Consider the following 72,089-nt stretch of genomic DNA (forward strand, 5'->3'; position numbering starts at 1 on the left):
CACTTTAGAATCATACTCCAGCGCACTTCACTACCTAGGAAACAATTATGGAGAGACACACAGTTGTTATCTAAATGAGAAGCAGAATAAAAATAGATTTGTAACCTCCTCTGAGTTTTTAAATATGGACCTCAAAAGAATGGTTAACATTTGCTCCCATTATTACTCAGGCAATTTTTACTTAGAATAAATGTTTGTCCCCTCTGGTCTTACTATAAAGGTGTCTTTTTGTGTGTGCTGGTCTAGTTATTGGAGAAGAACCATCATATTCAGGGCTTTTTTTGTGGTGGTACTTACCAGTACTGAGTACTGCACCTTTGGAGGGGGGGTGTTTATTGTGGCTTTACCAAGTAGAAATCAGTACCTTAAAATTGAGCTCCCTTTTCAACAACAACAACAACAACAAAAGCACTATGTATAATAACTGGATTTTTCTAGTAAACTCCACTTCATCAAATGTGGAAAATTTCAAAGTACTCTTTTTTCAATATTTATGCATAGATCGTTCTTTTGCATAACTACTTATAATGTTACATATGTATAATTATATTTTGTACAACTTAGTTATAATATCTTTTAAGCACCAGCTTGGTAAAGTGGTTTATCTGTTGGACTAAGATCTGGGAGACCCAGGGTGCATTGAGACGGGCTGTTAGTCCGCTTTCGGCACGATTCAGTAATGGATTTTATATCCACATTCACACACCCAACATCTGCACACTGTCCCCAGCCGTTGCTTTGCGGCTCAACCCCCCTTTAAAACGGAGTATTTTATTACCAGGTCCCCAAGTGGTGTTTTCCTGATTCTCCGGTTCTAGACGCACTTTTCTGATGTCTGATCGCTCCTGCAGTGTTTGAGCCACTTCCGCTTGGAAGCCCGAGGCTTCCGCTCTTCGCCCACCATTTTATTTTAGCAGCATGCGCACAGGTGGAGCTCTGCTCCCACAATGTTTAAACGGTGCCTAGTTTTGTTGGTTAGACGAGTTCGGGATCTCATGGAGGCCAGTTTCGGGGTAAAAGTTTAAAGGGAGTTCCTTTAAAGTTAAGTGTTACAGCAGTTGGGTTGAAGTGGAAATCGCTGTTCTGCGCACCTGCGAAAATTTTAATTCTACAGATGGCTGCCTGTGTGCATGCCCAAACTAAGAGGGGGGGGAAACCACACTGACACAAGCTCCTGTGTGTGGATAGTGGGGAGTGATGTGGCTGCGCAGCGATCTGGAACGAGGTGAGTGTGATCGTGATTATCCAGGTTAAAAAGAAACGCATTGGGACCGGAGCAATTTAAACCGCTCCCAGCATATCGTCTGACTGCACCCCCAGAGTCAAATCCTGATTCTGCCATGACTCTCTGGGTGACCTTGAGCCAGTCACACACTCCCAGTCTAATCTACCATAAAGTGTTGCTGTGAGGGTAAAACAGGGGATGGGAAACCAATGTATGATGTCCTGAACTTCTTGGAAGAAGGGCAGGATAAAATATACTAAATAAACAAAATACATAAGTGTTTAAGAATGCTAAAAACTGTTAATGCTTTCAATGGAACTATCAAAAAGTTATTTCACAAAATATATAAATGCAATAGAAATCCAGTGACTATTCTTTTTTACACCATCAGAAATTAAACACTAGGAAAAATCTAAATTTTAAGATACATTATTATTATTATTATTGTTATTATTATTATTGAATTGTCAGAGTCAGGTATTTCACTGGTAGATGGTATTCTACAATTCGAGATTCTTGGGAATTGCAGATGTATCTTCACAGGATTCTTGCTGTTCCAAACAACACTGTCTTCTGGAACTGAGCCGGTGTTATTGGTTCAATGCCCAGAATGTCCAGATGTTTCTTGAGACTTCTAGGCACTGCTCCAAAAGCTCCAATGACAACTGGCATAATGGTAACCTTCTTCTCCCAGAGGAGCTCTAATGCTATTCGTGGGTCTTGGTATTTTGTGGTCTTCTCCTCTTCTTTCTTTTCTGTTCTGCTGTCTTCTGGGATTGCAATGTCAATGATCCAAACATTATTTCTGATTTTTGCTACTATTGTGATATCAGGAGTGTTATGCTCCAGGTGTTCTCAAAGGTAAATTCCATTTATAGCTGCATTAGCAAAAATACTATATGTAAGATACAAAAGTTTTGCAATAGTACTAGTGACAATCATATTTAGGCATTTCTTGGAGTAATACATACAGTATTTACTGCTGCCTCTAAAGAGGATACCAGCACAAAATCAGACACTGAAATGACTCTTCTTTTCATATTTTCCACTAAGAATACAGATTTTAACATAAACTTTTAATAGAATTTTAATTTTGGAGTAACTCTAAATTATAGCAAAATATAGTTTCAGCCCTACTGTTGTTTTTGCCACAGCACTTTTGGATTTAGTAAATTAGTGTTTGGTGGACCAATCAAGACCCTAGTAATGAAATGCAGATGTCATTTACATTTTCTTTATATGTTCTTGAAAATAAAATTGGAAGATAATATTGAAATAATATGTTAAAGGGATGCTACTTCCGAGATTGTACTGGACCTGCAGAACCCAAGGTATGTGCTCTTCACCAGTGTTCCCTCTATGATAAGTTAGTGTGAGCTAGCTCACAGTTTTTTAGCCTCCGGCTCACGCGTTTTTCTCATAGCTCAGGAAGGATGGCTCCAGAGCAAACTAATGTATGCATTAGCCAAATTGCTCACTCACAACTTTAATGCCAGCAGCTCACAAAGTAGAATTTTTGCTCACAAGATTCCACACCTTAGAGAGAGTATTGCTCATCACAGGTGTCTGGCATCCTGCAGGGAAAGCAATTTTACCTGCTGTCCTAAGGCCAGTTCATTTTATTTCTGCGGCCCTCTAAATCTTTTTGATACTCTCCCAAAAATGAAAGCTTACATCTTCATTAAAATTCAAGAGTTATTGACTGTAATGACTACTTCTAACATCTTTTGATCTATTTAAAAATGACCACTTATAAACAACTAATTGTATGACTGTACACGCCACATTTTTATATAAAGAAGCATTCACTGCTGGTTTTCAACTGAGATATCCTGTAATTATGTGTGCTGTGTTTGTTGACTGTTTTACAATTTCAGTAAGTAGGGTTGTCAAGAGAATTTCAGATAATCAAGGTGCATAAGGTAAACAGCCTCCCCTCATCACTGTGACATGGGATCTCTGCAATATACCTCTGGATTCTGGCAGTTTGATCTGATAAGAATACTAGGAAGTCAACAGAAATGGAGACTTGAGACACTGGTATTAAATTATTTTTAGGGATGGTATTGCTGGCTGCAGCTGGAACCATTTTATTGCAAGCCCCATAGCTTTAAATTATTTTTAAACACCCAGCACCTAGACTCCTTTATGTCTGCTATCATGAAGAAAGAGCCCTTTTAGTTTGCACATTTATTCTTCAGACCAGTGTATAAATACACCCATAAAGATTTTTTAAAATAAAAATTCAACAACAAATCTTTAAAATAAGCCTGTCCTTTATAACACTGTAAATAATTTAGGATGGTTTAGCATTACTACAGCATAGTAAAGTGGTTGGCCTTGCAAGAATGAGGAATGCAGAAAAACCTGACACCTACAGACAAGGCAGGTGGTCTAATACTCTGGGGACTTACAAAAAAGCATAGCGCAGCCAGCAGGGTGGCATGCTTAGAGTCTTATAGGGTTGTCAACTATCTGGAGAAAAATGTCCTATCCTTTTATTAGAGGCTTCATGGGCGTATTATTTACCTCAGCTACCCATAGCCACAAGATAAGCCTCTATTAAAGGGGAAGACTTTCTTCTCTATACCTCCTGGCAGCCCTATTGAGAATGCTGGACTAGGATCTGGGGGCCCCGGGTTCAAATCCCCATTCTGTCATGGAAAGTCACAGGGTGGCCTCAGGTCACTCCCTCCCTCTCACCAGTCACTTACTTCACAGGATTCTTGTGAGGAGAAAATGCAAATGAGAAAATATAAGTGGGTATAAATGCCTAAATAAAAAAAATACCCAAGGTCCATTGATCATATCCTGAATCCCAGGAGCAACTGAAATTTGGGGAGGGGCTATGGCTCCATCACTTCCTTTGTAGCGGGTCCTTGGTTCAGTTCTCTGCATCTCTTGTCAAAAGGGTCAGGTACCCAAAGTCCTCCACCTAAGCCCCTGGAGCGATGTTACCAGTCAGAGTGGACAGTGCTGACCTCCAAAGGCCAATGGTTTGACTCCTTAAAGGTAGCTTTGTGTGTGTGTTCTCCAGATATGGCATTTGTAAATTAAGGGGCTGGGAGCCTTAAAACAGGCCAGTAAGAACTAAGTAAGTAAGCTGCGGTGGCTCAAGTGGTTAAGACGCTGAACTGCAGGCTGTGGAAGGTCAGTAGTTCAGCAGTTCAAGATCCGAGTATGCCGCATGACGGAGTGAGCTCCTGTCTCTAGTTCCAGCTCCTGCCAACCTAGCAGTTCGAAAGCAAGAAATTACAAGTAGATAAATAGGTACCACTTCGGTGGGAAGGTAACAGCGTTCCGTGCGCCTGGGTGTTTAGTCATGCCGGCCACATGACCACGGAAATGTCTTCTGACAGCGCTGGCTCTTCGGCTTTGAAACGGAGATGAGCACCGCAACCCTAGAGTCGGACTCGACTGGCTTTTGTGCCCCCCCCCCGCAGTCCTTACCTTTTAAGAACTAAATATGCTCCAAAAGGAGCAACTGTTGAGAGGAAGGTAAGGAGGGAACAGAAAAGAGGAATGTTTCGCCCCCCCCCCGCAGCGGCGGCCATAACCTTTTAATGAGCCCCTAACCAGAGCTGGGGGAACCTGAATGACATTTCGCGCCCCCTCCCCCAGCGGCTGTTGCAGCTGCTGCCGATAGCGGTGGCATCCATAACTTTTTAAAGAGCCCCTAATGAAAGCTGGGGAAGCCAGAATGACATCACACGCGAGAGGCGAGAGGAAATCACGCGCGAGAGGTGGAATTTGCCCCTACGAGTCCAAGGCCACCACCCCAAGGCTCAAGGAGGCGAGGGAACATTTCGCACCCCTTCCCATTGCGGCCATTGGAGCTGCTGCCAACAGCGGCAGCGGCCATAACTTTTTAAAGAGCCCCTAACGAGAGCTAAGGGAGCCAGAATGACCTCTCGCGTGTGATGTCCGAGTGGAGCCAGAATGACATCACACGCGAGAGGACATCACACGTGAGAGGTGGAATTTGCCCCTACGAGTCCAAGGCCACCACCCTGAGGCTCAGGGTGGCGGGGGAACATTTCGTGCCTCCTCCCCCCACGGCCGATGCAGCTGCTGCCGACAGCGCCAGTGGCCATAACTTTTGAGCGGCGGAGGATATCACGTGCTCAGGGAGGTGGGGAACGTTTCGCGCCCCCTCCCCTCACGGCCGTTGGAGCTGCTGCTGACAGCGGCGGCGGCCATAACCTTTTAAAGAGCCCCTAACGAGAGCTAAGGGAGCCAGAATGGCAGAACGTTTTGCGCCCCCTCCCCCGCGGCTGTTGCAGCTGCTGCTGACAGCGCTGGTGGCCATAACTTTTGAGCAGTGGCGGCCATAACTTTTTAAAGAGCCCCTAATTAGAGCTGGGGGAGCCAGAATTACATCACATGCGAGAGGCGAGAGGACATCATGCGCGAGAGGTGGAATTTAACCCCTACGAGTCCAAGGTTACAACCCCGAGGCTCAGGGAGGTGGGGGAACATTTCATGCCCCTCCCCTTGGGGCCGCTGGAGCTGCCGCCAACAGCGGCAGTGGCCATAACTTTTTAAAGAGCCCCTAATGGGAGCGGAGCCAGGATGACCTCTCGCGTGTGACATCACACGTGAGAAGTGGAATTTGCCCCTACGAGTCCAAGGCCACCACCCCGAGGCTCAGGGAGGTGAGGGAACATTTTGCGCCCCTTCCCCCTGCGGCCGATGCTGCTGCCGCTGACAGCAACAGTGGCCATAACTTTTGAGCGGCAGTGGCCATAACTTTTTCAAGAGCCCCTAACAAAGAGCTGGGGGAGCCAGAATGACATCACACGCGAGACGTGAGAGGACATCTTGCGTGAGAGGTGGAATTTGCCCCTACGAGTCCAAGGCCACCACCCTGGGGTTCAGGGAGGCAGGAGAACATTTTGCACCCCCTCCCCTCACGTCTGTTGGAGCCGCTGCGGCCATAACTTTGTAAAGACCCCCTAACGAGAGCTAAGGGAGCCAGAATGACCTCTTGTGTGATGGTGGAATTTGCCCCTACGAGTCCAAGGCCACCACCCTGAGGCTCAGGGAGGCGGGGGAGCGTTTCGCGCCCCCTCCCCCTGCGGCCGATGCTGCCGCCGCCAACAGCAACGGCGGTCATAACTTTTTAAAGAGCTGGCGGAGCCAGAATGACCTCTGGGTAATATTGCCTTTGGGCAATCATGGATTCTCTTTTGGCAATTATGTCCCTATGAGCAATCGTGGATTCTCTATTGGCAATTATGTACTCCGTTATCCCTTATGTGCAATCGACCTCTCCAGTATTCCCTATGGGAAGTCATGGATTCTCTATTGGCAATTATGTACTGCACTATCCCCTCTGGGCAAGCCTACTGTCCATTATTCTCTATGGGCACTCATGTATTCCCTATGGGCAATCGCTGCCCTTAGTTTTAGTACGTCCCCAGAAAAGAAATAGGAGATTGTTCAATTGCCCGAGAATTCAGAAAATCCCAGAGGGAGCAACTGGTGGCAGTGGCCTGGGTTTCCAAGATGCCCCTTTCCTATTTCAATCCCCTTAACGAAAAACAACTTTTTTTAAAAAAATGCAGAGAGTAAATAATAGCCTGTTCGTAGCGCTGATGAAACAAGACGTGACTGTGGGCGCAGCGTGGTTTGCAGGGTTACATCACACACACCCAGAGACAACCTGAAATACCACCTGCCGCTATTTGTCACTGCCTATCCTTAATGATAGTAGATTAGAATCCGTGCGTCACCCCTGCGGCGTTGCCCGGCACAAGGTGTGGCCAGCGGGAATCCCAACCGGGGTCCCCCCCACCCTCGTGAGGAGGACTGCGGTGGTGAAGTTAGGGGCGTCCTTAAAGGAGCCGCATGTCGCTCTCCGATGTTCGTTGGGGCGGAGCGGTGGGCAGGCTACAGGCAGAGACGAGGCTTTCGAAAGCTGACAAGAGCCGCCCTTAAACCGAAGCCAACCCTACACGGTGCTCTCTTGAGGCGGATTCAGCCACGGCCCAGCAAGGCGACAGGCTGGCTTGTTCCGTCCCCGCCCCGGAAGGGAAAGTAAAGCCAGCGCCATAGAGCTGGGAACAAGAAGCGGCTGCTTAATTTTTTTATTTTTAAAAAGAGTTTGTCTCTCTGTGGTTGCAACAGCTTCTGAAGGGTAGGGCGTAAAAGACAGCCGGTTCGTCTCCTGCCTTTCTCTGTCGTGGAAGGCAGTGGCCGCTTGTCGTGTTAGCACGGAGAGTCTATGTGGGGAAGGCAGGAGTCCTTCCTCTCTCTCTGGCGGTGAGTAAGGGGAAGCGGCTCTAGGTTGATCTGCGCTCCTGTCGCCTTCCGAGTTTTCTCATTCACGGGAAGGAGAAGCCGACCTTGTGGACGGCGGTTCTTCTTGCAGAAACCAGAGCGGGCCGAAGACAGAAATTTGCAACCGCACCTCTGTGTTTTTGCTTTCATCCTCTCCCCGCCCATTTCCCCGGAATAGCCTGGCTTTTGTTGCGGGGGGAGGGGGGAGCCAAGGTTGTGAGCACGACTGGCGCGCCCTTTTTTGATTCGACCTCTCGTTTCCAGTGACAGAATCCTTTTTCTCCTGGTTACCAAGCGAATGGCTCGCCCCCCACCCCCATCGACTTCAAACTGCCAGAAGCGTCTGGTTTTTAACCCCCCCCCCCCCCCAGATTTCTAAAAACCGCTCACACAGTTATTGTAGTCCCTGTAATTCTTACTTGATCTAAGGGTTTTTTTTTGTCCTGCCATCGGGACAACAGATATTATTTTTCGTTCTTCATCTGTCCTGTGAAGTGTTAGGCTGACAGTAATTAGCTCAAAGTAACTCAAGAAGCTTTATGTCTGAAAAGGAAGAACTGACCCCAGCTCTTCTAGTCCAACACTAGCTGCTGCTGTTCTAAATGTATAAAGATAACACAAGTTTGGCCAACTTTGTTGCATTACAAAGAAGCACCTTCAGCACAATTAACTGGTGCATATACTTAGTAGTTGTGGCAATATGTCTTCATAGGCCCAGGCCAGATTTGTTGCCTTCTGCCTTACCGTACTACATCTCCCAGAAGGCAGTACTTCCACCTCTTGTTACAGCCACTACTATGTATAAGAATACCATATAAGAGGCCACAGCAGAGAATGCACTAGTACAGGCATGTGCAGTTCCACAAGGGTGGAGACAAGAGCTTTAACACCCTCTTGGGTTCCTTTCTTCCCAGGCAGAGTCTTAGGAGGGCTTCAGACAGGCCCAGAGGAGGGGCAGTCACTTCCACCCAGTTTCCTCTCTCTCCTATGCTCACATCCTCTCCCTTGGCACTCTAGTGAGTAATCAAGCCCTTCTTCCATGGCAAGGGTTGCCAGCCTCTAGGTGTTACCTGGAGATTTCCTGCTATTACAGTGGATCTCCAAATGACCAGGATCTAGGCTTACCAAATCTCGCCAAATCACGACGGGGGAATCTGCATGTCTTCGCAGAATCTGTGCCGTGGGGACGGCAAGACGTGTTGCACTGCCATTGCCAGGACATGACGCTTAGCGTCAAATCCTGGTGACGGCAGGTGCAATGCGTCTCGCCGGCCCCGCGGCACGGATTCTGCGAAGACATACAATCCCCCTGCCGCAACTTGGCAACCCTACCAGGATCAGTTCCCCTGGAGAAAATGGCTGCTTGAGAGGATGGAGTCTATGGCATTATATCCTGCTGAGGTCCCGCCCCTCCCCAGGCTCCATCCCCAAAATCTCCAGGTATTTCCTAACCCAGAGTTGGCAGCCCTATCCATGGTCCTTCTTGGAGCTGCCTTTTGAAGGGCTCCCTGAAGGAGGGACGTCCCTGGCTTCTTCCTCCAGTCCAGTCCAGGGGTTTTGCCCTGTCAATTGGCAAGACCAAGGGTTAATGGGGCTTCCTCTTGGGTCTTGGCACACGGTGTGCCACACACCCACCACTATGGTCTCCCCTAAAGGAGCTTACTTCTAGCCCACTTGGGTTTGTTGATGCCAGGACTGCGTGTTGCCTTTCCTACCCCATCAGGTGTTCTCCTCTGGATCAGGACTCACTGTCTCAGCCTGTCTTGTATCCGGCTGGGTCCCACCATGTCTCCTTTACTGTTGCCATGTCCCCAGGCCCAGCTGATACCTCGACATGTTCCTGGGCTGCTCCCTTAGCAGAGAGGCCTCTGGTGAGCTCGGCTACTGCTGAGCCATCCTTGCTGTCACTGCCTCTTCTAGCAGCTTCTGTGCAGCGTCTCCTGTGGCTGCTCTGCTGGCACAGCATGCTTAGGTTACCCTGGCTGCATCAGGTTCTGGGGAGGCTGGAGAAGGTCTCCGAGGCTGCCAGCCACAGCTGCTGGCTCCTGCAGGGCCCTTCTTGCTGTAGCTGGCCCTGGGATGCCTCTGATGTAGTTGGTGTGGAGGCAGGGGTGCCGCCTCCGTACAGGGCAGTCGTTGATTTTGCTCATTTTCCAGTTGACACCCATAGAAGGCCCTGCTCAGATGAGCAAAGCTGTCATGGCAGGAAAGGGGTCCTGTTTTGAAAACTTGTAGCTGTTTTCACTACTATTCAGAATTTAACTTTAAACCTGCAGTGGGAGAGTACTACTTTTGTGCATGTTTTTGATAACAGTTGTGCACTCTGTCACTTGCTAGCTGTATTATTCTTTTTTGGCATTTCAGTCTGTTTTACCTATATTTCCCAGCGATCTTTTGCATGAATCTTTCCTTGGAGTTGCCTCTAGGATACATTTGCAGATTTATGTTCTCTTCTCCATTATGATAGGGACTAGTGGCGCTACTGACATTGTTACATACAGAGTCAGTATGTTGTAAGAGTTTTCATTTGCTGGAGGATTGCTACAGCATTGTTAATAACAAGAGTTTATATAGTGCTTTGGAGTGTTCACTTCAGCAGTCCATATATCTGCCATGTAAGGTAGATCAGTACTGGTATTTCTGTATTGCAAATAAGAAAAGGCAACTGAAACTGTGAGAGGCCACCTTCCCTAAGGATGACCTGTGAATTCACAGAAGAAGCAATAGTTGAATTAGGGACTAATATGTGATGATAGTCACAGATCTTAGTGTTCCATTCACTAAGTGGGAGTTGATCTGATTAGTTCAGGTTGCTGGAATCCAGCCCTTGTCCCAAGTCTGTCTTCTAGGATCACCATCCATTCCACTCCCTTTCACCTTGCTTTTCTGTTAGCAGTCAGCAGCACAGTCCTGTAATTAGATCATGTTTCAGTCTCCCCCCCCCCCCCCCCCCCATTCTTCTTTGCTCAGCCTCTATCCCCCAGGCTGTTCTGTACTCTTGTCTTTGCCTATTTGCATATCAGTTATAACTGTCTGTTTCTTCTACCTTATCTCTTCATCCTGCTTCCCAGCAGCCACAACTCTGTTTACTGTCCTGCCTAGTCAGTTCTATCTTTCCATTTTGTGTGATGTCATTGACCTTTTGCTACTCCATGTCCATGCTCAATCTTAACTGAAAGAAAAAGAAAACGACCACATACAGAAAAATGACCAAAAGTTCACATGAGGACTCTGATATTTGTCCTAACTCTAGAGGTGTGGGCCAGTTCACAAAGGTATACAGGCTTTCTCCCAGTGCAGTGTAATATTTACTGTCAACTGGAGTACACATTATAATCCAGCCACCTTAAAAAGGGGACAGAGTTTATCTGCATAAGCAGTTGCTTGAGTGTCTTTGTACTCATCTTTCATTGAAAACAAATACAAAGTTGGAAAGGTTTGTGAACTTCATCCCCACACATGGGCTATGTGTGAAGCAGTTAATGGATGTAAAATCACCTCTTCATACTATTCTCAGCAAGCACTCCTGACATTCTTGGTTAATCTAAAGTAAAGGTAAAGGTTCCCTTGCTCGAAAGCCAGTCAAATCCGACTCTAGGGTTGCGGTGCTCATCTCCATTTCAAAGCTGAAGAGCCAGCGCTGTCCGAAGACGTTTCTGTGGTCTTGTGGCCGGCATGACTAAACACCAAGGTGCACGGAACGCTGTTACCTTCCCACCAAATCTACCTGGAGGTTTATTTGATATCCGGTGCTTTTATTTAAGTTTTACTGATTTGAGGTCTCTATTTGTGCCAAAAAATGCATAAGAGTATGCTGTAAAAAAGCATAGTGCCATATTCCTCTAATGGTCTTGTCTTTATGATGATCTTTATTTAGGTGCCAAAGCTGAGTGCATGAGAGAGAGAGATGGCTGCCCTTGGTGCTGCAAGATTAGCGGCCAGGAGCTGCGCTTTAATTCGATTAACATCTTTGTCCAACCGAGGAATATGCATTAATCATTACAAGTTTTCCAGCAAAGCCTTTAATGAATGGCAGCATCAAGTGAATAAGTGCCAATCATGGAATAAAAGCAATAGTCAAAGATGCTATTTTATGACTGGAAGTTCTAAATGCCACAGACACTTCATTAGTAAAAGCCAAGAAAGTTTTTTGAATGTGAAGAATACTGAAATAGGCAATGTTGCACAAAGTTCCTCTGTAAGGCCTTGTATCTTCTCTGAGAAATGGCTGAAAAAGGATGCATTATCTGGAACACTTCCTTCTTGGAAGTTACAAAATGTTGCTGATGTTCAGATCTTAAGGTCTTTTCATAGATCCCCATCATTGAAGGCCGCTCCTGTCCCCATCTTGTGGATGATCTTGAAGCCAGTTCAGAAACTTCTTGCTATCATTCTTGGGAGGTAAAGTATGAATATTGCTCTGGAAATGGAATGTCATGTATACAACTATGTTATTATAGGAATTTACATATAAGCATAGGGTGTAACTTACAGTTTACAGATGCCTTTTGACATTATTAAGAAACTTTATTGCAGTGCTGTCCCAGCCCCTTTTGCTTGCCAGGTGAGGCAGCCAAGCAAATACTAAAGAACTATCCTGCCTGCCTCAAGCCCTGACCTGGATAGCCCAGGCTAGCCTGATCTCGGAAACGAAGTAGGGTCAGCCTGGGCTAGTATTTGAATGGGAGACCTCAAAGGAATATGAGGGTTGTGACCTGGAGGCAAGCAATGGCAAACCACCTCTGAACATCTCGTGCCTGGAAAGCCCTATGGGGTCACCATAAGTCAGCTATGACTTGGTGGCAAAAACAAACACAAACCTGGCCTCAACCAGCCTTAAAAGGCCAGGAAAAGGTACTGGACTAGCACTGGCACTGTGGCTCTCTTTCCCTCCTATAGTGTGTTTGCATCTATTGTCTCAAAGAAATGTGGGATTTAGGCCTAGAGTGCTATTTCTGATTCTTTGAAAGAGGACTGGCAGCAGCTGGTATGAAGAGAGTGGATGCTGTTATTCACCTGTGTAGCTGAGCTACTTGCCCCAGGTATGTAACAATTTGTACCTCTGTAGGTAAACATTTAAATTTGTATCCTATGCCTGTAAAATGTGAAAGCAGCTCCTGCTTTTCAGGAATATTGAGTTTTCAGCTTACATGTGTTTAAAATATTGGGAGTACCAATGACTTCCTTAAACTGCAATTACAGGTATCTGGCATTTATGAAGTTTGAGTCCTACTCATTTTAAATTAGGAATACGACAGCTGCTTTGGGTCCTGAATAAAAAAATTAAGCATCAATAAATTATTAGTCACTTGGAAGAAAAAAAACAGAAGAAATAAAATGTTCCTGAATGATAATTGATATGGTCACACCTAGTCTGTGGCCTAGATGAAGAATGAAGGAAGACCTTTTCTCCAAATGTGAGAATCTTTCGATGGTATTTCTTTGTTATGAAATAAGAGTATTTTGTGACCTATGGTGTGGGGAATCACATCACTGTGTACCTTCCATTTTTTAGGTAGTTCTTACCGTATTCCAGGGTTGGGGTTTTTTTTTGTATTTTTCATCTGTGCGTGTGTGAGCGTGTGTACCCGTGGAAGTCATGGAGACCTCTGGTGACTGACGCCTACTGGCGCCTGGAAGATATTCAGAGAGGTGACTGAATAAAGCCTGCCCCCACCCTGCCTCCTGGTATTTCACGGAGGTCTCCCATCCAAGTACTTGCCAGGGTTGGCCCTGCTTAGCTTCTGAGATCTGACCAGATTGGGCTTGTCTGGGCTATCCAGGTAACAGCTCCATCTTCCAGGGTTTTTTTTAACAGCACTTCATTGTGTTCATTTTTGTCCTTAGCCTTGTCTATCTTCCTGTACTGAGGATGTTTGAAAATGATTAAAAACTGAATCCGGCTAGAGGAAGCATTTTCTGATCTCTCCTCCTTTTCGTTGTTCAGCAGCCAGCTGTCGCACTCCCCTGTTTGGATATAGCGTGCATGCATCAGAGCAGCAGATCTGTGTGTGTCACTCCTCCACCCCTTGGATGTACATATATTGTGCAGCCTAGGCGTATGCTGACAAAGCTTCTCATGACTTTCTACCTCATAAAAGGATTAAGTAAATGCCCACATAAACTGTGGAGTATAGGCAGTGTAGGGAGGGGTCAATGTCTGCTGACTTGTCTTGCACAAAGTATTTCTGGATTAACAACCACTCCTGTCACCTTGAGGAACATTTGATATCCAGCTTTTAATTTATGATTTTACTGATTTGAAGTCTCTGTGCCAAAAATAGTGCAAAGGGGCAAGGTGTAAAGTGGCCTTAAGATGTATTTGTGGAACATAAAATATGTGATCAACTTTTAATCAGTTTAGGCAAGGATCCCAACTGCTATATGGTTTCATGCAAGACTGCTTGTACTAGCCCAGAACTTCTTGTTGTTGTTTGCCTTGAGCAGCTGGCTTCATCTACCCATCTTATATGACAAGACGCTTTTGAAACCCTTCTCAGTTTGGAAAGCAGTTTTCCTTTTGGCTTTGGAGATTGTTATTGGAGAAAAAGAAGTCTAAGGTGCCCTTAGGCTCCTGGAACAAGTTTCATATTTGGTTGAATTCTTGCCATGACCTTCACAGTCACTAGGCATTCTAAGTAACAAATGCCGCTGTGGTTATATGTTGTTGTATATATTCTGTTGTTGTATCTGTTGGATGTAAATAATATATAAGTAGGTCCCTCTGAAAAAAAGTCATGGTGTGAATGGCAACTTTTTTTAAAAAACCACCCCTTAATTGATTTCTTCTTAGTAAACCAAAACCACCCTTACTGCAAGTATCACTTTTACAAATGTTAGATATTCATGGTGCCCTCATTTTCTCAACAATATAACATAATTTGTAAAAACTCTATATAATATTAAGTATTTCCTTTTAATATTTTTATTTTTACTATCTTGTGTTTCTTTTCCATTTTGTAAGGTCGTCTGAGAGATAATTTTTAAAAAAAATCTGTAAAAGATAATGACTTCGATCCTGTCAAAATTTTATGTTTGCAGAAGGATTTCTGTCAGTAGACTGAGACGTATTAATTTCCTCCTTTCTACTATAGCCCACAATATCCTCTGAGATGTTGCCCCTGGGGGACTGGGGACCCCAGGTTCAGCGTAGGGAGGGACCTGGAGGTCTGCAGCAAGAAGTGAGGTGGGATTGAAAATTCTGTCAGTGGAAACCCTCTACGGGATTAAAGCAATTTTTTTTAAGTTTTAAAAAGTTTAATTTTATTAAAATTGCCACTTAGCTTCTAGAATCATAATTTAACATTTTTATTTTTTGGGTGTGACTTTTCTGATTAAGTGGAAAGCTGCTTCTTGTGTTCTATGCAGCTTATCTCTCTCTTCCGCCAACTGTGTTCTTCTTCGGACATCTAGATTCAGCCCTCAAGTGCCATTCCTCATTCCTCAGAATCCTCATAATACACATGCACAGCCAGTGGATTTCTCCTGGATTTGATAGCTTTACTGATACACAGGGGTGTGAAGGTCTCTGTGTGTCCAAAAACAACAATTCTTCTACAAATGTAGCAGTTTCCCCTTCCCCTGCCCTTTCCTGACTCCTCTTTGTGCAGCCAGCAGTGTTCCCTCTAAGCTGAGTTAGTGTGAGCTAGCTCACAGTTTTTTAGCCTCCAGCTCACACATTTTTGTCTTAGCTCAGGAAGGAAGGCTCCAGAGCAAACTAATTTATGCAGTAGCCAAATCGCTTGCTCACAACTTTAATGCCAGTAGTTCATAATGTAGAATTTTTGCTCACAAGATTCCACACCTTAGAGGGAGCATTGGCATCCAGTGTGTTCTCATCTAAGCAGTGACTGAGCACTGGATTGAGCATCATAGCAAACTCAAAACTTACTTTATTCATTTGCAGTAGAGTTTAATTTTGGTCTCCTTGGATTAGTGTTTCACATACAGATTCAGAAGGAGCCTGCTGACACCTTTGTTCCACTAGTCTAGGTTCGAACACCTTGGCTATAAATGCAAACAGGCATGTAGAGTTTAATTTTGGTCTCCTTGGAATAGATTCTCATTCTTTACTTTAGTGTTTCACATACAGATTCAGGAGGAGCCTGCCGACACCTTTGTTCCACTAGTCTAGGTTTGAACACCTTGGCTATAAATGCAAACAGGCATGTGTACTGCTGTTATTATCTTTGCCACTGTAGCATTGCTCTGCAGAAGAGAGTTGCATTCTAGGAGTGTGGCAATGGGCAGGTAGGTACTCATTTGTCAGCAGGTACTCATTTGTCATAGGAGCAAGCTACAGCCCCATCTTATTTCAACTTTCTAATACTTGTACCTTACAGGAGCATAAGAAAATGGTGGCGTGCTCTTCCTCCAAACAAGAAGGAGTTATTCAAAGAAGCTGCAAGAAGAAATAAATGGAAGATAGTCTTGGGCCTGTGTAGCTTAGGAATTATATATATCATATTTTATTTTACACATTTGGAGGAGACACCAATTACTGGACGTGTTCGGCTTCTGGTATTTGGGAAGGAACATTTCACTGAATTGTCCCAGATAGAATATAACATGGTAGGTAGTTTAAAAAGCAAGCAAATAAAAAAAAATAATTCTGCCTAACTTCTGTTTTTTTCCTCGTTAAAAAAGGAACAAAACAGAACTAAGTTCTTTTCTTACAGTGGTGAGAGATACATATTGGTGGTGGTGAAATAACCCATAAGGGGAACATGCCCCAGCTCTTATGAGTAGAGCACTTCTAGCCATGATGTGTAGTGGTTAAGTGTGCGGACTCTAATCTGGGAGAACAGGGTTTGATTCCCCACTCTTCCACTTGCACCTGGCTGGATGACCTTGGGCAAGCCATAGTTCTGACAAGAGCTGTCCTTGAAAGGGCAGTTCTTGAAAGAGCTCTCTCAGCTCCACCTACCTCACAAGGGTGTCTGTTGTGGGGTGGTGAAGGAGTTTGTAAGCCGCTCTGAGACTCTGAGTGAAGGGTGGGGTATAAATCCAATCTCTTCTTCTTTTTCCATTATTGTCACCCAAGTCTGGTTTTAAAATTAAGCTGCCAAACCAGCTGGATGACTTACTGTGGAACGTTTATTAGTTATGAATCCTCTCAAGTCCTATAAGGCTAGTATGTGGCTCAAGCCTGTGGAGATGGTCTGCTTCTCAGATCCTGCCTCTTGCCCTTTTCTCTCTCATAGACAGGTCCAGGCCAGCTTGTTAAGAGGAGTGGGCTTTCCTTCTGAAACTGAGCAGCAGTTGGGTAAAGGTTCTTTGCCTACAGCTGTGGATCAATAAAGAAATCTTAGGACAGGATCCAGTGCCCGTCTCTGAGCTTCCTAAGTGAATCTAGGCATAGTAGGCAAGACCATTGCCTTCCAATTTCTGTAAATGAGGTAGAGCTGTGGGCAGTGGAGAGAAAAACTCCAGAGTTTTGTGAACTGTAGGGTAGAATAGATTCAGCACCAGCATTCAGGAATGTTCTCAGGGAGTTTGATATTTACTGTTTCCCCCTGCCCTGTTGTTTTTAATATTTATGAACTTATCTGCATTGTTAGAAACTGCTTTGACTGCTTGTCAGAAAAGCAATATGTAAATATTTTATATAACTACCTGGGGGACTGTTAGGGGAGGACACTTCCTTGCCTTTCTTCATTCAGGTTTTCTGGTTGGGCAGAGTAGTATAGATGCTGGCATCTTGATTGTGATGCCAGCAGGTGTTGCCTGTAATTTTCTTTCTCCACAGTAAGAAACTGATTGTGCAATCCTAGGAAGAGTTTCCTCTGTCTAAGCCCATTGAAATAGTGGGCTAAGACTGTAGGAATTCTCAGTCTTATTTACTAATATGGTCTACAACGGATAGGTGATTGTACTTAGTATGACTGGTATTTAAATGCATGTCACAATGCTTAGATGTTTTCCCTTCAGAACTTTTTTTGGAAATGAATGGGGATAATTTTAGCTCAGCTGTACACTCCTTCACATGGGAATAGAAGTATACCTTACCCCACCCCTAAATTAAACCAGTTTACCTGTCATGGTTTTTCTCTTTTGAAACACCAAGAATGGTAGGTTATGAGAGTCCCTAATGTATTCACATTAACTTTGAATTAAAGGAGCCTCCCTCATGCAGTTGCAATAGTGACAGCTTTTGGGGTATGGGTTAATCCCCTGGATTAATCTTTGGAAAAGTCAGACTGATCACCCTGAACAATCTCTAACTCCTTAATGTGTTACTCTTAATAAAGACTGGGGTAGTGTTTGTTCAATAAAGAGAACCAGGGGTCATTTCGTAGAAAAAGAGCTAGGGGAACTCATTAGCATAACTCATTAGCATATGCCACACCCCCTGACATCACCGGAAGTGTGTCATAAGGCCACGCCCCTGACATCACCGGAAGTGTGTCATAAGGCTACACACCCTGCTCCAACGGTCCTGGCTGCCGCCGGCCTTGCAGCTCCACTGTCGAGCCCCATGAGGGGCCCGGCGGTGGAGCTGCAAGGCCAGCGGGAGTGCGAGGAAGCCCCACGAAGGCCCTCCCTGGCCCCAGGCAGGCAGGGGTGGGGAGAAGCAGGGAGGAAGCAACTTACCCTCCCTCTTCTCCTGCCTCTTCCTGGCTGAATGAGGGCCGGAAGTGGGGCGGCCGGAAGCAGGGGGCGGGGCTTCGTCATGTGCCCCACCCCTGGGGGAACTGCGATCCCCCGCGTTCCCCCCCCAAATGACCCCTGAAGAGAACAAATCTGCAGATCTGTAAGCCTAAATTTTGAATGCTGTCATGCGATAACCTTGGGTCAGACTAAAGTGCTACAATGCAAAATAAAAGCAATTAAAATAGCAGCAACAACAATCAGTTTCAAGTTTGAGGAACACTGTTGTAAACAGTTTATAGCTATGGTTTTCCAAATTGCCCTTAAGGAGGACATAGCAATTTGTAGTGAAGATGGAAGCTTAAGCACAGAGAGAAGCAAGAGACAGGAAGTAAGAGAGGAATCATAAAATGTCAAGGGTAAAGAGTTTTCTAAAGGTTCTTCACTGGCTCAGTGGTTTAGTAGTAATCATTATTAATAGACTGTTGGATAAAAAGTCTCAGAGCAGGTACTTCTTCTGGTTCATAAGGGAGTAAATTTGCCAGGCTTAACTCTGAGTATTGTGCAATAGTTCACTTTGCACAGTAGATCTTTTTTTGGGGGGGATTATTGTATATGCACTACTGAGAGTGTGCTGAGTTAGACCAATGATTGGTTTATTAGATCTAGCTTGATTCTGATTTGCAGCGACAATCCAGGTTCTCAGACAGGTCATTTTTGTTCTTCCTGTATTCAGACATGTCTTTTTATTATGGGCATGGTTTGCAGCTTGTTGCCATGCTAATGCATTCCCTCCTTCCTACCCTCATACAAAGAGCACAAATTGTAGGCTTCCTCTTTTTGGAAGGCTTGATTTGCTGTGATGTCCAAATGCGGGCATCAGAGTAAATATGAGTTTGTTTTGTGCTCGCAGTAGAGATTCTAAAGCATGTGTCAGCGACAGTTTAGAATTTTGGTTTGTTAGAAATAAACTTCAGTTTGTCCAGGAGTCTGTATTTGGATGTCAAGACAAACTGGGGTTTGATTTAAGGTTTCTCAAACCAGAAAGCCTCCATTCTCACTCTGCATGGGGGGGGGAGGCATGTGAGCACAGCCGCAAGCTATGCTAGTGTTGCCACGAGCAAACAGGTTTAACGAGGAAGGTTACAATTACGGGGGTTGAGAAACTTTGCTTTCCAGCTGATTAATATGCAATAGTTTTAAAAATATAAACATACTATTTTATTGATGTGCTAATTGTATTAATTCCATGCATCTGTTTCCTTTTCCTGAGTTAAGCACTCTACTCATAAGAGCGTAAATCTTACGTTCTTTTTTTAAAAAATAATAATTGTATTGGTTTTCAAAAAAGCGTAAATCTTATGTTCCACAGAATGTTTCTTGTCTCAAGCAACATATAACATAGCATGCAGGTCCTCTTTTTTATGGAACTGGATTGGCTTGTTTATGTGTGATGCCAAATGCTCTTCTGTGGACATTGATGTGTTAATATCTGTCAACTATAGTTGCTTTTTTGTTGTTGTGTAAGCCAGTTAAAATAAGGTGTCCTTCTTGTAATTTCAGTGGATGGAAGAATTTAAAAACAAAATGTTACCTGAAAGAGACCCTCGTTATCAAGTTGTCAAAAAAGTTATTAGTCACCTAGCTGAATGCAACAAAGATGTTCCACAAATCTCAGCGTTCCAGTGGACTGTCCACGTGGTAGAAGAGCCAGGCATCAATGCGTTTGCACTTCCAGTAAGTAAAAAAAGAAATCCAAGGGTGAGAAACTGCAGCCTAGAAAGAAGCTACCTGAAACAGCTTGTTTATGGTACTTTTCCCCTCTCCTTTTGGTCTGCAGAATGGACAAGTGTTTGTTTTTAGTGGTTTGCTGACTGCTGTGAAGGACATTCATCAGCTGTCTTTCATTTTGGGACATGAAATCGCTCATGTTGTTCTGGGACATGCTGTAAGTGCTCTTTCTTTTTAAAAAACTTTTTGTTTAAATACTGATACTTTTATGATGATACTCTTTGTTAATGGTTGCAGTCAGTAATATGAAACACTTCTTTTGGTGCTGCTGTTTAGCAGTCTACAGTCTACTTCAAGATGAATTGTCTTCTAGCTCTGTGTGGTTGTGTCGTTTACTGAACTAACGTAATCATCATTGGATGCTAGTGATGTAGTCGGCAGCTGAACAAGGCTTAAGCCTGTGGCTTTGACCAAGGAAGTAAAGCAGAACGGTTGAGACAATGTCTGTAGTATTGCTTAGTATCAGACTGATGTTTCAGAAGTAAACCACAAGATCTTCATTATCATCTCATGTAGAGTTACACCCTTCTAAGCCCATCGACCTCAGTGGCCATAGAAGGATGTAAATCTACATAGGACATCACTGTAAGGTGCCCAGACATAGCTGATAATTATGGAAAGGACCTCAATATGCCTTATTGAGGTAAAACTTCTGTTTGCATCCACTCATTATTATAAGATTTTTACATACTCAATGGCAGACCCCTGTGTGCTTAGATCTGCAAGACGGAGGGTGAAAGGGCAAAGACCTGATCTGCAAGCTGAGCTCTTCTCACAGTTCTTTGGATTCAAGCCATCAGTTTTAGAACGCTTCATTATTTCAAGGGGCAAGCTTTTAAAAATAACTTTGCATACATACTGTATATAATGGCCATTATTATCGTTTGGTACTTTTGTAGAGTTTGTTTGGACTGTGGACATGGGTTAGTCTCATGTAAGGATGATATCACTCTTTTCAAGCAGGACCCTACAAGAAGGACTGCATGGCTTGATCCAGGTTAGAAGTCTGAATGTTTCCTTGCCTCAATAAATCCATGTCCCTTCTGCCACAGTGCTCTTCTGCTGTATATTTTATTTATTTATCTTGCTGATAGCCTGCTTTTCTCATTGAGACTCCAGGAAGATTACAGAGTACAGAAAGTAACCATACAGTATTGAACATCATATGAACAATGCAATAGGACTAGGAGTAGAAAACGGAATGACAATGCGAGCAACAGTATAAACATACAGTATAAGAGATACAATGAACAGTGCAATACAACTAGGAATACAAATGAAAAGCAAGCTGCCGAGGTGGGCACAGTGTGAACAGTGTGGAATGTTGGATTACAAAGATTCAAGGCAACACAGTACTCACTTCCAGAGGAAGGTGCCCCTCTGGACCAATGCTCCTTCTAAGCTAAGTTGTGAGCAGAAATTCTACTTCGTGAGCTACTGGCATTAAAGCTGTGAGCGAGCGATTTGGCTACTGCATAAATTAGTTTGCTCCTGGAGCCATCCTTCCTGAGCTAAGACTAAAATGTGTGAGCCAGAGGCTAAAAAGCTGTGAGCTAGCTCACACTAAGCTTAGAGGGAACACTGCTCTGGACTGTTCTGTCACACTGCAGATAAATTCCATTACAAGAATGCCCTCCTGAACACTTCTGTTCTGCACATTTTGTGGAAAGATAGTACTGCTTTCTTGACCTCCTCAGGCAGTCTGTTCCACAAGGTGGGAATCACCACAGAGAATGTGCATGAGATGATGATTGCTGATCTTATTAGTTTGCATGGAGGAACCTTCAGAAGGTTCCTGTTCAGGCGATCGAAGCTGCCTCAGCAGAGCATAGTAGGAGAGGCCTGTGAAGGGCCTTTTAGGTGAATCAGTCCCTTAAACTGAGCTTAGTAGCCAATGGAGCGACTACAAGATGGGCTGCTTCATTCTGTACTAGCTGGACTTGACTTTAAGGGAAGACCCTTGTAGAATGCATTACAATAGTCTCTCTTTGAGGCAGCCATAGCATGAAACCTTGTGGGCAGATAAGCGAAGTCTAGGTAAGAGCCCAGCTGCCAGGCTAGGTGAAGCTGATAGAACGTTTTTTTCCAACTGCGTTGGCTTGCTTCTCCAGTACTAATGCTGGGTCCAGTATAACTCATAGGCTAATAACTTGAATCTGAGAATGTGAACTTGACCTCATTGAAAGGAGGGAATGCAACATCCTTCAAGACCTCAGCCTTCCCAGCCAGCGTTATCTCTGTCATATACGGATTGTTTCAAGGTGTTTTATCCTTAGCCATGGCAGTAGAGCACTGGTTCAAGATCTCTATAAATTCATCAGGTGATTTGGATGAAGAGATACAGAGTTGGGTTTCATCAGCTTTTTGATGACAACGTACTCCAAAACTGTGAATGATTTCTCCTAAGGGCTTTCCATAGAGATTGAATAGTATGGGGGATAAGACAGCCTTGTGGAACCCCACAAGGCAAGTCCCATGTTGGTGATAGTTGGTCTCCAAAAGTGACTCTGAGTTCTGTCTGTAAGGGGTGATTTAAGCCAGCAAGGCACATCCCTTAACCCCAGCTTCATCTTCTGAATGCCTCAGTACGGTGGCATGATCCACTGTATCAAAGGCTATTGAGAGAGGCACAGCCTTTGCCTGCATTCAAACAGAGATAATCCAGTAAAGCTACGAGTGCTGTGTCAGGTCCATAGCTGGTCTGAAGCCAAACTGAAAGGGAGCTTGTATATATGAGGTATCCTGGAAGGCCTAGATTTGCTCTTTGTTTACATCATTTATACCCCACTTTTCTCCACAATGGGGACCCAAAGTGGGTTACTTCATTCTCTTATCCTCCATTTTATCCTCGCGACGACCCTGTGAGGTAGGCTAGGATGAGTTTGTGTGACTGGCCAAAGGTTACCCAGATCCTAGTCTGATACTCTAACCACCACACCACATTGGCTTTCTGCTACTGCTCTCTTGATCGTCTTGCCCAGGAAAAGGGCAGGTTGGAGACCAGACAATACATTTGCTGCTAGGTTTGCCTGCCATGCAGCTTTATAGAACTGTCTGGAAGCAGGACTTGGTGCTGCTGCTTCAAAGTCACTGTTTTTTCTTCTTCGTCACATGGTTCCTGGATCAGGTTGGTAGATGGATCCAGGTGTAGGTACAAGTCTGGAAGCAGGACTTGGTGCTGCTGCTGCTTCAAAGTCACTGTTCTTTCTTCTCTGTCACATGGTTCCTGGATCAAGTTGGTAGATGGATCCAGGTGTAGGTACATGGCTTCAGGAACATAACAATCGGTCATCCTGCTAACTGGCTGTTAGAAAGGGCGGAGATCCAGGAGACACCCTCCCCTCAACAAACAGCTTTGTGGCAACAATAATAACGTCCTGTGCCTTCCTGTTATGACAGGATATTGGCTAGTGCACCTGTATAAATGTCAGCTGCTGAGATAAACCCAGCACATACTAGCTTGAGGGAAGTTTTGTTCATGTTGGCCTCCCTCGCTTTTTTAGCACATCTATGTCTATTTCACTGATTTTTACATTCTGAGTTCTCTTTTTAACAGTAGTCTCCTGTTGGATGTCCTTTCCAAGTGATAACTGCAGTAACTTGTATGTTGGCAAGGATTTAAACTGTTTCCTTTTTTAAAAAAAGTCACTTGTGATTATGGGAAGTTGTATGTATGTGACATTAGTACATGAATAACTTAAAATGTCATTTTCTTCTATTTTAAGGCAGAGAAAGCAAGCTTGGTACACTTCTTGGATTTCTTATCTCTCATTCTTCTCACAGTGATATGGGCTGTCTGTCCTCGAGATAGCTTAGCAATTTTAGGCCAATGGATCCAGGCCAAGTTTCAGGAGGTAATATAAGGTCTGCACCTTGCTTCGTTCTCCCCCTCCCCCGAGTTCCAGTAACATTTTTATATCTCTCTGTTACAGCACACTGGCCTCATTTGGAAACAGGATGTTGGGTTAGATGGACCTTATGTCTGATCCAGCAGAATTTTCTTTACATTCTTAAAGCAGCTTGAATGCTAGTTCCTAGAAAGGTGGAAGAAATTATAATGCAGCCTGGATGGGTGACTTATTGCACGACTGGGTTTGCCTTTTTCCCATGCAAAAAGTGAAGGTTTGACCTCTCAGCTTAGAAAAGACAGCGGAGAGAAGTTATAATAGAGGTGTTACATCTTTTATTTATTTATTTAAAACATTGCTATGCCGCCTTTCCAGCCAATTAATGGTTCCTAAGACAGCAAACATTTCCGATATTAAAAACTGTTTGAACTACACACACTCACACACATACGTGGTCTCATCAAAGATTGGAAGCTAAGCAGAGTCAGCCATGGTTAGTACTTGGATGGGAGACCACCAAGGAAGACTGGGTTTGCTATGCAGAGGAAGGCAATAGCAAACCACCCCTGCTCATTTCTTTCCTTCAAAACAACCCTATGGTCCTGCGTTGCCATGAGTTGGTTGCAAGTCCAACTTGATGGCATAAATGATGATATGATTATTATATAAACACATACAAATATAAGCACATAAAAAAGGAATCAGGAGGAGGACTAATAAGAGTTAGTTAGGGAATGCCAGACAAAGCAGAAGTGTGTCTTCACATGTTGGCAGAATACAACGACAGAGGGAGACAGATGACACTTCCTGGGGAGGTAGTTCCAGAGTGCCACAACAGAGAAGGTCGTTTCTTGGGTTGCTACCCGTCTAGCCTCAGGTGGTGGGGGCACCTGAAGCAGGGCATCTGAAGGTTACCGGAGTGGTTGGGTAGGTACATATGGGAGTAGTGAGTAGGTATGCTGGCTTCAACTGCATAGGACTTTGAAGGTCAATACCAGCACCTTAAATTGGGAGACAGTATAGATAGGACAAGACTGGAGTGATATGGTCCCTGTGACCCACTCCAGTCAGCACTCTTGCTGCAGCATTCTGCACTGGATATGCCATATCTGATATGGTTTCCAGACAGTCTTCAAGGGCAGCCTGGCATAAAATGCATTTCAGAACAATCTAATCTAGATGGTGTCTGGGCATGCCCAAGAGTGGAATGATGACTGCAGCTGGCTCCCCAGTTGAAGCTGGTGAAAGGTGCCTTTGGCTACCACTGCTACCTCTTATTATCCAACAGGAGGCCTGGCTCCAGCAACACCTCAAAGCTACAAACCTGCTCCTTTAGTGGGAGAGCAACCCCATCCAAAACAGGAGATATCCCATGTCCTGGGTCAGACTTTCTGTCTACCGATAGCACCTCCATTTTGTCATCACCTCCATTTTTCATATAGCTACTGCCCAACATTTAAATCAGCAATAGTATAATAAAGCATGGAACTCATTCATGAAAGATATAACAATTCTTAACATAGCCCCATCTGTGGATACTTAGATACAGATATTGGAGCAATGAACAGACAAGACAGATTTTTCTACAAACCTGGTAAAATCTCCATATTTACAGAAAAATCTGAAAAATTGGGGGGTTAAACCTTCCAAAATAATAGAAGCATCTGTAACATTAAAAAGTGGGCCCAGCTGTGCAGCCGTGTTGATCTGAAGCAGTACAATAAAATTTTAGTTCAGTGGCACCTTTAAGACCAACAAAGTTTTATTTTATGTGCATGCACACTTCCTCAGATATACACACACAAAAGCTCATGCCTTGGATAACATTTTGTTGGTCTTAAAGGTGCCACTGAACTCATTCTTTAAGAAATGGGTGTCCTCTGAGATGTCAGTGACCATTGTAGGTAGTGTTAGCCATAACAGCTAAGAGGTAAACTGTTGTCTGGTAGTTTGCCAGTGAGAATATTAGGAGGAGGATTTAAGCAAGCCATTGTCATTTAGCCTATGACATCCATGACATTCTCTGGTTGCTTACAATAAAGGGGAGGGGACCCAGTCCTTCTCTCAAGCAGTGCTGCATGCAGTACAGATAAATAGATCTGTGCTTCATTCCATTAACCGCAGAATTTCTGCTGCTCATGGAAAGCTCTGCCATTAGTCGATGTTTTATTTATGCACAGCACTTACAGTCTTCCTTTCTCAAAAGAGTCTCTAATATCCAGCCCTTTGATTCTAGCAAGAGCAAATGTTTGGTGTCTCTTCTTTCCTTTTTAGTTGTTGTTCAATATGCCATATGACAGGACATTAGAAGCTGAAGCAGACAAAGTTGGACTTCACTTTGCAGCTAAGGTAAAATAATTTTGTGGCTAGAATACCAAATGCTCCATTTGCTTCCTTGTTCACAGGTAGCCTTTTGTTTATTGGGTTCATCAAAATATGAAAAACAGGATATTTTGCAAAATGAATTTGATAACTATGCCTGTGGTGCCACCTAGTGTTAATAAGAAATTGTTGTTTTTATTAGACCTTTGAGGGGCACAAATTGCTTTTGCCAGCTGAGAGAGGTTACTCTAATGAATCATTGACTTATATATAGGCATTTTAGAAGTTGTGTAAATGTAACTTTTACTTTTAGAGTAAAAATTCTTTGAGTTCTTTTTCAAAGCTTTATCTATTGGAGAGAAGCAATGCCATTGTGAAGAATATTTAAGAAATGTGATTTACAGCAAAGTCTTGAGAAGTTGTTCTGATACTTTATAGCTATAAAACAATAGCTGCTTACTTGGGAATGGAGAGTAAATGAAAGCTGTGGTACCCTGCTAAGCAGCCATGCATCTGAACCTCTCGATATCTGTTAAGCACACAAAGTACTAATTACTTTAAAATATGGCACCTTATGGCCTATTCATAGACATAGTCTGCAGTTTGGTAGCTTCTTGAAAACTGAAGCCCATGGCTGCCTCTCTCCAAAGCCAAGATGGTAGCAGTGAATTTTCTTCTGTCTCTCTTTTCAAGCCATTCTGTCACAAATTTTCTTTCTCAGGGTATTGCATTAACATTGAGATAATTGTTCTAACTATATTGGGAACAGCTTTCAGTCACTTGTATTAAACAGCTTTTCAGCATAGCTTAGGTTTATGAACTGTGTCCAAATCTCATTCAGTGGAACCAATGCTGCTACAAATACTTAAATATATATATATATATTTGCCATACAAATTTTGGCATGTTCAATAGTTTAGGGACGTCTTGTCATTTATAAAGTTCTTTTCCCTATAAGATTGACCCTTCACTCAGTGCCTTTGTTTTGTCTAGAGCATTTAGTAAGTCTGTTTCAATTTTGTACACTTTGCAATTGCTAAAGCACTTCCTTATTTGCTTGTAAAGGTCAGGATCTTAACCCAGATGGTTTCCGGCTCATTAGCATAATTGGTATCTCCTTCTCTTATGTTGGCATGTGCGCACAAACGCCACCTGTTCATTTCAAGAGTTGTTTGTATTTGTGGATATGGGGCACTTTACTTATGATTATAGTTACTCTGACTCATAGCTTTATTAAAAATGAAATAGAATTTAAAAAATCATTTCCCACTGCTAATTAATTAATGTCAAGCGGTTCTTTCGTCTTCTTCTTCTGTGTTGAAGCATATGTTAATTTATGATCCAGTAATGCCCACTTGCCTAACAATTGCCTTTTGAGAGCTCTAACCCTTCATCAGATTTAAAATAAATAAAACTGGGGAATTATGTTTTCTGCATCTTCCCACAGTTATTTTTATTCACTTTAGCAAAGCTGACTTTGATAGTTGATTCTAGAGGTCATTCCAAGCTCTAGAGTCATGTTGCTTATCATAAACATTGGAGGAGGTACAACAGGTTTTGGAAGAGAAAGCCAAAACGCTTATGGTGTTCTGAAGACTTCTAGAAGTGAACATCTTGCTTCCTCTGATACAAATAGGGTGCCTCCCAGTTGGTAGGCATCCATAGCAGAGAGCAGTTCCAAATCATGCTGCTTGTCTTGGCTGCTAACTAGATCTCAGGATTCAGGCAGAATGTATTAAATGGTTTATGAGCAAATGGCTGATAAACTGCTTGGAACAATCTGCATCAGTTATAGCTACTCAAGAAGATAGTAGCCTCTGCCTGAACCATTTGCTTAATTGCCTGAAGGGTGTGTGTTTGTGTCCTAAGGGGGGGGGATAGAAACACATGTGTCAGTGTGGGGGCAGCCATTAAGAGAAGTGTGTGGGTGGGAATCTGAGCTGCTGCTTAAGCAGTCATATCCCAAGCAGTCATTCTAGTTACTATGTCCTTCATGAAATCAAGATCACTTCGTCTTACTTTGGTCTTGCTTCTGTTCCATAGTTTGAAATATTCTGAATCCTTTTATTTATAGGAGAGTTCAGAGTTTCCAAAGGCTTGAATACACGAACACAGAAAGCTGCCTTATATTGAATCACCATCAAGTTAGCAAGATCAGTCTGCTATGGCTAGCAGTAGGTCTGCAGGGTCTCAGGGTGATGTCTTTCACATGACCTACTACCTGATCATTTTAATTGGAGATAGCAATGGTTGAACCCGGGACCTTCTTCACGTAAAGCGGTTGCTCCACCATGGAGCTGCAGCCCCAGTGCAATTACAGAGAGACTGACAAATAAATATGCTGAGTTTTTTACAGACAAAACAGAAAGATGTGGCATTGCTTACAGGTGAATTACCCCTCTTCCCTTGCATTGCGTATTTAGTCTTCTCTTTTTCCTCTTCCATTTTACACCTGAGCTTTCTCCTTTGAATCCTTTGGAATGAATATTTTGTGTCCCAGATTCTGTGGTTGTCCTGCTGTCTTGAGATTTGGTGACTGGATTTAGTGAACCATTTTTCAAGGCCCCTGTGCTTGGTATCCATGGTTGCCATATTTTTTTCTGTCAGGGCTTCTGCGCAATTGACAGCTGCATGGCAGGCAAAAATGCAACAGGTGAACCTTTCCATCACAGTATCTCCAAGCTAAGAAAAAGCTTCTCCAGTTGAGTGACTGTCATGAAGCCAATAAAGGCAATCATTTCCACTTGCACACAACCACCTTCTAAACGACAGATCAAGAGACCTTTTCATCGTTGTCTATTTTTTTAAAAAAGGTTTGCTTTTTAGTAGCATCAATAGACTGCAACTAAATATTGATATAATCGTAAATCAATTTTTTTCCCAAAAACAATTTATTAGGATATATTATTAAGTCAAATACAGATTATATTATTAGCTGTTATACATCCTTTCTTCTACTATTCTCCCCCCCTTGGCCTCCCACAGTGCTCCAACCTCCAGCCCATTTCTTAAATTTTCTTCTTGAAGCGGCAATAATGTATTTACTTGTTTATCAATTTTTATTGAAATCAGTGCTCCTGAGTAAGCATATTGCTGCATATAGTGAGGTTTAACATGTTTCCCATATTAAACTGCAAGGTAGGTATTGCCCTTTCTTCATTTTCCCCAACAGATGTATTTCTCCTCATTATGCCATCTCAGTTTTCACATAGAGCACTTTCAAAAAGTAACTTACTATGCCAGAATTGTTCCCAAACTTATGATGTTGTACAGAAGGCCTCTGACCACTCTTTCACGTGACATATGACTTTTTTTGCTCCGTGGGAATTATTTTAAAGTAATTACTGTATGCAAAAGCTGACAAGATAGTCCCTGCATAAAGGCTGTGTGATTATTAAGAATGTTTGATTCAGCCCTGTTTAATCTGTATTTATCTTTTAAATACAGTTTTTGTTTCAGATTAAAGATTAAATTGGCCACTTGATGTAGCTCTGATAAGTTTCAGCACTTTCAAAAAACTAGCAAAATCTAGATCTATAGCTATATCTGTGCTTACTGCATGTGAAGGAAGCAGTCAGTGGTAGTTACAGGGCTTCTAAGCTTATTTTGCAGTTCTGTGAACTTTGTTATTTATGCAGTATCCTGCGTATATCCTCCTTTTTGTTTCCAGGCATGTGTGGATGTAAGAGCAAGTTCTGTATTTTGGCAGCAAATGGAATTGGCAGAGACAATTCAAGGAAACCCAAAGTTACCAGAGTGGCTTTCTACACACCCTTCTCATGAGAACCGAGCTGATCATTTGGACAGGCTTATACCAGAAGTAAGTGAAAACTGAGGACGGTTTTTGGCAGGCATAGGAAACCTTCTTTGCCCAAGTGCTGAAAAAGTGTAGCATTTACTTGTGAAGATGTTGAATGGTTTTGGAAGGGGATTAGTCAGACTGATGGAGGAAATTTATGTTGGAAGCTTTGAAAGACGCATAGGCTGGCGCTAACTTTGTAAAGATGATCCAGGCAATTTACACCAAAGAAAAGGCAGAGGTAACGATTAATGGGGAACAGACACAATATATTGAAATCCAAAAAGGGACAAGTCAGGGATGTCCACTTTCCCCTCTGCTGTTCATTTTCGCATTGGAGATACTTAATAATTCAATAAGAGGACAGAAAGAGATTAAGGGCCTAAAATTAAAAGGGGAAGAATATAAACTTTTGGCATTTGCTGATGATCTAATATTTATACTGGAGAACCCACTGGATTCAATTCTTATCTTGAAACAAGAACTTGGAGACTATGGACTTGTAGCCGGCTTGAGAATAAATATTAACAAAACTAAGAAGAGAAGAGCTTGGATTTATATCCCGCCCTTCACTCGGAGTCTTAGAGCGGCTTACAAACTCCTTTCCTTTCTCCTCCCCACAACAGACACCCTGTGAGGTAGGTGGGGCTGAGAGAATTCTTTTCAGAACTGTTCTTGAGAACAGCTCTGACAGAACTATGGCTTGCCCAAGGTCATCCAGCAGCTGCAAGTGGAGGAGTGGGGAATAAAACCCGGTTCTCCCAGATTAGAGTCCATGCACTTAACCACTACATCAAACTGGCATTCTATGAGGGCACAAGGTTTCTTGGCTGCGTTCCATAGGAGGGTCCTGCTGGTGGACATCTGCAAAGCTGCATCGTGGTTGGCGGAAGACACATTTGTTAAGCACTATGCATAGGACCTCCAAGCAAAGAAGACTGCAGATGCGGGCAAGGCAATTCTCCAATCACTTTACCAGTGTTAGCCTTACCCTGCCTCCTTAAGTGAGTAGCTTGCTAATGTCCCAATGTGGGGCTGCACTGAAGACAGAAGATGAAAACAGTTGCACTTACCTGTAACTGTGTTCATCAACATCTTCTGTGCAGACAGACATCCCCTCCTCTTGCGCTACTGTGACCTCTCACATGATTGTTATTAGTAGTGTGTTTGCTTGTGGTGGCCTGGCAGGAACTGAGGGAAAGGGGGGGGGCTCCCATCTCCGGAGCTCATGACAGTTTGGGCGGGAAAAGCCATTCTCTTCGGCTCCAGAGGGGGAGGGGTGCCCCCTCAGAGGGCTTTTTCACTGGAAGAGAATCTGTTCATGGCTGGCCTGCACAGGCGCACTACCAATGTGTGTCTGCACAGAAGACATCGATGAACAGCAGTTACAGGTAAGTGCAACTCTATTTTCTTTAGGGCTGTGAGCATACCATTGTGCCACCTCCCTCACACAGAATTATAATGTGTTCTAAAACAAAAGTGAATTGATCCTCCTTCTTTTTCTTGTTTTGAGAACCCTGTTTATTCTGTAATATAGGTTTGGTTTCAGAATGAGATTAGAAACAGATATATGCAGAACTGGATACGTGCTCCTTTTGTATGTTCCTAAATAGTCTGGTAAATGCTAAATATGCTGCTTTGCCAGACTCCACTGTTCATGTTAAAAACAAACAAACAAACAAAATCCAGAAATAGAATGCCAATTGCAAACACTCATATCAGATGCAGACTGTGCAAGATTATAGTGGTATATAACGAAATAAATTATACATACATTGGCTGGTACAGACATACCCTTAGAGAGCCCGAAGGTAATTCATATCATTTACCTTCCAGTTCCCTCTCCAGTTAAATGTCCTGTGACCAGAATCGTGTGTGACATGAGGGATCTTCTTAATCAGCTCACTCCTCTAGCCATTGGTGTGTGGAAAGTTTGTATTACTCAACTCCAGTGCTTGTCTTTGGATCTGGGCAGAATTGTAGCTTTCTATATTGTTCTCCCTTAAAACTGAAGTCTCTTGCCTTTCTTATGGCTGAAAGCCAGTTCAGCTAAAGGTCATTCTGTTTGGTTGGAAAAGTAATCCTAGTTTTCTTTTGCTATATCACAGAGCTGTGGGTAATGTCACACACTTCTATGAACCCTTTTAGTGTGACTTTGGACATCACAATCAGGTTGTGAGAGCAAACGTGAAGAACTTGCATATTGGCTTTCTGTTCTTGTGATCTAATGTGTTAAGCTAAATGTGTGAACTTTAGCTTGAATTTCTTAATTTTTGGAAAGAGGATATGTAATTGGGATGTCTTGAACAGGGCTCTCTCCCTCCCTTCCTCCCTCCCTCCCTTTCTGAAGAAGGAGTGTATGCACACAAAAACTTATACCTGAAATGTTGGTGGTCTTCTTAAAAGTGCCATGAGATGCCATCCCCCCTGGCTCTTTCCCTCCCCCTCCCTCCCCAGAGGAGGAGGGGGGAGGACCCTTCAGTCGATCAATCGAAGAATGGCTTTCTCTCTCTCCTCTGAAGCAGGAAATAGAGACTGGCCAAAAGGAGCTGCAGGAAATAGAGACTGGCCAAAAGGAGCTGCAATGTAAGAAGCAGGAAGCAGCACAGAGTCAGTTGCTCTCAGGCCGGATTGGAGCCCTGCAAGAGCCGGATCCGGCCCGCGGGCTATATGTTTGACACCCCTGTTCTAGACCTGCTGGAGAAATTAAAAAAATGATAAGTTTCCAAATGTTTAAAAAAGGATCCAGAGGGGAACCAGGAAATTACAGGCCAGTCAGCCTAATGTCCCTCCCAAGCAAATTAGTAGAAACTGTAATCAAAGTTCTTTGAGAAAGTGAACAAGCATGTAAACAACCCTGACCCTGTAGACATTTCAAAAGGGTTTTGACATAGTACCTCACTAAAGACTCCTGAGTAAACTTAGTAGTCATGGGATAAGAGGATGAGTTCTCTTATGGATTACAAAGTAGTTATAACAGGAAGCAAAGAGTAGGAATCAATGGACAGTTATCACAATGGAGGGAAGTAAGCAGTGAAGTCCCACAAGGATTGGTATTGGGCTGGTACTATTTATTTATAAATGATCTAGAAATAGGGGTGAGTAGTGTAGTGGCCAAATTTGCAGATGACACAAAATTATTCAGGATGATAAAAACCAAGGCTGACTGTGAAGAGCTCCAAGAGGACCTCCACAAACTGGGTATGTGGGCGACGGCGTGGCAAATTAAGTTCAGTGAGCCTGCTTTGCGGGGAGGGCGGGGTATAAATTAACAATAAATAAATAAGTGTAAGGTAATGCACACTGGCACAAGAAATCCCAGCTTCAAATATAGACTAATGGGGACTGAACTTACTGAGACTGAGAGGGGAAAAGATCTTGGGGTCGTAGTGGATAGCTCAATGAAAGTGTCAACCCAGTATGCTTCAACGGTGCAAAAAACAAAGGCTATGTTAGGGATTATTAGGAAAGGGATTGAGAATAAAATGGTCAATATTGTTATGCCCCTGTATAGATTTATGGTGTGGCCTCATTTGGAATACTGTGTGCAGTTCTAGTCACTGTATTTCCAAAAGGACATAAGTACAGAGGAGGGCAATCAAGAAGATAAGGCATTTGGAGCACCTTCCCTGTGAGGAACGGCTGAAGAGTCTGGGACTTTCCAGTTTAGAAAAGAGACAACTAAGGGGGCAACATTTATTTATTTATTATTTTCAGTTTATATCCCGCCTTGCCGGGGAACTGGCTCAAGGCGGCATACAAGCATTAAAATACAATAAGTAAAGACAATAAAATACAATAAATTACACATAAATAACCTATATGATAGGGATTTATAAAATTATGCATGGGGTGAAGAGGGTTGAAAAAGATAATTTTTTCTCCCTCTCCCAAAATACTAGCACTCAAGGACATCCAATGAAACTGATGGGCAGTAGGTTCAGGATGGACAAAAGAAAATACTGCTTTACATAGAGAGTGATTTAAATGTGGAATTCACTGCCAAAGGATGTTGTAATGGCCACAGGAATAAACAGCTTTAAAAGGGGATTAGATAGATTCATGGAGGATAAGTCTGTCAGTGGCTACTAGCCATGATGACTGAGGAGAACTACATTCAGAGGATCTAAGCTTTCAATTTTCCACATCCTAACAGCTCAGGGGCAGGGAACACAAGGGGGGAGTCCCAAATCCCCCCCAACATCAAGCCTGGCATGTCTCCAACCCCCACACCAACTATTGAGCCCAACGTGGCTGGATACAACATGGCTGCTGGCCTCCTTTCCCGATGCGGCCAAGCTTGGTGCAGCTGGTGGCCTTCTCCACTGCTGTGGCTGGATCTGGTACAGCTTCCAGCCATGTCTGCCATTGCTGGACTTGGTGTGGCTGCTGATATCTGCTGCTGGTTCTGGTTGGAGCAGCTCCTTCTGAGCTGGTAAGAGCATTGTCTGCACATGTGCAGACACTTTTTAAAATTTGGGGGCAAATTTACCACCCCAATATATTTTTGTTAACATCTGAGCAACATAGAAACATCTGTTGGGGGAGAGTGTGCCCCCTATCTGTGGAAATAAGTATCTGCACATAGGGGACATGTTGAGAATGAGATACATAGATAGTGTCTCTGTTTCATTGAGTACTGTATTCTCGCCTCAAACCTGTCACATCCTATCCTCTGCCAGTGGACTCTGAAAGTTTTATTCATCAGTCCACATAGAAAAGACAGTGACTGAGCAACAAATGAGCAACTCGTATCCTTGGAAGTTCCCACTTCTGGTATAAAGGTTTTTCAGGGTGCAAATTGCATTAATGCAGACAACATAACAAGACACAATCATCCAGGCCATCTTGCTGTATTGATGAATTTTCCTGCTAAGTTTTATAGACTGTGATCCAGAGGAGTATGAGCGTGCACATTGTTTTTCTGAGCATGTATCCCTTATATAGTAACAGTGGGGGGATGACACACAATTTCTAACGTGCCTGTAATCCCTGTGTCAGAAACTCATTACCAAAGAAGTTTGAATAATTAATTTTGAATTATAGTGACCTTATTACGAATCTATCTATCTAGCTGTACAGTATCATAGGGGAGGGGAAAAACTGAACTTTAATTAATCAAAAATGGCCTAAAGTGTTGTTGTTGTTCAGTCGCACAGTCGAGTCCGACTCTTCATGACCCCATGGACAAGATCTCACCAGGCCCTCCTGTTTTCCGCCGTCCTCTGAAGTTTGCTCAATTTCATGTTCGTTGAATCTATGACACTGTCTAACCATCTCATCCTTTGCCATCCCCATCTTCTTTGACCTTCAGTCTTTTCCAGCATCAGGGTCTTCTCCAGTGAGTGCTCCCTTCTCATTTGGTGGCCAAAGTATTTGAGCTTCAGTTTCATTATCTGGCCTTCCAGGGAACAGTCAGGGTTGATTTCTTTGAGGATTGACTGATTTGTTCTTCTTGCAGTCCAAGGGACTCTCAAGAGTCTCCTCCAGCACCATAGTTCAAAAGAATCTATTCTTCGGCGCTCGGCCTTCCTTATAGTCCAACTCTCACAGCCATACATGACTACTGGGAATACCATTGCTTTGACCATGCGGACTTTTGTTGGCAGGGTGATGTCTCTACTTTTTATCATGCTGTTTAGGTTCGCCATCACTTTCCTCCCAAGGAAATCTTTTAATTTCATGGCTGCTGTCACAGTCTGCGGTGATCTGGGATCCCAGGAACGTGAAGTCTGTCACTACTTCCACGACTTCCCCTTCTATTTGCCAAGGAGTGATGGGGCCGGATGCCATGATCTTAGTTTTTTTGATGTTGAGCTTCAAGCCCACTTTTGCGCTCTCCTCTTTTACCCTGAGCAAGAGGCTCTTTAGGTCCTCTTCACTTTCTGCCATTAGAGTGGTATCGTCTGCATATCTGAGGTTGTTGATCTTTTCCCCAGCAATCTTAATTCCCGCTTGTGATTCATCCAGGCCAGCATTTCGCATGATGTACTCTGCATATATATTAAATAAGCAAGGCGACAATATACATCCTTGTCGTACTCCTTTTCCTATGCTGAACCAATCAGTTGTTCCATATCCGGTTCTAACTGTCGCTTCTTGGCCCTTATACAGGTTTCTCAAGAGACATGTGAGGTGGTCTGGTACTCCCATCTCTTTAAGGACCTGCCATAGTTTGTTGTGATCCACACAGTCAAAAGCTTTAGCATAGTCAATGAAGCAGAAGTAGATATTTTTCTGGTACTCTCTTGCTTTCTCCATAATCCAGCGAATGTTGGCAATTTGATCTCTAGTTCCTCTACCTCTTCGAAACCCAGCTTGTACTTCTGGTAGTTCTCTATCCACGTACTGTTGAAGCCTAGCTTGTAGGATCTTGAGCATGACCTTGCTAGCGTGTGATATGAGTGCAATTGTGCGATAGTTTGAACATTCCTTGGCATTGCCCTTCTTTGGGATTGGAATGTATACTGATCTTTTCCAATCCTGTGGCCACTGTTGCGTTTTCCAAATTTGCTGGCAAATGGAGTGCAGAACTTTAACAGCATCATCTTCTAAGACTTTGAATAGCTCAGCTGGAATACCATCACCTCCACTAGCTTTGTTGTTAGTAATGCTTTCTAAGGCCCATTTAACTTCACATTCCAGGATGTCTGGCTCGAGGTCAGTGATTATACCGTCGTGGTTGTCAAGGACATCGAGGTCTTTCTTGTATAGTTCTTCTGTGTATTCTTGCCATCTTTTCCTAATCTCTTCTGCTTCTGTTAGGTCCCTACCGTTTTTGTCCTTTATCATGGCCAGCTTTGCATGGAACGCTCCCTTGATTTCTCCAATTTTCTTGAAGAGATCTGAGTGCAGCACTTTAACAGCACCATCTTTTAAGACTCTGAATAGCTCAGCTGGAATACCATCACCTCCACTAGCTTTGTTGTTCGTAATGCTTTCTAAGGCCCATTTAACTTCACATTCCAGGATGTCTGGCTCGAGGTCAGTGATTATACCGTCGTGGTTGTCAAGGACATCGAGGTTTTTCTTGTATAGTTCTTCTGTGTATTCTTGCCATCTTTTCCTAATCTCTTCTGCTTCTGTTAGGTCCCTACCGTTTTTGTCCTTTATCATGGCCAGCTTTGCATGGAACGCTCCCTTGATTTCTCCAATTTTCTTGAAGAGATCTCTAGTCCTTCCCATTCTATTGTTTTCCTCTATTACTTTGCATTGTTCATTCAGGAAGGCCTCGTTATCTCTCCTAAAGTGTTACTTCCATATATTTGGGGTGGGGAGCTCTGTGTTGAAGCTAGTCATATCAGATCAGTGCAGGTTTAAAAGTAAGTGCTGACTCTTATCAAGAAGCCATAATATTAATTCTTCCTTTTTCTAATCCTGCAAGGCTAGCAGATGACAGTTTTAAAATCACTGACAAATTTATTTGCTAAAAAGCCATTAATTGACCTACCTGGAGCTGTACAGCCAGAACTGGCAGAGGTATTTAAAATGTAACATGAAAAAAAGAAACACTTTGTTGTCAGTATAATTGGGGAATGATTTGAAATGTAAGGATAAATTTTAGAGATTTAGGGAGCAATCCTAAAGAAAATCTACTTAGAAGCAAGTGGGAAATTAAATGGAAAATTTAGTCAAAGGTAAAAAACGCAGAAGTTGGAGAATTGAAAATTTAAAGCTACTTTCAGATGTGTTTCAATTAGCTCTGTACCCATGAGCAACAAGCCCAGAGCACATTACGGAGCTGACATTACTTGAAAAAACAATGAGATTAATGTGCTGTGCTTTTGAAAGAAAATTTGAATATCTTGAATGTGTCCAGAGTGGTACATATCATGGACTTCATGTCTCTGAAACCTTGATGCAAATTTTATGTTTTCAGATTTTTTGTTTTTGCTTTGCATTTTTGTCTTATAGTTAACAAATGTTAAATGGAAATTTTACAACTTACATGTCAATACAAAAGGAATGTGCTGGTCATACATAACCTATGGTACTGTATCGACAGCATAAACTCCCCCCCCCTTTATGACTAGTAATATGCAGGGTTTTTTTACAAGTCTATAGATATATTAAAGTAAGCGGAATGTGAAGCCATTTGGAATGGAGCTGGTACTTTAAGCCAGGAAATACTGCATTTTGAACTTTGAACCCCAGGTTCAAACTTGGGCAACATTTTTTCTTAATACTTGACTGATTTTGCTCTGATTGATCAACATTAAGTATTCTGTGATTGGGGAAAATGTTCAAAAATAAAAATTGCTTTGAGATGCTGTTGAATGTTGTTTGCTAGAGGGTTGATTCAGAAACTGACCTTTTATAGAGGCAATTGTATTTCTAGGCTATTAAATCCCACAGCAGTTGGGGCAGTTTGTTTCTATATAAATCTTATTTATGTGAGCATTTTTAGACTACTTTTCTCCCCAGAGGAACTCCAATGTGACCTATAAATGATGACTATAATTAAAGAATCTGCTTTTAAAGTCATAAAGTATATGGTACGTTATGTAATGCACTAATTTGGTGGTACTATGTGACTAGGTATGTTCTAAGAGCATATTTTGTCATCTAGAACTTCTCTCAAGTAGCAGAATTATTACAATTTAAAATTTCAAGTAGCAGAATTATTACGATTAAAAGTTCAAATTGATTGTGATGCCACACCAGTGAAAACCATGGCTGCTGAGCCCGTGACATAATACTCCTCTGACTAGTAATTGCAAGTCCTTGTTTTAGCATATTTACATAGTTATAGTCTCTTCAAACAAATTATATTGCTGTATCTCTTCGCATTCATGGCCATATGGAAGCCTTAAGCTGAAACATATTCTGTTTTTCCCCCTCATTTTCTTCAGAAATGTGTGCATGACCACCTTCAATCCTGTCCTTGCTCTTAAATTTTCTGCAGCACAAACACTACTGTGTCCTTTCAAACAATATACTTGCTTCCAGGGAGCGACTGCATTGTTCTAAGCTGATTGTCACCCTTATTTATGACTGGGTTCATATCCCTTAAGCAGAGACATGGTAAGCAGACATTCAGTAAGGGCTGCTGCTACCGGCATGGCAACACAGTATTGGAAGATACTTCTCTGCCTATTCGAAGTTTGTTGTGACCTGGATGGCCCAGCCTAGCCCATTCGTGTCAGATCTCAGCCCCACGCAACCTCTTTTAAGAAGGTCAGTGCTGCCTGCTGTCCTTGCTGCCCTGTCAGAGCTCCCCTGGGTCTCAGTGCCAGGGTTCCATCTGGTAGAAGCTTGGCTGGATTGGATTCTGCTGTTGAGCATGCCACTAAGCACTGGTTGGGCTCCTTCAAGTTGGCTGACTCCTGAGTAGACTTGGTCAAGGCCACCCCCTGCTGCAACCTGACAGAGAGCTTTGGGGCTTGTTGGTGCAGCACACTTGGTGGGCCTTGCAGTCCCCTGGGGTAAGTGCGGAGGTGCCAACTGCAGACGGATGGGAGACCTCCAAGGAAGTTCAAGGTTGCTGAGCAAAGGCAGGGGATGGCAAACTACTTTATCTCTTTCCTTGAAAACCCCACAGAGGTTGAAAACCCTATATGTCAGCTGTGACTTGATGGCACTTTCCACCACTGTCCAGGTGCCCCTAGTAAACCTACACTGGAAACTTCCTACATGCTGCCCCAGATGGAAGGGGGTCCATCCCCACTTGACATAATAGTTAATCCCATGGTCACAGAGGTGTATATTAAAAAGTACAATGTAAATGAATCTGAAAATATGAAGTGTATATCGGTCTAAGCTTTTAACATCTTTGGTGATTAAGCATGTTTAAACTGGAAAGTAATAACATTTGCAGACTGTAACAAATGAGAGGCTTAAGAACAGAAGTGCTACGAAAGCTGTCTCCTTAGAAGTTGTGCTCTAAAAAACAAACTGGGGCTGCGGTCACACGGAGCATTAGGCACGCTAGAGAGATGGAAGATAGGCGGATTTTCCGGGCGCGATCTCACCGCCACATCTGGGAAGCGTAGAGCTCCCGTGGCTCACCCGAGGCTTCACTCCGAAGATGCGCGGTAAAAAACTAGTACCTCGGAGGTACTAGTCCGGAAACCGCGGGGCAAGGGCGGGCGCGTGATCACGTTTCCGGTGGAATTCCATGGCATCCGGCACCCGCCCATGTCCCCTCGCAAAAAGGTTTTTTTTCCCAAGTGTCCTTGGGATGCGCACAAGCACCCAACGAGGCATGGGCACACGTCGGTGTACAGAAAAAAAACCCCACCCGTTTGCCACGCTGCGGCGCTTCTTTGCCGCACCGCAGGATTGTGGTGTGATCGGCACCTCCCCCCTACCACGGGACCTCCATGGGATGTCTGCTCGCGCAATCGCGCGTTATTTTGCTCCGGGGCAAACAGCCATGCTCCCCCCACACATTTTCCTGCCCGTGTGACCGCAGCCTGCACACCACTGACTTCCATAAGAACAGCAGCATGTCTTGTGTGTTTCTGCATTATTTGTATTAAAGTTTCCCCAGACATTTTGTTGTTCATTGTCCTTAAAAAAGGATATGAGAGTACTAGAAGACTGTTTAGAAGGGCAACAAAAATAACTGGTGTTACAAAACACTTTCCACATGAGAGGCTGTACAAACAAAGAGTGTCTCTAATTGAATGCTGACCATCTTTTATATTACTAGAAAGAGAAGTTATCCAATGAAATTCATGCACAGCAGGTTTAAAACAAGCAAAATTGCTAGGATCCTCCCAGCTTTCTGCTGGTAATAAGCAAGAGCAGGAGAGCCTGGTTCTGTACCTTACTGCATCCCCCATCCTGTGCAGGGCTCCCTCCCTCCCATACAGGCTCCCTGATCCCCAGAATGGTCTTGGGAATTAAAAGGTACTGCTGGAGGAAAGGGGAGAGAGAGGAAAACCTACATATGCCATGTATTTGCATAGCATGCTTTTGAGCCTTGTAAATTCTGGTCAGAACTCTGTGGGTAAATGTTAGAACTGATAGTTTAAAAATACTGGTATGGTTTTAGTTTTCCCCTAGCAGATTAGTCACTATTGGTGAGGATATTTGGAGTATGCGCTTCAACAGCTGGGGCAGAATTCAGCAATTAAATAAACACTGAAGAAGAGATGAGTGGCAGAATGTTAAGTTTCCTTGAGAAATCCTGCCCCTCATTCATGATTTCTTATTGTGATCACATCACCGGCACTTAAACCTCATATGGTTTTTTGGCATTGGTGGAAGTAAAGAGATGGGGAGGTGATAGGTGTAGGTGGGGAAGAATGGTGCAGGAAGTGAAGGGAGCAACTTAGGAAATGCGACAGTGATCAGCAACCGATACACCATTTCTATCAGGTTGGATTTATACCAGAGACTGCTAGATTCTGTCTATTAGCATATGGTCTAGTGGATAAGATAAATTTCAGGGAACTAAGCACTGTTTCACTTTAGACTACTACTAGGGAGAGTATGGGGCTGGATAGCCCACGGGTCAATCGGCTTCTGTGTCAGAACAGTATATCTCTAGCATAGACCATGACAAGAGTAAATATAAACTGATTTGAATGGAGGTTTAGTGATGTAAACAACAGGGTTAGATTTTAAAAGTGACTCTTTTTATAAAGTGTAATTCTTTACAGCACTGGCTATAAAATATGGTTCAAGTTTTAAATAATAAACAGAGAAACTGTACTATACAGACATCACTCATTCTCAGTCCAGGTTTCATTTTCCTTGTATCACAGAGTGATTAAGGGTAAATATTTTACTAGCTGGTATAATTGAATTGGTCTTGAAAGTACATGATGCTAGCAAACCTAGCATTTTCAGATTTTTAAAAAACAAACTGTCCTGTATAACGTGTATATTTACTGTTGCTCAGAAACAAAACAAGCTGTTACAAGAAATTGTATTTGTGAGAATGACATTTTTAGGAAATGCATTAGAAAAAAAGAGGTCATTTTTATTTCTGCTCCTAAAATTTTTTCGTGTAAATTACTGAACAAAACCTTTCAGTCTCCCTTGAGAATTTTAAATCAGTTTGGAAGCTGTCTGCCTGTAGCCTTTTCTTTAAAAAGAAAAGAAAAGAAAAAAGAAAGTATATTACTTGGAGGGCAAGATGTACCCTTTTGTCCAGGGTTTTATGGATTTCCCTCCTTTAGGGGCTAACTTGCTGTAAACATGATTAAAAATGGGGACATGGAGCCACATCCTGGTGATCTTCCATATACCCTAAATATTGCTGTGCATTGATCTTATTTGATATATGTCTTCCTGCCTTTGCCTGAGGGAAATAGGTACAGTTACTTTGCATTGTGTATGGATCTGAGGGAGAAGGTCCATGGAAGTGAAGAAACCAATCCATGAGGTCCACTGGCTGGTGAATCTCAAAGAACTTTGGAAAGCTTCTAACTAGGTACCGTTGAAAACTATCCTCAAGGTACAATTAATAGTGCTAGATGAAGCAGCTTGTGCACACAGGGAGAAAATTGGCATAATTATAAGATTTTAGCATGGCGGTAGTTCCCCCCCCCCGCCAGTGAATTTATGGCTGTGTTAATGTGAGCAAGATGGCGAACAGATTCTCTGTATTGACTTTGGTACTAACTTGACGACAGAAGAACAGGCATTACCATCCTTTTCCAGGGTATTCAGTCTGCTTGGCTACAGTCTGCTTGGCCACAATCCAATCCAACAGTCCAATCCAAACTTTCTGGATTTGATCATGTTCTTTCCAGCTTTGAAACATCTGATTTCTTATTGTTTGGTTATAAATAAAACATTGTATCCTGCCTTTTGCTGAGAGGAATGCAGAACGGTAGTTTATTCTTACATTTGCTTGAGTGCCTAGTTTGAGACATGGTGACATCTCAAAAGTCAGCTGATCATTTCCTAGTTAAGTGATTTGGAGTCCCTATATCCAAGTCCAACACCCTTGTATCTGAGTTGACTGTACAGGCACAGCTGTGTGCAAATGACTGACCAAACTTCTGCAGTGATAATCATTAAGAAAATGTTTGCAAGTAAGCAAATATCACAAGATTGCTGTGAAATCAAAGAGTCAGGAATTGTCATATATAGGAATGCTCCTTAATAGAAGAAGAGAAGAAGAAGAGATTGGATTTATACCCCGCCCTTCACTACCCAAAGATGTCTCAGAGCGGCTTACAAACTCCTTTCCCTTCCTTTCCCCACAACAGACACCCTGTGAGGTAGGTGGGGCTGAGAGAGCTCTTGACAGAAACTGCTCTTTTTCAAGAACAGTTCTTATCAGAGCTACGGCTTGCCCAAGGTCATCCAGCCAGGTGCAAGTGGAGGAGTGGGGAATTAAACCCGGTTCTCCCATATTAGAGTCTGCACACTTAACCACTACACCAAACTGGCTCTAATCATACTATTTCATCTTGCCTTTCATATGGAATATGCATCTAGATAACAGCAGAGCTGGGGAGATGGGATATACTGCATGCAGCGTTTCACCAATCCAACTACTAGTATTGATTCTAAGGAAAGTCACATTGAAGATAAATGTTGTTCCAACTGCCTGTGTTGGTTTGTGTCCTCTTACTCAAGGGGGGTATAATGGCTCAATGGTAGAGGAAGTCCCAAGTGTAGTCCTCAGCATCTCCAGTTTAAAGGCTCAGATAGTACGTGATATGAAAGACCTCTTCCTGAGATCCTGGAGAACCACTGCCAGTATTGTTCTTGATAGACCAGTGGTCTGACTGAGTATAAGGCAGCTTCATGTGTTTTTTTTTTTTGAATGGAATATACCATAGAATTGTAGAGGAGTGATGCCTTTGTAATTTTACAAACTCTAGGGCTTCATTGGTGCTGAATAAAAAGCAATAGCTAGGGAAGGGCACCCCCTGTGTAAGATTAAAGATTGTGGACTGGAGACAAAAGTCCATATACAAAAATAGCTGCACATATTTCTTTGACTGGAGTGTAGCTGCAGGAGCGCCCATGCTGAGCATAACCATCCCTGTCATGCCTGAAGTCTTCATCTTGTATTAAATGGAATATGAATCAGTGTGGTGTGTGTTTAATCAGGCCCCTCTTGGCCCCTCAGATTGCTTGATGTGGAATAAGAAAGCAAAGACCTCCACAGAGTAGCCATGTTTCCTCTGAGCTATCACACGGGGGGCTCTTGATCGTGTGTGTGTGTATGTGTGCGCATGTGCATGCCAGTATTTTAGATCACTCAGGAAATTAGGTAAGGGAAAGGTAGGGACTGTTCAGTGTAAAAAAAAGCACAGAGATTTAAAAACGCTAAATTAATTTAAAGGATTACATTGCCCTTTTCAAGATATAACCTGAATCTTTCTGTTTCTTCTTGGCTTGAATAATGCAGTTTGACATTAATGCAGTCTTGCAGTGGCTTATGTTTGGCAAGAGAAAATTCTGGTCTGTCGTTATAAATATCAGTTAAGAAACTGATTGGTAACTGAAGTGGAAATGGCGTGATACACATCCAGTGCATATTTATGGGAGGTATTAGGTGATTGTCTGCAAAAACAAAATTGGATATTTTTTATTTTCAAAAATTTACTGATGAGAGAGTGGAGAAGATGGGAATGTTGTGTCAGAGAAGATATGCAAACCCTTTAGCACAAGATGGTTTCAGTGATGCCTGCATAGTGATGCAAGCCTCCAGGTATGAGTTGGGAATCCCCCAGAATTACAGCTCATCTCCAGACTACAGAGATCAGTTCTCCTGGAGAAAAAGGATGCTTTGGAGGGTGGACTCTGTGGCATCCTACTGAGATCCCTGTCCTCAGGCTCCATTCCTAAATCTTCAGGAGTTTCCTAACCTGGATCTGGCAAACCTACCCATCCCTGGCAGATGGCCAGGGGGGACGCATACCTTTTTTTTCTTTCTTTTTTTTTCTCTTTCTTTATTTAAAACTTTGCATTGGTAAATACAATCATAACCGGATGAAAACAGTAGTGGAACTTCCACTGAAGTAATATCAACAGAACAATACAAGTTATAAACCAGTAACATATTAAGTAGACAGCTTAAAACCAAGTACAGTAGTGTTGCATATACAACTATATCTCTTTGCATTTCGCCTAACCTAAAATGGTAAGCAGATTGATGATTGTCATGTGGGTAGATTTGACATCATCTTAGATTCGTTGAGTGTGAGAAGAGGGAAGTGATAGAAAATAAGGAAATACTGGGGAGCAGCTTGTAGAGAGGTTGCTGAGTATTGGTTGAATTCCATAGAGCAGGAAGAAACGTAGAGAAGATAGCAGCTCAAAACCATTTGTGATATTGGGACCACTCAGGAGAGAGAAAATGTTGCCTAGACAGATAGTCCAACACAGAGAACCATTTTTCAGCAAACGTGTCTCGTATCGGATTTTGGGATGAATAGTTCAGTTTACTTGTAACAGCGTCCATTAAGTAATGGTTCCAAAGCTTCTTGTACCATAGTTCCAAAGATGGAGCTTTATGGTCTTTCCACACGGACGCTATGGTTGTTTTCGCCGCATCTATCATTGTCTCAATTGTGTCTTTGTGTGGTCTAGATCTTAGTGAAGCAGGCCATATGTTTAAAAATATAGTTTCAGGAGAAAATGGGATTTGAACCGAGGTAATTGTTTGGATTATTTTTAGAATCTCAGACCAGAATTTTTTAACTTTTGCGCATAGCCACCAACAGTGAGCATAATCGCCAACCTGGCGACACCCTTTCCAGCAATTAGGGGAATATTCTGATGAAATCCTGGACAATTTGTGTGGAGTTGCGTACCACCTAGAGAGTATCTTTAAGTTTTGTAGAGTTATGTGTATAGTCTTATTGTAGAAGCAACTTGACTTCCATAACAGTTCCCAATGATTTATAGAGAAATCGATACCGCAGTCGTTCTGCCATCTAGCCTGATATGCTAGCGGTTTCATACTAGAGTTTTGAAGAAGAATAGAGTATAATTTCGAAATAAGGCCTTTGTTTCTGTTTTCAAACCCCAGTAACACTCGTTCTAGATCTGTAGGGTTCGTGGAGATCAGTTTTGTCACTTCTAAGGATGAAAGAAGATGGTTTAATTGCAAATAAAAGTACCACGGTATTGGGTGGTCTAGAATTCTTTCCAGTTCTTTTTTGGTTTTTATACCTTTCTTAGTAGCTATGTCGCGAATGCGAAAGAGATGTTTTTTCCTCCAAATCTTATCAGAATCCAAGTTCCTCCCAGGAGCAAACCATGTTTGATTCAGGAAAGAAGATAGTCGAGAGATTTTAGGTAGGAGAGGTTTAGAGTGTGTTTTCCAACATGTTATTGAAGCTTGTACTAGGTCAATAAGGTCGGTGCAGGGTCCCATTAGATTCCTGGACAACCATAACACATCCTCTAGATGATGAGGGTAAATCAAATCGTTGCAGATATCTAGCCAGAGGGGATGTGTAGATGGTCGAAGAATTAGACGCATACCTTACATTTAAACCAGCTTGCACAAATGAGAAAATACTTGTCATATGCCTGTAAAGGCTGATCATAGTTATTAAGTTTGTTTCTAGACTAGATCTATTTCCAGGAAGTATTTTTGTTTTTTGTTGCCCTAAGAGATATAATTGTGATTGGAGAAATGTGACTTTGAAATTTATTGGTCTGGGAATGTTGGCACTGTCGTCCCCCCCACATAAACTTGGTATCTGAGCAAGGGGCTTGCATAATCCCCCTCCCTCTTTCCCCTCTTGCACTCTCAGCTTGCCTCCTTCCTTTCCTCTCATGGTTTGACATTACATGCAAATAAAGTCTTGTACAAATCACTGTTTTCCTAAATCCCAGAAATGCAAGCCTTGATCAAATCATGATTTGTAATTCTGGTCTCAAGACAACCATAGTTTGCTGAGTTTGCATATAACAGCAAATGGTGGTTTTCCAAAAAAGGGGAGAGAATGAATGTGAGTACACATAGGGGGAAAGGAGGGAACCTACCAGGGGAGAGGTGATCCTTGATTTGGTCCTAAGTAACACTCAAGACCTGGTGAGAGATGGGATGTAAAAGTGATTGCACCGCTTGGGAACAGTGATCATAATGTTGTTGAGTTCAACATTTGTATAAATAGGGAATTGGCCAAAAAGACTCACACAACCACTTTTAACTTTAAAAGGGGTAATTTTTCTGATATGAGGGGACATGTGGGGAGGAAACTGAAAGGAAAAGTAGAAAGGGTCAAAACCATTGGGGAAGCTTAGAAACTATTTAAAACTACGATTCTAGAAGCTCAAAAAATATATATTCCACAGGTTAGGAAAGGCACAAACAGGTATAGGAAAAAGCCTGCATGGTTAAGAAACAAAGTAATAGAAGCTGTAAAAGGTAAAAAGGATTCCTTTAAGTGGTGGAAAGCTAGTCACAGTGAGGCTGATAAAAGGGAACACAGGCTATGGCAAATAAAATGCAAGTCTGTGGTCAGGCAGGCAAAAAGGGAATATGAGGAGCATATAGCAAAAAACATAAAAACCAGCAATAAAACTTTCTTCAAATACATTAGAAGCAGGAAACCAGCCAGGGAGGCAGTGGGGCCCTTGGATGACCAAGGGGTAAAAGGAGTACTGAAGGATGATAGGGAAATGGCTGAGAAGCTAAATGCATTTTTTGCCTCCGTCTTCACTGTGGAAGATGAGAGGTGCTTGCCCACTCCAGAGCCGCTGAGTTCGGGAGGGGTGTTGAAAGACCTGAGTCAGATTGAGGTGACGAGAGAGGAGGTCCTAAAACTGATAAACAACTTAAAAACTGATAAATCACCAGGCCCAGATGGCATACATCCAAGAGTTCTGAAAGAACTCAATTGTGAACTTGTGGATCTCCTGACAAAAATATGTAATCTCTCCTTAAAATCAGCCTCCATTCCTGAGGACTGGAAGGTAGCTAATGTCACTCCCATCTTTAAAAAGGGTTCCAGAGGAGATCCGGGAAATTACAGGCCAGTCAGTCTGACGTCGATACCGGGTAAATTGGTGGAAACCATTATTAAGGAAAGAATTAGTAGGCACATAGATGAACAAAACCTATTGAGGCAGACTCAACATGGGTTCTGTAAGGGAAGATCTTGTCTCACTAACCTGTTAATGTTCTTTGAGGGGGTGAACAAACATGTGGACAAGGGGGATCCAATAGATATTGTTTACCTTGACTTCCAGAAAGCTTTTGATAAAGTTCCTCATCAAAGGCTCCTAAGTAAGCTCAAAAATCATGGGATAAAAGGACAAGTCCTTTTATGGATCAAAAACTGGCTAATTAATAGAAAACAGAGAGTGAGTATAAATGGGCAGTTCTCCCAGTGGAGGGGTGTAAGCAGTGGGGTACCACAGGGATCAGTACTTGGTCCACTGCTTTTTAACTTGTTCATTAATGATTTGGAGTTGGGAGTAAGCAGTGAAGTGGCTAAATTTGCGGATGATACGAAGTTGTTCAGGGTGGTGAAAACCAGTGAGGATTGTGAGGCACTCCAAAGGGATCTGTCAAAGTTGGGCGAGTGGGCGTCAACATGGCAAATGGGGTTCAATGTGGCCAAGTGCAAGGTGATGCACATTGGAGCCAAAAATCCTAACTATAAATACACGTTGATGGGGTCTGAACTGGCAGAGACAGATCAAGAGAGAGATCTTGGAGTTGTAGTAGATAACTCACTGAAAATGTCGAGACAGTGTGTGACTGCAATAAAGAAGGCCAATGCTATGCTGGGGATTATTAGGAAGGGTATTGTAAACAGATCAGCCAATATCATAATGCCGCTATATAAATCAATGGTGCGACCTCATCTGGAATACTGTGTGCAATTCTGGTCACCACACCTTAAAAAGGATATTATAGCTTTGGAAAAAGTGCAGAAAAGAGCAACTCGAATGATAAAAGGGTTGGAACACTTTCCCTATGAGGAACGGTTAAGGCGCTTAGGGCTCTTTAGCTTGGAGAAACGACGACTGAGGGGTGACATGATTGAGGTTTATAAGATTATGCATGGGAAAGAGCAGGTAGAGAAAGAGGTACTTTTCTCCCTTTCTCACAATACAAGAACCCGTGGGCACTCCATGAAATTGCTGAGCGGTCGGGTTAGAACGGATAAAAGGAAGTACTTCTTCACCCAAAGAGTGATTAACACTTGGAATTCACTGCCACAGGAAGTGGTGGCAGCTACAAGCATGGACGGCTTCAAAAGGGAATTAGATAAGCATATGGAGCAGAGGTCCATCAGTGGCTATTAGCCACAAGGTATAGATAGGGACTCTGGGGCAAGTGATGCTCTGTCATCTTGGTGCTTGGGGGGGGTCAACAGTGGGAGGGCTTCTAATGTCCTGGCCCCACTGGTGGACCTCCTGATGGCACTGGTATTTCTGGCCACTGTGTGATACAGAGTGTTGGACTGGATGGGTCTTTGGCCTGATCCAACATTGGCATCTCTTATGTTCTTATGAGGACACTGCATGAGCCTGTGGCATAGTCCCACTTTTTCGAGCCATAGTTTTAGCGCATTACGGTCTTTACATCTGAACTAACCCATAGAGTCAGCTTTGAGAGACAGACTTTTTCTGGCCTACAAAAACAAAACAAACCACAGAAGCTCTTCAAATGAAATACTTCTTTAGTGCCTGCTTCTTCTCTGCAGCCAGGGTAGTATGTTTATAATCAGAAAAGTTATGTATGTATATATATTTAGAATATTTATAGGCCCAGCTTTTCTCCCAACGCAGTCAGGATTGAGAGCACTACAATACAAAAATAACAATCTATTACAATAATTGAAGTGTGTTATTTAAAACAAATAATATCAATAGAGAAGCCAGAGCCTATTAAAGCTGCCCAGTACACTCTTTTGATGTTCTGTTGTGCAGCCTTGCCGGAAGGCCCCAAAGGTAGATTGTTCAGCCCTTCCAGGAGGCTGTTCTACAGCAACAGGTCACCAACAGAAAGGAGCTGTATCCAGTCGATTCATCAATCACATGTTCCCTTTACAAAGTTTGCATACATACGCGTGCACACACACTGACTTGTATGATTAAAACCGCATCCTCAGTAAATGACACATGATGTATTAATTTATTCTGTTCCTAAGTTTTGCGTTTCCTTAGACAAATTGTCAATATGTTTAAGGCTCCAGTATCAACCGTATCTGTTCTGTGAGCTCCAGTTGTGCAAATCCTGTCTCCTGGTTGCATTACTGAGTTACATTACTTATTTTTATTAAGTATTTATATACAATTTTTAAGCTTGTGTTAAATTTTGTGTTTGTTTGTTTGTTCCTTCACTCCAACCCTGAGAAGGAGCTGAGTTTCTCTATTTTATGAGATCCTACGAGATGGCAGTCAAGGCTGCGAAGCATGACTACTACGTGGCTACAATTGCATCTGCAAGCTCACGCCCAGCCCAATTGTTTAGAATGATTTAGTCTATAACAGCTCTGCTACAGGGCAGACCAAATGCTAGGGAATTGGACATTGGCTGTGAGGCATTTGCGAGCTATTTCGCGGATAAAGTCTTGTCGCTCCGCCGTGACCTCCTCGCCACAGTTGAAACAGTGAGTGAGCTTGAGGCCCCAAGCACGTCTTCAGTTTTGGTTCTGGATCATTTCAGCCCACTCAGCCTGGAGGAAGTCGACAGATTGCTCTTGACTGTACGTCCAACCACACGCAGCCTTGATCAGTGCCCTTCCTGGCTCATTAAAGCGGGCCACGAGGGGTTTCAAGGTGCCCTAAGGGAAATTATCAACAAGTCCCTCTTGGAGGGGCTGTTCCTGGGGGCACTCAAGGGAGCCGATGGTCCGCCCACTTCTGAAAAATCCATCTCTGGACCTGGCTGAATTGGCTAATTACCGGCCGGTCTCCAATTTGCCCTATTTGGGCAAATTAATTGAGAGGGCGGTGGTGATACAGTTACAGGGCTTTATGGATGACACTTCCACATTAGATCCCTTCCAGTCCGGCTTTCACCCAGACATGGGACAGAGACGGGGTCGCCCTGACTGATGATCTCCGGAGGGATCTGGATTGGGGCAGTTCAGCAGTACTGCTGTTGTTGGACCTGTCGGCTGCGTTTGACATGGTCAGTCATCAGTTGCTGCTTCACCACCTCGCCAACATGGGAATTCAGGGGCTTGCCTTGCAATGGCTTGCTTCCTTTCTCCAAGGTTGGGGACAAAGGGTGGCACTTGGGGAGCAGTAGTCCAGGAGACACCCGCTGGAGTGTGGAGTGCCTCAAGGGGCAGTGCTCTCCCCAATGTTATTTAACATCTATATGCGCCCCCTTGCCCAGATAGCTCAGAGTCATAGGCTGAGATGTCACCAGTATGCTGATGACACGCAGCTCTATCTGATGTTGGGCGGTTGGTCGAACTCCAGTCTTGAAGACTTGGACTGGGCGTTACAGGCTGTGGCTGGTTGGCTCAGGCTGAGTCAGCTGAAATTGAATCTGACAAAGATGGAGGTCCTGTGTGCGGGCTAGGGCGGTGTGCGGGTGGGGACCCCACTCCTGACCTTCGGTGGGGCGCCATTAGTGCCAGAGGTTAGGAGTTTGGGAGTGCTCCTGGATTCTTCCTTAACAATGGAAGCCCAGGTATCAGCCACTGCTAAGTTGGCCTTTTACCATCTTCGGCTGATTAGGCAGTTGGTTCCCTTCCTCGACCACAACGACCTGGCGACAGTGGCGGCTCCTTACTGGTGGAACGAGCTCCCGGAAGAGATCAGGGCCCTGCAGGATCTTTTACAATTCCGCAGGGCCTGCAAGATGGAGCTCTTCCACCAGGCCTTCAACTAGGAGCCCCCCCACACTATTACAATCAACGAGCCCGGCCCTTAGCTCTAACATCTGGCTCATTCCATCGAGTGACTCAGGACGACACTGAGCTGGATCTCAGCTGCTGGAGACATCTGTAGCACACCACTGTAAGGATAACTAATAGCACCTTATGATTTTATGGTTTTATTTGTTTAGAACTGTTTTATATGGTTATATTGGCAACTGGTGCCACTACTGTAAGCTGCCCTGAGCCCACTCGGGGTATAAATTGAATTAATAAAAATAAATAAATAAATAAATAAATTTTACAAACTAGCAGTGCTTCTATTTGTAAATATAACTACTACTTTTGTCTTTTTTTGGGTTGTACCCCCCCCAGGCTCTTAAAATACGAGAGAGTTGCAATTGCCCTGCTTTGGCCAGTGAAGACCCACGTCTTATTTTCAGACTGAGTATGCAGCATCTTCTGCAAACATCTAAAGAGGGAGACCCAAAGATCATGGCAAAACAAATGTGAATCCTCCTTTCATCGAAAAGAAGATGCCTGTGGATATTCTGTCTGGAGAACTGTCAAGATGAAGGCAATAATTTTATCCAAATACTTATTGTATACCTCTTAAACTTTCCAGGGATTCTGAAACTGTATGAAATACAGATAGGATGGCTACAAATCATGACACAGTCCTTTGACTGCAATTTATACATGGAATACTCAGTTTGTACAATGTGGAATTTTGTATATGGGAAGCAGTTGCTTTCACAGAGATGAAAAGGAAGCAACTATTTAAATGTGGCATCGTGTAGCACTATGCATTTATAGGGGGCAGTAACATGTACTCACCTATTGTACTCTGGCAATAATTATATATTCCATAAATGTTATAATCTCCCATTTTGTGTTTGAAAACAGGTTTCAAAGGGACTACCAGTTAAACGGGGTGGGGGAGGGGACACACAGCAAAGTGGTCTTCCTTACCTATGGTATCCATTTGAGTTTGCTGTAACTTCAGTTTTCTGTGCCCAACTGTATTGAGGAAATGATAAGAATTCTGTACATACTACAAAAAGCAAGATATGATAAACTGACTAGTGGGCTGTTCAGAATTCCACCGAATTGTTTGATTCAGTGCTAGGATTGTCTTGTTTTGTATGTCTTAAAAGACAGATTGAGTCAACAGTTCACTTGAATGTAATCTCAAAGGACAGGGCAGTTAACCTTGTAGAGTAAAAATGTTTGTAAGGCACAAAGTGAAATGTGCCTTACAGTCTGACTGGTAGCACTGGGGACTGTTAAATTAACTGGTAGCACCAGGGACTGATAAATTATTTGTTGCAGTCCTAAGTAAACAAGATGAAATTAGTTATATAAACAGTTACTCAGGACATGGTCAGAGTTTGGATGCCAATGATTGGGGCTCCAGGTAGTTGGGTGATGGGTGGGTGCTGTGAAGTATCAATCATGTATTTCAAAAGCAGCTAGACTTAGGCTTGGGAATGCAGGTTGGCAAACCATATATTTTATGGTCGCATCATTGAAACTCTCAATCATTTGAAGTCTCCCACCGCCCCGCCCCCCGGTCTAATTTTAAGTCATTCTTTTGTCCCATGCTATTGCACAGTCCTTGGTTTTCTGCTAACAAGTTGCATCATATCTGTTGTAGTTGCTAGAGGACATTGAGGTGTTTACCAACATGGAAATAATTTTCTGCTATTCTTTTTTTGGGGGGGAGTGTGTGATTGTTGGAATGCACCCCTTATTTTTGAATCGTACCTTGTTCTTTGCAACAGAAAGCTCTTCCCTCTTTATAGCTCTGTGGAACAAGTACTTGCTGAGGACCCCTTCACACACTGCAGCCAAGAAAGGACCCATTTGAAGGGTGTGTGTCTGCTTGTTTCTGAGAAAGCTGTTCGAACTACATTGAATCAATTGTACTTAGGGATGCCAAGATAAGATGAACCATAGTCAGAGGGTCTGGATGACTAACAGAGACAGTTCATTGCCCACCAGTAGCCCCCACCTTGCTTTTCATCTGCACACGCCCTATCTGCCTGTGAACCCTCCCACCATATACACTCAGAGCTGCCTTCACCTTCCCTTGACACCACCAAGCAATCCGTGTGGCTGGAAGTGCCATTGTTGTGGCTGCCAGAAGCACCGCTGTAGTGCACTGTCTGGACACCCTTCCCTGGTGGCGCTGGGTACCACATGTAGCTGGAAGCACAGTGGTGGAGCATTCACAATCAGGTGGGGGATCAGCAGTGGAGCCCCCCAGAAGCCCTGGGCCCCGGCAGCTGCCCCATCTCAATGTATGTGGATGCCAGCCCTGGAAGTGGTACTCTGCTTTTAGGTCCTGGCAGACAAGACAATTGTGTTTACCCTTTAAATCTGTTAGCTGATTGATTGGCTTTTGGAATCTAATTTTTACAACATGAATATTCAAGATGGGAAATCTAAGATGCACATTACCACACACAGTCTCCAATATTTTGTGAGCAACACCATACTGTTGGAATTCTGAAACTATTATTTTGTTAAAGGAAGAACCATGTTGCTTTCTGTCCATAACATCGTGGGTTTTTCCCTCTTTTTATTGTCACTTTTTGTTTTTTGATTAAAAGTGTCTGATACTGTCTGTGTGCAGTCACCTAACAAACTTGTAAGCAGTCGTTTGTTTACTGACTTCAGCTGAAGAATGCTAACACCTATCTAATTTATCTTTATTTGGAAGGAGGTGTTTTCAAGGTTGGCTCTGCTTCAGATTGCTAAGCCTGATTCTGTATCGTTTGATTTAGTGCATATTGTTCCCAAGCCTTCGATAGATCTGTATGCAAGCTATCATGGCAAAAGGTAAAGGCTCACCTTGACCATTTTCGTTCCATTACTTTTATTCTTAGTGACAGGAAAGGTTTTGTTTTTTTCAAACTGAATTTCTGAAATGTGTGAAGCTATTTGGACAGTGTCACAAAAGGTGAACCAAAAAGCACACCATGATAGATGTTTTCCTACTGTTTGTATAGCTTGCACCATAAAACCAAAGTTCACAGTTAGAAGAAAACGACACATTACAAACCAATGTGTGCAATCAAAGACAACCTTGGGAGACTGTGATTTTAAAATATATATTTTTAAAGGGTTTTTAAACCCCACTTTTCCCTAAATGGATCTCCAAGGCAGCTTAGAATAGTTCAGGGAAACAGCAGAAGCATGGCTGCAGGTGGTCACTCTGCGTGTTGAAATTCTAATTTGGGAATAAACAGTGTTTTGGAATCCTGCTTGCAGGCCAAGTGCAAACTCTGATTTGCCAGCTGAAATGTAGTTGGGAAACCCAGCTATATCTGTATGGCTATGCGCAAGAAGCAGACGGTATGCTGATCCAAGGATCTCTCATTTGTTCATTTAGCAGCAGACTATTCTTTGCATGGGCACACTTTATCTATAATACAAACCATGGTTTGTCACATGAGGAATAAGAGGTGTTGAACTCATTTGTTATGAGGGCTGGATCTGACATAAATCTCACTTTGTTGGGCCGTGCCATGTGTGCCGTAAACTTCGTAAAGATGATTTCAGATGCTGAATGGCAGTAGAAGAAGAGGAGGAGGAGGAGGAGATTGGATTTATACCCCGCCCTTCACTACCCAAAGGAGTCTCAGAGCGGCTTACAATCCCTTTCCCTTTCCCTCCCCACAACAGACCCATCATAAGGTAGGTGGGGCTGAGAGAGATCTTTTGAGAACTCCCCTTGAGAGAACAGCTCTGAAAGAACTTATTACTGATCCAAGGTCACACCAGCAGCTGCATGTGGAAGAGTGGAGAATCAAACCTGGTTCTCCCAGATTAAGTCCACACTCTTAACCACTACACCAAACTGGTGTGATATGCAGAGGTGTGGAGATATCAGCATTGGTAATGAGACAGGAAATCTAGGTCTCAATTTGGTACAGAAGGATTCAGTCCAGGGGGGTGCAAAAAATAAGTGGAAATAAGTCTGAAGAAGTGAGCAGTGACTCACAAAAGCACATACTCTACCACAATTTTGTTAATCTTTAAAGGGTGCTACTGGACTCTTACTCTTTCTGCTGCTATTAAAAACCACAACATTCAAAAACCTTACAGGGCATTCAGTTGCTGATCTAAGAGTAGCAGTTCTCTTACAAAGGAATTTCAGAAAGAGAGGCTGTTGAATTGCAACTGATCGCGAAGCTCAAGAATACAATGCAAACTCCTGGACTGAATTGAGACCTAGGTTTCTTCTCTTATTGCCAGTGCCTCTATTGTCATTTGGCATCTGAAATCATTTCACTCTCTAAGATATAAGGACAGATGGACTCACATTCCAGCTGCATCTAGAATCACAGAATCGATCGACTTCCAGGATACAGCACGGCACAGTGGACGTGTCCCAGGCTCTCTCCTGGACTGCCGACTTTTTTGATCAAACAAAGGGGCCTGTGGGCTTCCCGAGACCTCGCTACCCTCTCGGGAAGAGGGGGGAGTGCAAGAGGCTTGATTCGGGCCCTCGGTGCCATGGCCGCAGCCAGGAGCGAGCCCTGGATCACCTCCAATGCTGGGATCAAGAAGAAAGCCCATAGCTATGGGCTCCTAGTTGTCGCTTCCCAGCAAAGGGGGGTTAGAAACCCTGCCTGAATAAGCGCACCTTCACCGTGAGTAACTATTTAATCGCATCAACAGAGGAAGTTTGCCTCTTCTTTAAAGACACAACTCCCTCTTAAACTTTAAAAATATCTAAAAGTTGAGGTGGGAGGTCCACCCCCCCCAACCCTCTAATACAGTGGCAAGCAAAAGGGATTTTAGCTTTGGGTCCTTGGATAAAATGGTAGGCAGCAAAGGAATACCTTGACTTGCTTTTCTGAAATTTGGATACCTTGATTATTTGTAATGCACCCAATTTTTTTTCGTGAGTGGAAGTACTAGACATATTGCTACGTCCTTGATTATTTGTAATGCACCCTTTTTTTTCGTGAGTGGAAGTACTAGACATATTGCTACGTTCTCAATTTTTGTCCCTCCTTACTGGGGTGAAGTGTGGATCTATTATCTTTTTTACATTTTATGGCACACATGTCTGGCAACCTGAGAAGAAGTCTGGGTTTTTTATTTTATCCCTTTTTTGTATCCCTTTACTTGTTTTATTCTGAGATTATAAACTTTATAAATGCTTAAGCACTAATTAATAAGCAACGAAAGTAACTTCATCTTATTTTTGTGCTGCTTGGATTACTAGAACTGGCTGGTTGAATTTGACTGAGATTTCCCCTCCTCCTTCTCTTCCTCACTGTGTTTTTTGGTACTTTCCATATAAGGAGAAAAGTAATAATTTGGTTTTAGCTGTTCTTTTGCATCGCTGTGGTCTGGGCTATGGCTTAAAAATAGACACATACATACACACAAGAGGGAAGAAAAAAGTACTCTGTTTACATTTATACAGTACAGTGTGTTCCAAAACAAAACTGTAGAAAAAGTAAGCTTTGTGGGGAAAGCTTTCGGCCATTTTTCTTCTTCTTTGGCTGTGGTATTTTCTTCCTCCAGGTTTTGCTCCTTGGATTTTCCCAGGAAAAACTGCTTAAAGATGGCTGGGTCCAACAAACCTCCTAAAGTTCCAGCAAGTTCACCAGGTGTACCCAGATCAGCCTCTGCTACCATAACATCTACACAAACAAAGGAATTGCAAGCTTTAATCCAAGAAACAATAAAAGGTTCAATTCTAGAGGCAATTGACCCAATTAAAGAAGCAATGAAAGAAATGACTCAACAATTTTCTATCCACATGCAGGGCCTACTGAAACAGATAGCTGACAACACAGAGAAATTAACAAAACAACTGAAAAGGAAAAGATGGAAAAACAAAAGAAATGGAGTGCAAATTACAAGCAACAGATCTTAAACAGACACAGACCTAATCAGACAACAGGTAGATAAAGTGTATTTTGTCTTGAGATTCCAAAACATCCCAGAAAAGCAAGATGAAGATATTAGAAAGAAGATGTCCCGTATTTTGGCAGATTATATGAAAGCAGAAGAGCCAGAGAAAGTTTTAGATGAGCTTTGATACAGCTTTCAGAATGAACTCAGCGTATGCCAGGAACAATCATCTCCCCAGAGAAGTCCACCTAAGATTCCATAAAAGAATACTAAAGAGATAAAATCTTAAAGGCCTCAAACAGAACTCCGTTGATGATTGATAATAATGAAATAAAGGTCTTAAAAGAGATTCCGTGGAGAGTCAGAGACAGAAGAAGAGAATACTTCAAACTTACAACAGTCTTAAGGAAAAATGAAATTCCTTATAGATGGCTCCTACCTGAAGGCTTGATTTTCTCCTACAGAGGCAAGAGATTTAGAATTACTTCCATATTCAAGGCAGAAGATTTTTAAAAGAAGAATGGAGCGGAGCTCCAAACCGAAGAAACGGGCTCTGGGAGAGAAGAGGAGGAAGAAGAAAAAAACTATCCCCAAGGTGTTGCAGGGACTTCAGCGACAATTAAAGAAGGTTCAAAGAAATCCAAATACCCGAAGACTTCGCCACGTGTTACAAGGAAACAAGTAAGAGAAAACTTGGAAGTGCAATCAAAAAACCAAGATGGATAAAAATAAAAGTAAAATGAGATTAATCTCTATAAATTTCAACAGATTGAACTCACCTCAAAAAAGAAGACAGACCTTTCAACAATTAAAAAAAAGTAATTTTGACATTATTTGCCTCCAAGAGACTCATATTAGAGAAGCTTACCAGAAATATCTTCAAAATTTAAAGCTGGGCAAAACGTTTATAGCTTCAGATAAGGAAAAAAAGAAAAGAAAAGAGGCGTAGTGACTTCTGTAAAGGAACATCTCCAACCAGAAATGGTATACGCCTCTCAGGATGGACGCATTTTAATGGTTCAAATACAAAGACAAACTAAAAAGACTCTTTTTGTAAGTATTTATGCACCCGATCATCATCAAGAAAAATTTTACAAAGTTTTACAAGAATTGATGGCAAAACAGGATTATCAAGAAACCTGCATAATTGGTGATTTTAATGCAGTTTTTGAGGGAAGTCAAGACAGAAAGAGCTCCAAGAAACAGAAGCAGAAAAGGAAACACGACCCCCCCCCCAGCCTTTTATCAACTAATGGAAGAGAATAATTGTATAGATGCATGGAAAGCTAGAAACCCACATAAACAAGCTTTTGTTCAGCAAGACATAAATCTTGGTCAAGGATAGACATGTGTTGGATTTCAGCCACAATGACAAACGATATTCTCAAAGCAGAAATACAACCTCAGACATTTGCAGATCATAACCCGATTACACTGGAACTTCAAGACACTTTCAAAAAAATAGATGAAAGTTGAATACAACAGTGTTAAAAAATGAAAGATCTGTAAAGGATTCCAAGAAAGAATTCAAATTCTTCTTTGAAAGAAACATTCAACCTGGGATGTCTATAAATACTGTTTGGGATGCCTTTAAAGCTTTTGTGAGAGGATGGATGATAAAAGAAAATTCATATAGGAAAAAACAAAGATCCGAAAAGTATTCCCAATTACAAAAACAAATAAAAGAACAAGAAGAGAAAATAAAACACAAATGACGAGTGAAAAGATGAGGATTAATCTCAAACAACTGCAACACCAAATGAACTGCCTTTTAACTCAAGAAATAGCAAAGAATAGAAAAGAAAATAACGTATGCCAAACAGAACTATTTTGAAAATACAAAAAAACCCGACCCGCTGGCTAGCATATAAAATATGCAAAGAAAGCGAAGGAAGATATATAAACACATTAAGAAACGGGAAAGGGGAAGACATAAATAAACTAGAAGATTTAAAAATAATTGTGGAACAATTTTATCAAAACCTCTACAAAAAAACAGAAATACCCCAAGAACAAATCAGAGAATGCCTACAGAAATATAAACCTAAAATATTTACAGAAGACGAAAGGGCAATATTAAATCAACCAATATCTCTGGCAAAACTCACAGAAGCCATCAAAAAGCAAAAAAGGGCAAAATCCCAGGTCCTGACGGACTCCCTGCAGAATTTTATCATGTCTTTGAAGATCAAGTGATATTTCCTTTAAAAGAGGTATGTCAGAATGTAACGTGTGAGTATAAAATACCTGATTCTTGGAATGAGGCTATAATATCTCCTATACACAAACAAGGTCTATATGAAAAAGAGATTAAAAATTATAGACCCATTTCTGTGGTAAATGTGGATTATAAAATACTAGGAAAAATGGCCCGTTGTGGAAATAAATACAATGGCCTCTAGAAAGAGGCTCTGGGCGGGTGCCCCGGCCTTGGACACTCAGTATCCATTTGCTGTGGCGACCTCAGCAGGGTATAAAGACACTGAGCCCACCATTTTCTCCAGGGGAACTGATCTCTGCCATCTGGAAAGCAGTTGTTGGAATCGAAAAGGCACTTGAAATACAATTTATCCATAATGTACCCCCATATCTATGTTTTATGCATGTTTGTATTTTTGTTTGTTATTGAAAATAAAAATAATCTAGAATCATAGAGTTGGAAAAGACCTCCAGGGTCATCTAGTCCAATCCCCTGCACAATGCAGGAAATACACAAATACCTCCCCCTCCACACCTGCTGTGACCGCTGTTCTATGGGGCACACTGCTTTTTAATGTCCCAAGACTAAAGACTGCCACACTCCCAGGACCACCAGAGAATGGAAGATTTGTCTTCACTTACCGTGAAGCTTCCTTCTCGGTGGTCCGGGAGTGGGGCAGTCCCACCCACCTAGTTTTAGGGGATGGGTTCCAGATATCTTTTAGGGAGGTAGAAACTGGATGAATGGTTACAAAGTTTAAGATACTAAAACAAAAAAATGTGAGTTAATTGGTTGATAGAGTTAGGACAGAGGGTTTCAACCTTGGTCTACACCTACTGGAGGGGCATGAAGTTACAAGGCTGGTTGCCCCGAAAGTCGAGTTTCACTATGGTGGGGAGAAGTGTTTTTCTTTTCCTTAGTGTGATGTTAGGGGAGACATGGCTTGGAGACGACTGGGATGGTCTCAGGGGACAGACCCCTCCCCTTCCTGAATCAGTCTGAGGAAACTGACCCTGTTCCAGAGGAGGAGCCTATTCCCAAGTGTAAGGACTGCTCCACTCCCGGACCACCGAGAAAGAAGTTTCATGGTAAGTGAAGACAAATCTTCCATTTAAGTCATTTTGCAATCTTTAAAGCCTGTCCAATAACAGAAATGTCAGATAAAATGAATAGCAGAGATGCCCCTCTCCAATTTTAATATATGACACTTTAGAACATCAGAGGAAGATTGATAAGCAGTTATGTTGGTCTGTAGAAAATTCCAAAACCAACAGAGCAAGTTTCTAAGTTCCCAAGAGATCTCCATCAGTCTGGATGATATAAGAAGTGGGGAGTGTTTCAGGGCGTGATGAAAATGTCTGCAGTTTGCAGTCTTAACATGGAACGAAGGATGCATTATAGACTTAACTGAATTACATGGCACAGAATGTAAAGTAGGTTTCAAGATACTCTGAAGGATGATATGGAGGTATCTTTACATGAATGTATGCTAAGAATCAGGGAATTTTAGACATTATCTACATGAATTATATTGCTGCCAGCATCCGCAGTTGGCAAGGTGGGCCAGCTGATGGAGTTAAGAGCCCAGTAGGTCTGTCCACATTTCTGACTATAATGGTGTACGTTGCTCTGGCATGTTCAGTCTGTACAGTAAAGACCAGGAATTGGGATACCTTTGCCTATACCTTTGATAGTGGAAAGCTGGCACAGACCCGAGGTGGCTTGGTACTATTTGGTTTCTATTGCTTCTGTTTGCTTCTTCTTTTAATGAACTAACATGACCTAATCTTTCCATTGTAAGTGTAAACCAAACAGCATGCAATCCCGTTTTTTTATGTCAGAGCAAAATACTATTCTACCCAATAACTGTCAGCCTTTACACTGGTTTACCTACAGCACGTGTGATATTGGGATGGGAGAGTGACCAGTGAAGAACCACTTGAAGATAGTGTTTGAAATGTACCTTTGAGGTCAGATTTTTAAAAAATCATCACTCAGCCTTGATCTATGTTGCAATTTGTAATCTTGAGCAAGTTGCTATAGCTTTGTCTATTTTACCTCTCAGGGATCTTTAGAGGTTTTTATTTACTTCCATCTTTCTTACTTCCATTTTATCCAAAAATAGCTCCACACATATGTGTTCTGTAATTTACTGGAGGAGCTGAAAACACTGGGCAAGATGCTGCCTGACCATTTGCCCCCACAGGAGACTTTGTGCTCCATCATATTTCATTCTCTGAGCCCCGCATTCCCAAACACAGTTGTGGCTTTGCAGTTGTTGCTGACAATTCCTGTTTCAATTGCATCAGCAGAAAGGAGCTTCAGCAAGCTGAAGTTAACTAAGAACTATCTCAGGTCACAAATATCCCAAGATAGACTGAATGCTTTAGCAGTCCTATCAATTGAATCACATGAAGCCAAATATGTAGATTTTGATACTATGATTCACCATTTTGCTGCTGAAAAAAACCCAAGGTGGAAAGAGTTTTAATTTCATGCACCTAGAAATATAACTTCTGAGAACATGTCCAGACCTTCACATCTCTACATGTATCAATGTCTGAACACTTAGCTGTCAGTTTTCATTTGCCAACATATGCATTGCATGTTTAAAGGAATATTATTACTGAAAAATATACTTACATACCAATGTTACATCTAAGTTATATTGTTTTATACAAGATAATAAAAGGTAATCAAGAAAGTAAATTTTTGCATGATTTCTTTTTACCAGAGTAAACAAATTGAAATGGGAAAGGGAGTAGTTAAAGAAGAAAAGGTAGAGTCAGAGGAGAGGAGCCAATTGGAATGGGTGTGGCTAGAGGAGAAAGAGACTGTACCAAAGGGAAAAGGGCCCCCCCAGTTATATAACCAGCCCTATGTGGATTGTATGTGTGTTCACTGTAACTTGTAAACAGGGCTATTGTGTGGCTATGTCTAAAACAGAAACTATGACTTGCTTTCTTCCTTCCAAACCAAGATTTAAGCAGAGTTTGGAATCCTGGTGTGGAATGAAGAAAGTAAATGTAGTAATCAGGTATGGTTTGACCTAGGTCATTCACAGTTAGGCTGTGCATGACAGAGTGGATGTGGGGAGGTCATGCATGAGCTTGAGGATTTCCCAGACTTGCTCCCATAATGACAAGCCATGTCTTGTCCTCATGTGTGAAGGATGCTATTATGTTTGAACCAAACCAATGAGGTCTGAACCAAGGTGTTCTAAAGGTCATATATATGCAAAAAAAGTTGCAGTAAGCAGCGGAGTATTGGGCTTGCAGGAACAAGTGGGGAGGTTGGTAATAACACACGATGGCAGGAGCTCAGGGAAAACGAGGAGCGGGCGGAATGTCTGGAGTTGAAAGAGCTCAGTGCCTTGTGTGGAATGAGGATTTTATCTTTCTGGTTCCCATAACACAGCATTTCCCTCTGCATTCTTAGTCATCTGTAAGTTGAGGACAAGGGAGGCAACATTTCAGCGCAATCAGGTTAATGAGAAAGGAGGGGACCAGCACCATATGGATGCAGCAAGAGGAACTGGCAACTGCTCAATGTACTGAGTGCTCGACAAGCTTGGAAAACACCCAGCAGGCTCCAGCAGTCTTGCATCCATTTTAAGGGGAAGCCAGTACATTTTAGTAAAAGTACATGCTTTTGAGATAGCAGCTCCAAAAGTCCATCAAAAGTAAGGCTTTCTATCATTAATATTAAATGAAAAATTAATATTTAATATCAAAAATTAATTTATATTTCTGTGCCCTTGATGACTTCTTTCTAGAACACCTCTACAGAACCCCATTTGGCTCTGTGCTTTATCAGAATTAACCTTCTGTAATTTTTTATTTTATTTTTCCAAATAATTGTTTCCTACTCCTGTTGCAGCCTCTTTACCCCACTACCAGGTAGTTGCTGTGAACAGTGTGGCCCCTGACCCAGCTCAAACTCTGCCTCCTCCACTGTCTTCTGCATTTGGTTTAAAGGTTGAGGTAATTAAATTTCTCTCTTTTTCCCTCTAGCAACATTGATCTATATTGGATATTTAGACTCCAGAGAATCAAAGCTCTTTATTCCTGCCTGGAATATGTTGCCCTCAGATTTATTCCTTACGTGCATGGAATAAATGAGGGAGGACTAATGTACTGAAGTCATAGCAGCAAGATTTGTTAACCACAAGATGGCAGTTTGACTGCCTCGGCTAGACTCCTGTAATTGATGTGTTGCAACAGCTTAGTTTTTAGTCTGGCTTTGCCAAATCGTTGAGACCCTCTTTCTTTGGGTGTTTGAAGTGAAAGGCTTTGCTTCTGGCATAATGTTCTATGTTTAAACAGAAAGCTTCCTGAGAACTTATTTTACAACATGCAGATGCTGGCCAAATATTCATGTTTGCTGGATACTTCAGATTTGTCTTCATCTAGAGTTGCCAACTCCAGGTTGGGAAATACCTGAAGATTTTAGGGGTGGAGCCTGAGTAGGGTGGGGTTTGGGGAGGGACTTGAACAGTGTATAATGCCATAGAGTTCACCTTCCAAAGTGGCCATTTTCTCCAGGTGAACTGATATCTGTCACCTGGCGATCAGTTGTAATCCCACCTGGAGGTTGACAACCTTATTCAAGAGAAGCAATTTTAGAGGATATGTCTATGTATCTCCAATTTTAACAGAAAAATTGAAGCAAAACGTTTGTTGAAAATGTAGTTTATTGCTTAGTTGGGGAAATGCATTCTGAAGGAGCACTCGGATACTTGACAATTCATCTGGAATGTGTACAGTGTACAGGTAAGTAGGCTTTATGGTTACAGAAATAGTGGAAGTGTCCAGTTCACAACAACTTGCTACTCTATGCAGTATCCAGATGCTTTCCTTATTTCCTCTGATAGCCCCACCCCAAATGACTATAGATGAACACACTACAGGCAAAGAATGGTGGGAGAAACAAGGCTAGCGCATGGGTTCATAAAGGCCATTTCTTCCCCCTTTTCTAGCGCTAGACAACTCCCTTGATTTTAAAAAAAAATAGTACAACTAGTAAAGGTAAAGGTTTCCCTTGCTTGAAAGCCAGTCGAATCCGACTCTAGGGTTCCGGTGCTCGTCTCCATTTCCAAGCCGAAGAGCCAGCGCTGTCCGAAGACGTTTCCGTGGTCATGTGGCCAGCATGACTAAACACCAAGGCACACGGAACGCTGTTGTATAGATTCTGCCCCCCAGGCCATTCCTGGATGAGGGGAAAAATTCTACACTGGTACAATACATTACTCAATTACCCAGAGAGATAGGCTCTCTGAATCTAACACAATAGCCACCAGGGATCTCTAAACTTAATCCCTCACCAACCTGAGATTAGATATCCCCATGTGGGTTTTACACATTAGCCACTCAATCCAGAGTGTGCAGTTAATCTTACCAAGGTAGCGTCATGTGGTGAGTAGCAGGCACAAGGAAAAAGGCTTGAAGTCCAGTTACCACAATCCAGACAAGTTAGAAAACCAAGATAAGTTTATTCAGCACAGACTTAGCAATCAGACTAATAAGGATTTCAAAATAACAAAGGCTAGGCAATGTTTTGCCTTAACTACACATTAGAGATGCATATTTACCAAGTCAGGAACAGTTATCAGTCCAGAATAGTCCATCTGTAATAATCCAGTAGCCCCAAGCGGTTTGGAGCAAGAAGTCCATCTTTGTAAGCATGAAGCCATGTGCTTCAGCTGCACCAAGGAGTTCTTTGTTCCCCACGGGACAGCAGTCCCAGATGCAATTCAAACAAATAAAGAGATCAAGAAGATCTGAGCTCTCCTCCAAGGGTCAGACAATTAAAAACCCCAATCTAATCATAATCAGCTGTGGCCATCAGCCAATCACAAGTAGACAGGGGATGTGGTCAACTTTTTGGTTGTCATGGGGACAACTTCTGAATGGTCAGTTGTCTTGAAGGCCACACCTGCAGTTATGTGATCCCCCAAACCCCAACTCCCATAGCGTACGTGCAGTTTCTGGCATGCTGGCCTAGCTTCCAGCATGAAGGTGTGAAGGCATGCCTTTATGGCATGGCAATAGAGCTTCTCTGACCAAAGGGTCAGCCATCTGGCTGGCAACAGGAAATCAACACAGCAGGGTACCAGCAAGAGCATTCCAGGGGAGACATGAAACCTATAGAAATCAATATTTCTATACAGCTGTTACCTTCCTACCGAAGCGGTACCTATTTATCTACTTGAAATTTCTTGCTTTTGAACTGCTAGGTTGGCAGGAGCTGGGACCAGAGACGGGAGCTCACTCCGTCATGTGGTACTCGGGTCTCGAACTGCTGAACTATTGACTTTCCAGTCTGCAGTTCAGCATCTTAACCACTTGAGCCACCGCAGTACAACTACTCTCCTGCAATAAGACCTGCTGTAATTCAGTAGGTAAAGATGTTGTATTGTGTTTATGATTAATTTAGTTTCCCTGCTGAGATAGAACATGCTATCCAACAAGTTGTTGGCACTAGAACGTCCCTTTGATTTTTCTTTAAAACCATCTGAAGCAATAATTAAGAGAAAAGATCCTGAAGGAAAGATGTGTTACAGCCATGTACAGAAAACCTATCTTGAAAGGATCGAATTCAGTAGTGCAATGGAGACTATTGTAATTTAACAGATTGGTATTCGGTTTCTCTTGTTCTAATTGTCCACATTTAAAAATAAAGCATGATGAGTTGAATTCTGGCCTTTTATCTTGCCAAGAACTCATACAGAGAACATGGCCTCACAAGAACTTCAGGTGAAGGAAAAGAAAACAAAAGGAGTAATTCATGGAAGACATTTGAAATACTGTTGAATTGATTTCTTTAGTGCCAGTAGCTCTTTCTTATAATTTCTGTGTGATAACTCCAGTGACAAATGTGAAAGGGGAGGCACAAAATACAGGTGGAAGTGTGTAACTTAGGGCCCTGAATGACTGATGTTCCTTAAAATAAAGTGCCCTTAAGAAACCAGTCCCTGATAACATTCTTTTTTTTAACTTCATAGGACAAAAACTCCTCCTGAACTATCTTGCTGTTCCTGTTCCTTTCATAAATGTAGTCTGGCTATGTCGTTGCTGTCTCCTCTGTTTGATTTACAGCACTGCCTGGCTGAGTGGAAGTCTTCTTTTTATTTATGGCATGAAGCAAACTTTGTACCATGTAGTTAATTTGGGATATGAACTAAATCCTTTCCCAGCTATGGGTATAATACTTCATAGATTGTTGGCATTTTTAAAGAAGAGGGGTTTTGTCTTTGTGGTGGGTTTTTTTTTTTTGCGTTGATGAAAACCCCTTGAATTGCATATGCATTCCAAATGAATACGTTTTGAGTCTGAGTCGTGCACAAGTAAGATGAATCTATCCATCATACACGTTTAGTGTAAAAACCTATATTTGCTTTTCTTTTTTATCCATACAGATTCGATCACCATAGCTGGTTTGTCATTTGCTAAATACATGGGCTCAGCTCTCCGGGACCCCAGCTCATCAGTTATCAAGTGAGCAGCCTGTCATAGAAGCTACGCATATCATTTATTACTGTCAGATACCCAGAGATCAGAATCTTCCATGAGTGTCTTATCCTTTGATGGCTTGGAAATAGAATGTCTGTAAAACCTTGTTTGTATAAGAAAAGGAAAATACATGGATTGAAAGCAGAAGAGATAGAGCTTATCTTTCTGACTTAGACCGAACAATAGGTTTGGATATCCTTGGTTTAATACTAGCTTTGCAACCTATTCTGAAGTTCTCCTGGCACAATGCATTCTGACTATGTTCCAGGGATGCATTCACTTGATAAATCTAATGTGATACCATTCCCTCCATAAGTAAAAGTTTGATCTCCCTTAATAGATTTCTGTGACTGTAATGGAACATTTCAGCCTTTGTGGTTATGGAAATTGCCTCTGAGAGTTTGGAAGTGAATCCGTAGAATGGTTATGCAACAGTTTATTGGGCTCTTCTTGGCAATGGATGCGGTGCAGTCATCTTTAAAAAAAAAGATGTCTGAACTGGCCCTAAGTTGGTCATAATATGCGTCTGCCCTCTACTTTAAGGTTTCTTAACACTGCGGTGGATTCTACCTCTATCTTTCCATTCCACTGAGAAAAGTTTGTCTATCGAAAAAATTATACCCCACATTTCCTTTGGGGGCCAAGTTTGAAGCCTTCTTCCAACTTCAGTGGCTCCAAAGGAAGAGCCACTTAAATTGGAGGAAGGCTACTTAGAGGATGGTTGGATCCACACACACCCCTTTATTTATATTTAGTATGCCATTCTTCTACTCTAAGACTCCCACAGTAGTTTATAACAGGTCAAGTAAAAAAGTGACATAAACCTGTAATAAAAATCAATTAAATAGAACTGTTAAAATGAACATTAAGGGTGATGAGATCCAAAATCACGCTGTTTCAGTAACTATTTAAAAGTATTGGTTAATGGGGGCATGTCTGCTCCCATGGGGAAAGGAGCTGTGTAGTACTGGCATCACCATTGACAAAGCTCTGTTTCTGATAGGTGACAGTCTTAATGCCAATGGTGATCAATTGCATATAGTTCATAGTCTTTTAGTGCAGCACTTCTTTCTGCTGAAGAGACATATCTCCTATTTTGTTTAAAAGCAGTTTGTCTTTTCAGCAATGGGAGGTGTCATGGCAAAAACAAGGAACCAAGCTTCAGCTCATGAATCAGTTCTTTTAGTACATTTCCCCCCCTACTCTTCCTTCAAGGAACTCAGGAGCACTCAACATGATTTCCCCATCCTTATAACAGCCCTGTGAGATGGGTCACAGGGAGACAATGAGTGAAACGGTGAGTTTTGTACTATGTGGATATGTAACTTCTTAGAATGCCAGCTTTGGCCTATTTAATTTGAAAGAATGCTGCTGTGGACAAAATGGGAAAAGGTTATCTCAAAGTGGTTGTCTTTACGCTCACGTCAACACCCTCACTGCTCACAGTGTGCTTGTGAAGACCATGTTTCTCTGGTTTTGGAGTTCTTGGAAATCCCCCCTTCTCCAATATTTTTAAAATGTTAAAGAATTATCATTAAGATCTCCATGATTAGGTACAACTATAAGTTGCTCTGTGAAATAACAGTGTCCAGTTGTGGCCTAAAATTACAAATTTGATACCAATCAACCCTCTGTTGACAAGGAGTTCTAGAGACAGAAAAGGAACCACATCTAGTGTTCACCCCAGGCAATACACAGAGCAGGGCATTCTGCACAATATCTTAAGTGGCAGGCAGCTTTGTACATGAGAAAGTGGCCCTGCAGTGAGTGGGGTGGCAGCACGTGGGCCTGAATCCCAAGTGGCAAATCACCACTGGAAAATCAGCACTGCATGCCACGGCCCCCACCCTTTAAAGGGTCTTTTTGCATGTGGACCTGTGGCTGGCAACAGCCCCTCCCCCTCCCTCCTGCTAGATTTAAAGGGCCCTCCAGCTGATCAGCAAGCCACATGCTCCCTACCGATCAGCTGAAGCCCTTTAAATCGCTGCAGGAGGGGGTCGGAGAGGGGTGCCCACGGGTACCTGCGGCTTGGGGGTGGAGCTTGGGGGCAGGGCTTCCCCCACTGGCTAGCTGTTTGGGGGTGGATTGAAGCCCACAAAAGAGATGGAACCCCCGCCTGGACCTGGGGGCTGGCAATCCTAGTTAAGACCCTGCTTACTCCGAGGCTGAATGGGGCAGGAGGGGTTGTGTGGGGAGGGATCCTTGGAAGGGACCTCCCATTCACGGCGAACCCTGCATGGCTCCACCTCTTTCTTAATAAGAGCTTTCTTCCTGTCATTCAGTGTCTTAGGCAGATTCTGTACTGCTCTGTGTTGCACTCGAGCCACTTCCCTTGGCATTCCCAGCTTTGCTTTCTCTTTGTAAAAAGACCTCTGCAAATGGGAAAAATAAGTTGTTTATCAAGGAGTGTTCTCTCAGCAAGAGATCTCTGTACTTTAAATAGAAATTACAGGGAATTTTCCTTTTAGGCTGGTTGCCGCAGACTTTAAACATATATTGATAGTTGCTTGGTTTTATCAATACCTCTTAAGAGACCATTAATGCTGTGACTGCTCCTTGTGGAGTCCCTGTGCTTTACCGGTGCAATGTTACATTTCAGTGCTCCTATTGGAAAGCAGTGTCTCCACTAGGCCTATTATTCTGTGATATTCCTTCTGTCACATGGTGGCTGCAGATTATATTCTGTACTCTTGGATTTCTGTGCTGGTTAAGTGACTGACTAGTTGACAAAACTTGCTTCCCTCATTTTCATCCTGCTCTGTCTAGCACATCCCGCCTTTCCTCTAAGAAGCTCCGAGGGCATAAATGTTTCCTTCATCTCCTTCCTTTTATCTTCACGAAAACCCTGTGAAATAGATGACTGGCTAAAGTTATCTAGTGCACTTTGGACCAGAGTGGTGATATGAAGGCATATCTCCGAATGCTTAGTGCAGCAGTCCAAACTGCTATACCACATATAAGGAATGCACACACATACACGCCCCTATCACCTAGTGATAGGTAATCTTCAAGATTGTGTTTACATAATACCTGCATGTCCCATGGCAGCTAAATAGAATCTCTACAAGTGGGGACCTGCAAGAAGCTCACAGTGGGGTGGGTGCAGGGAGACAACTTCCTTGCAGCTTACCTACCTTCTCTTTCTGATGGGACAGTGGGGCAGCAGGTGAGAAAGAAGCAGCAGCAGTAATGCTGCCCCCTTTTCCTGGCTACCACCACTGCCTGTCTGCTCTCCTATATGGTATATGAGTTTAGAAAATGATAATGAGATTGTAGCAGCAGCATCCCCTGTTTGTCTGATTTCTCTTCCTGGTGGGTACAACCCATAAAGAAGAAAGGAAAGAGTAGTGGTGTTTCTTCCTCCCACCTGCTGCCAGCTTGTTGCCTGCCTGGCTTCTTTTATGGTGTGTGGTAGTTTTATTTACTCATTACATTTTTTCCCTACTGCCATTCACCTTCTTCCCTCTTGATCTGGCCCTGTTCAACCATCCTCCCCCTTGCCTACCCAGCTTCTTTTTTGCCCTCATCTCATCACCATCAGTGCTCACAGACAGTGACAGTGTTTATACAGACAGCGCTTTTCTGGTTTTGGTGTTCCTGTAGAGCCCCCCAGGTTTTTAAATGTTTGTGATTTTTCTGCAAATCTGGAGGTTGCCTGGAGTTTGTAGAAAAATGACACGTGTCCTTGTGTGGTCCCATTGTGTGGGTTTTTTGAGCCACATTATATGGTTCAGAATTAATGATATACAGAAGCAATATACCACTAAATACCATATGCTGAGGGGTTAAAGAATGCTGTTACATTAATGTCCAGCCTATGAGTACCTGAAAATATCTCTTGGGATCAGTATTTTAAATGAGGTGGATTATGGTCTGGTCCAGCAAGGGAATATTAATAAAAACACAGCCTCTTTAACATTCAGTATTTCTTAAAACAGAAATGCAGGTGAACTGCAGAATTCTTGGAATACCGTCCCTATGAAGAAAGGCTGAAGGACTTTTCAGTTTAGAAAAGAGATAATTAAGGAGGGATAATATTATGCATGGGGCAGAGAGAATTGACAAAGAAATTTTTCTCCCTCTCCCAAAATACTAGAACCTGAGGTCATCCAATGAAGCTAATGGGCAGTAGATTCACGATGGACAAAAGGAAATTCTTCTTTACACAAGGAGTGATTAAAATGTGGAATTTGCTGCCAGAAGATGTAGTGATGGCCACAGGCATAGAGAGCTTTAAAAGGGGACCAGATAGATTTATGGAGGATAGGTCTATCAGTGGCTACTAGCCATGGTGATCAAAGCAAACCTCCATGTTCAGAGGCACAAAACATCTGAATCCCAGTTCCAAAAGGCCACATCGGGGGAAGGCCTCTACCTCTATTCTCTGTTGTTGGCCCTCCAGAGGAGCTGGTTAGTCACTGTGTGCGGCAGGATGCTGGGCTAGATGGACCACTGGTCTGGTCCAGCAGGACTCTTCCTATGTTCTTATCTACACAACTTGGCTGTTCTTAGGAATGCGTCCTTGGTAGCACCTGCTGCTGAAACTGTTTGGTGCTGCCAAAGACATGGCTGAACAGTCTCATGTGAAGTTCATTCATTCATTCATTCATTCATTCATTCATTCGATTTATACCCCGCCCTCCCCGCCAAGGCACAATTTCTGAGAGGACTTAGTTGCTTTAGATATTGTGTGGGGTATTTTTCATTTTCCCATGTAGCCTGTAAGTCAAGCAAATGTTCAAATCTCAAACAGATAATTACATTGTAAATATAGATGATGCTTTTCGCTGACCCCTGGCAGTAAAAAGGGCCAAGCTTTAGTTTCTAATGGCAGTCACATGGTAGTTTCACTGTTCGCAAGCCTGAACTGCATTTCAAAAACCAGGCTTTTATTTAAAGGTGGGTAAAGATGACTCCCCCCC

The 72,089-nt window shown here is 42.7% G+C and overlaps 1 protein-coding gene across 1 annotated transcript; it reads left to right on the forward strand.

Moving 5' to 3' along the window:
• The first annotated feature begins 11,400 nt into the window (after positions 1-11,400).
• OMA1 (OMA1 zinc metallopeptidase) lies at positions 11,401-52,851 on the forward strand. The gene is made up of 8 exons (XM_015412917.1): positions 11,401-11,908; positions 15,850-16,078; positions 19,661-19,834; positions 19,938-20,045; positions 23,614-23,742; positions 26,011-26,085; positions 29,729-29,878; positions 51,952-52,851. The coding sequence occupies exons 1-8, from the start codon at positions 11,415-11,417 to the stop codon at positions 52,087-52,089; spliced, it is 1,497 nt and encodes a 498-aa protein (XP_015268403.1). The 5' UTR covers positions 11,401-11,414; the 3' UTR covers positions 52,090-52,851.
• Positions 52,852-72,089: the final 19,238 nt, after the last annotated feature.

Source organism: Gekko japonicus, unplaced genomic scaffold (assembly GCF_001447785.1).
Source record: "Gekko japonicus isolate JY-2015 unplaced genomic scaffold, Gekko_japonicus_V1.1 scaffold1594, whole genome shotgun sequence".
Taxonomy (NCBI): Eukaryota; Metazoa; Chordata; class Lepidosauria; order Squamata; family Gekkonidae; genus Gekko; species Gekko japonicus.

Coding starts and splice junctions, on each gene's coding strand:
- OMA1 (XM_015412917.1), top strand. CDS start 11,415: ATGGCTGCCCTTGGTGCTGCAAGATTAGCGGCCAGGAGCTGCGCTTTA. Junction 19,835..19,937: donor TCAATGCGTTTGCACTTCCA/GTAAGTAAAAAA, acceptor TTTGGTCTGCAG/AATGGACAAGTGTTTGTTTT. Junction 20,046..23,613: donor ATGTTGTTCTGGGACATGCT/GTAAGTGCTCTT, acceptor TTCTATTTTAAG/GCAGAGAAAGCAAGCTTGGT.